This window comes from Lygodium microphyllum, chromosome 27, assembly GCF_053477565.2.
Source record: "Lygodium microphyllum isolate KBCC chromosome 27, Lygodium_microphyllum_v1.1.10, whole genome shotgun sequence".
NCBI lineage: Eukaryota > Viridiplantae > Streptophyta > Polypodiopsida > Schizaeales > Lygodiaceae > Lygodium > Lygodium microphyllum.
In genome coordinates, this window is record NC_141161.1 from 95,763,886 (window position 1) to 95,835,974 (window position 72,089).

Genomic DNA, 72,089 nt, shown 5'->3' on the forward strand with positions numbered 1-72,089 from the left:
AACTTTGAATGAAAGCAGCCCATTTAATATGATGGTTAGAAATTTGTGGCTGACTAAGGATATGTTTGATACTTTTTTGGTCTAAATTCGGATCCCATCAGATAGTGTTTCCATTGACGTAAGGCTTGAACTACAGCTAACAATTCTTTATCATAAGTGGAATACTTCAACTCAGAAGGTTTAATTTTGCAACTAGAATAGGCTATGGGATGTGAATCTTGCATGAGGACAGCTCCTATTCTTGATCCGCTAGCATCAGTGACTACTAGAAAGAATGGTCGATTAAAATTAGGTAATTGCAAGATAGGTGCATGCATTAAAATATGTTTAAACAAATCAAAAAACTTTTTCTAGTTGTCAGACCAATGATACACAACACCTTTCTTTAACAATTTTGTCAAAGGAAATGCAAGCAATGAAAAAATTTCTCAAAAATTTTCTATAAAAGCTGGCAAGAGCTAAGAAAGAACGTAAATCATGCACATTTTTAGGAATTGGCAAATTCAAAATTGCCTCTATCTTTTTAGGATCAATGCGAATACCATCAGAAGAAACAATGTGACCTAAATATTCAATCTGGGTTTAGGAAAATTCACTCTTGTCAGGGTTAACATACAATTGATTCTCTTTCAACAAATTGAAAACTAAAGATAGATGTTTACAATGCTCATTCTCATTCTTACTGAAAACCAATATATCATCAAAGAAAACAATCACACAATTCTCATACTTCAAAAATATACAATTCATTATACGACTAAATGTAGCTGGTGTGTTGGTCAAACTGAAAGGCATAACAAGAAATTCATAATGCTGTCTACTAAACTGAGTTCTAAACTGAAAGGCATAACAAGAAATTCATTACTAAACTGAGTTCTAAATGCTGTCTTAAAAATGTCAAGTGTATCAATTGTACTGGATGATATCCACATTTGAGATCTATCTTGCTAAAAACAATGGCACCTTATAGTTTATCCATGAGATCATCTACCCTAGGGATCCGATATCTATTTTTAACAATGATTTTTAAAGGGCATAATAGTCAATGCATATCCTATAGGTATTATTTTTCTTCTTAACTAATAGGAAATGTGCAGTAAAAGGAGAACTACTAGACCTAATGAGTCCTCGGTTCAACATTTCCTCAACTTGTGTTTGGATTTTTTTTTGTTCAATCTAATTGTGTCTATAAGGTGCTTTACATGGTGGTTGAGAACCTGGGATTAAATTTATTTTATGATCTTCAGGATGTGTAGGTGGTAAACTAGGTGGTAAATTAGTAGCAAAATAATCTTTAAATTGTAAAAGAAATTGTGCATGCCTAGGATGCATCTGATTTTCCTTAGCTTCAATTTCATTCACCCATACTAAATATGATTTACTACCTTTTCTCAATGCACGTTTAGCTTGTGTGTGACTAAGTAGTGGAAAATTTTTAAAGGTGTGCAATCCATGTAATGTGATTTCATTTCCGGTAGAATGAATATTCATGGAATGAGTGGAATAATCTATGTCATGATTATATTTGTGACGCCAAGGCATTCCTAAAATAATATCACTAGCTTGCAAAGGCACAACCAAGAAATTTCTTCGCTCAACATAATGACTGATTTTAATCTCTAAATTATGTACTTCTTATGTACCATTGTATCTAGTACCTAAGAATGCAGCCTTTACGCGATAATGAGTTGGAACAGTAGATAAATTTAATTATTTTACCAACTTTGTGGAAATAAAATCATATGTGCTTCCATCATCATGCAAAACAATCTTTTCTTGATGACCATGCACAAAACATTTCATTGTTAATAATGAATGATGATTTGGCATACCTGGTAAAGTATCTGAAGCATCGCTGATATCATCATCATCTTCAATGAAGTTTGGCATATCTTCATGGTCCTCGTCATTAGTTGTTATTGATTTGAACAGCTTCCTTCTTGGACTGACAATTCACTGCTAAGTGTCCAGGTTAATGACAATTGTAGCAAACCATAGGGTTTGCTTTTTTGGAGACATTACTGGTAAGGGCTAGAAGTTTGGGTATATTGGGATTTGGCTGGAGAGAAGGCTTAGAATTTGAATTAACAGTTGATAGTAAAGCAAGAGGTCGAGTCCAAGGTTTACAGAAAGAAGATGGAGCAAAGCAATTTTGATTGAATCTTCGGAAGTTAGAATTGAATTGCTTTGTACCAAAGTTACCATTAACCGAAAATTATTGCAGTCGCTTTTCTCATCCATGAATTTTATCCTCCGCATCATGTGCTAAAGAGATCGCATATTCCAAAGTCTTTGGCTTGAACAGATTCACTTTCGCATAGAAGTGACCAAGCAAACTGGACATATACTTGCGCTTGTGGGTCACCTCTCAAGAACATCTTCAAGCATTCAAAGTTGAAGTAAGGCACTCTAGAAATGCTCAGTGTATTGTGGGATGGATTCATGATCTATTTGTTATAGGAGATCCCACTGTTTGATAACTTTTTCATGGAATTGAGGTGGAAATAAATTCTGCAAAAAATTATTTTGAAAAGATTCCTAAGTAGAGGGACAATCAACACTCTTGCGGACAACAATCCACCATAATGATGCTCTGTCTACTAGATGGTTAGTGACGCATTTAAGTTTATCTTTCTCAGCGTATTGCTCTTCATGAAAATAGTCGTTAAACAGATTGATGAAAGAAAGAACAAATTTTCCATCAGGTTGCCCATTAAAAGTAAAGAATTGGATATTTCTTTTACTTATCTTGGCCTCTTTCCTAAGAGCCTATGCATCGAGTGTCGCATCAATCATACATTGAATAACATCTTTAGATTATACTATGTCTTGATCAATAGTGGATTATTGAAGTGTAGCCAGTTATGCCTGCAAGTTTTGATGTGCTCTTTGCTCTTCTTGAAGTTGCATCATGATTAGGTCCAATTTCTACTCCATAGTCGGCTTTGGAAAATCACATTCGCCCATTAAATCATCCATGTGATGATCGAACATCCTCCAAAAATCTCAAACAACCTCACACACTCAAAATCTCATTAGAAGGATGAGCGTAGCTCAAATTTGGGTTTAGAAGGATTGTTTTTTTTAAAAATGACTTTTACTTTTATGATCTTGCTTTTCTCAAGTACGGCAATTGATAATGATATTTTTCGAAGCGAAAAAGTCTTTTGCATAGACTGCGCCTGACAGTCGTCTTACTGTGAATTATCTCTACCAAGTTGTAGGTGGGAACAGGGGCTTGCTGGAACTTCGAAACTGGTTCGGGAATACCATAGTGAGAACATTTATTATAGAAGAGATTGAAAATTGAATTTTAGGCTTTAGTAAAGCTTAATGACTTTAAGGTTTTTAAAAAGCTTAATAATTTTAAGAATTTGTAGCAGGATAGCGGCATGTTTTGAATGGAATCGACGATGATCAATACATACTTCTGCCACGGATCATTGAATTGATGAGGCTTAATGTTCTTTTAAGCTTATTAGGCTTATTAACTACAAACTTCATAATCTTCTTCTCTACTTCTTTGTAACAAAAAACGACATGGAAAGGAACTTCATAAGTGGTCCTTCGCCTTCTAGGAGAGGTCCTTCGCGATCAAAGGGTACATCAGGGGGTTCTTCACCACCAAGAACACGCCTGTATTGTCAGTTCATCTCGAGACAACCTGTAGAGCCCGTTCATTCTAGGAGCTTCGCCTTCATGCAAGATGGTAAGCAATTGGAAGCTCTTGATCTCAGCTTTTCTCTGATACCACTGGTGCACATATCGAATATTGTATGCATGCTTAGTGAATGCCGAAAGGTCCCCAAGAACAAAGAACTCTACAGAACCTTCATAAAAGCAAAAAGAGAGTTTGCACGACATGAGACAAAAAGATAAATTGGGTGCAATCTCCCCCCATGCCTTGTGTGAGTGCTTCACAAGGCATGTATTTATAGATTGATTTATCTCCAAGCTAAAAAATAGCCTACTTTACAAATAATATGTTTTTTTGTTTGTTTTTTCCCAAATATAAAGTAAAGCGTTTGGGCATCCAAAAGTCGGGCTAAGCCCAAATACAAATATCAAATAATGAAATATTTAATTGAGCGTCTATGTGCATACAAGATAATAAATGTTTTGTCAAGTGCTTTAATAAATAAGCTCACTAAAATAAATATTGACACCACGCGTTTAGTGATAAGGCGAATGCCCATCAAAAATAGTAATTCTTCTAGGCATTTTGAATTCATGCCATCGCTCGGTGCTACCCAACACCTTCACTGCCTACTCTACACATCAACTGAAGAATTCATAATTGTTAGAAAATAATAAGACAAAACCCAACAAAAGTGAATACCTAGCAGTCTTCAACTACAAATAATTAAATAGGTTGGAACTCTATCCTAACCTTAATTTAATTTGAGTGCGCACTCTAAACTCATAAACATCCATTAATTTATTATGTATTTTGCAGAATTACCTGTTATGGAACCACCCACGTGTACATTAAATTAATTTGACGCCTAAAAAGGACTTCTCGCACAAGGAATCCACCTTGTGTACGAGTCCCGACAAATAAATAGTTTTACGAAATCTATCAAAAAACCCCACGGAATCCACTGTGGAATATGCCTCCTGGAATCAATATTATTAGTAAAAGAGGGTCCTAAATAGACTCCCATTTTCATAACAATCAGACATTGGGGATCTTTAATGACCACATCAATACTCACATGTTTAGTGGGCCCTCTAGAAGTTACATCAAAATAGAAAGTATAAACCTAGTCTTCAGATGCCATACTAATCAGCTGACTCGTATTTATGATAATCAAAATCAAGCCGAGAGAGAGGATGTATAATAGGTTTAATCCTCCTTTCTCACTAAACTCAATAGGAATGCTAGTCAGAATTCTATGACAATGGTGGCAGCAGTCCTTAATCTCCCACATTAAATATATGTCTTGCCACTGAATAACCTGATAGCCCTTACTCCACCAAATCACTTGACCTTGGTGGTAACGTTGCTCTAGATATGGATGCTCAAGATATGGAATGAATCATCCCATCCACTCATTGTACCTAGTGCAAGTTAAAGCTGAATCATAAAGGACCTGCACAAGCACCAAGCCCAACATCATCCCTTACACATAGTAAGGCTTTAGCATATTAAAATTAACCTTATTCTTAAACTCTACCCCTTGCAAATCTACTAGAAGGGTTGTATAGCTATTCTTCCCTAAATGTACAATTTTGTATGGTCCATCCCACTTGGGTTTTAATTTACCTAGGAATAGCTCACAATGAGCATCATAATACAGTACCAACTGACCTTTTGAAATTTGTACTTCTTAGCCCAAAGGTCATGAAGGGCTTTCATTCTCCGCTTCCCTACTTCTTGATGTAATAAAGCATGTAGCCGAATCTCATCAAGATGTGCAAGAGAAGTATACCTTTCCTGTAACACTTCTATCTCTCCCAACGAATAATTGAGAGCAAATCGCACAATAGGAAGCTCTATTTCTAATGGAAAAACACACTTTTTCCCATGTACTAGCTTGAACGGCATGTGATTTGTATCTCTCTTGAATGTCGTGCTGTAAACCCATACTGGCACATATAATTTCTTATCCCAATCACACTTGCTTTCCGATACTTTGGATAAGATTCCCACCAACTATTTATTTGTACTCTCAACCTAGCCATTCGCTTGAGGATTATACAAGGTAGTCTTGTTGTGCTATAACTTTGTTCAAGAAGTGTGTCCCTCGATCAGACACTATCTCCTTCGATAGACCAAAACGACAAACAATTTTCTCCATAATGAAATTGGTTGTCTCCTTAGCATTATCCTTCATCGTTGCTCAAGCTTTAGACCACTTCATAAAGTAGTCCATCACTACAATAATAGACCACTTTCGCCTCGTCAAGAAAGGGTATATTGATCCCACAAAATTGATACCCCATTTTTCAAAGGGCAATGTAACCAAAATAGGGTATAGACGTCACTTACGATTTTCCCTCACATCATGTCTTTGATAGACCTCACATAGCTTAACATAACTGAAAGCATCTTGGAAAATTGATGGCCACCAATATCCAACATGGAGAGCTTTTTGGGGAGTAAGTCGGCTAGAAAAATGTCCCTCACATGCTGAATCATGGCACTCCTCAAGAATGAATGGTACCTCATTAGGTAATACACAACATCAATAAATATCATCTACTCCCCTCCTACACAAGACACCTGCTATAATCAAAAATCATAATGCTTGTTGTTTAATCTTTCTCTTATCTTACTTCAATAGAGTAGCCCCAAATCCTCCTGTAGATAAATAATGCGTTATAGCTGCATACCAAGAAGGAATGGAAGTTGTATCAATTTTGAATAAATGTTCAATGTCACTTCCTTCAACCAAAATTTCCTTTGGCTCCCTGAAATCCACAAGACAGTCCACAATACCTTACACCTTTGGTGGCTTACTTCTAATCTCATAATCAAACTCCTACAAAGTGATTAACCACTTTGCTAAATGGTTAGGCGGCTACAACTTGTGTTTATCAATAATCTAAGTCCTTCCACCTTTGTGAAAAATACTATCTTCTCATAGAGAATATAATGCCCAAATTTCTTCATCACAAAGACCATTACAAGGCACAATTTCTCCATGTATGTATAGTTGACTTCAGATATCCCAAATTTCCTACTAGCAAAGGCAATTGGATGATACCATTTCTTCTCCCAATTTTAGGCTAAACAACAGACAACTGATACTATGCATTGTGGCTGTTGAAAATATGTAGAAAAATTCACCTCTTCTAGGTGCTTTTAGGATTGGCACTTTTGCTATTTCTTGCTTCACTCCACTCAAACAAACAGTTAAAAGATAGGAGGTTCGTCAATGGCAATGCTCTTTCTACCAAGGCATTGATAAATCTCTGATAATATCCCATTGATGACAGAATGCTATGCACCTCTTTTGGAGTACGTGGCGGGCTCATTGCAACTATAACCTTTATCTTTTCAACGTTAGTTGCAATACTAGCCAAGCTAACCACATGGTCTAGCAACAACCCATAGGGCACCCCAAAGACGCACTTTCAGGGGTTGAGAGCAATATAGAATTGTCTACACTGCTCAAAAAATTTCCCTATGATGATCAATTGTCTTTCCCTTGTGGTGGCTATCCCTAGATCATCAATAAAGACTTTTAACTCTTCTGGGGAGATATCACCAAACGCCTTATCAATAGTGTGTTGCCAAGAATCAAGTGCATTGCATAGACCAAAGGCCGTCACATGATATGCAAAGGTACCGAAGACACTGATAAACGTCATTTTCAGCTTGTCTTCCTCTACAATAGCCATTTGATTGTATCCACCAAAGCAATTCATAAATGAATAGATTTCCCTACCCACCAATTGATCCAAAATCTGATCAATGAATGGCAATGGATAGTAATCCTTAATCGTCTACTTATTAAGCTCTCTAAAATCTACACAAAGCCGAATCTGATTGTCCTTCTTCCTTATAACAACTGGCGAACATCAATTTGTGTGTTGAACTAGAAATATCAGGCTAGCTTTCCACAACTTTGACAATTCTTTGAATAGCACATCCCTTAATTGGAAAGGCATACGCCTTACTTTTTGTCACACCATAGGGTGGCTACCTTCCTTTAAGGGGATAGTATGGATAGCCAACCTAGGAGGAATACCTCTCAGCTCGTCCTAGATCGAAGAAAAGATGTCACAAAATTCTTGAATCAAGGATACATAGTCCTCCCTTTCCTCCAAACTGAGCATGGACCCTAATTTGATTGGCGGTGAATCATTCAGTGTAAAAAGGTCTAGCTCAATTACATCTGCATCCCTTATTCTCTCCTGAGCCTCTGTTTGCTCATTCAAAGTTACTTGGTAGATATCCTCTGTAGTGGACCCCTCATTAGATTCATTACCTGATGACATCTCATTAGTAGATGGAGCATCCTGTCACAAATCGTGTGGTGGGGGGACTTGCTCAAGATGCTACACTGAACACACACAGAATGCACAAGGAGAAGCTCACATAAGAGACAAGAAGAGAGATGGAGGCCAAAACGTTTTCTTGCTAGTTTTTTTTCTTCTTCCACACACTTTACAATGTACACAAAGTATAGATAAGATACAACATAAAGGAAAGTGGCCTACTAAGTCAAACAATGCATAACCGACTACAATAGTCGACTGGCGCTATAACTATGCCAGTTGTAAATAGGTGTAACAACCTGAATATAATAAGTAATGAGTCAGTGGCCATGTGAGAGTCATAATGACCACTGACGTGCTAAGTGTAGATGTGTGGACCCATCTAACCAAGCGGTCCATCATTAATGTCTGCATGTGTTGAGCTTGGCATCTCAACACTCCCCCTCAAGCTCAACTACATCTCTGCAACTCCAAGTAAGCTTCGAAACTTTTGAAGCTTCTCTGTACCCAATGCCTTCGTGAAGATGTTAGCTATCTGATCCTGTGTGCCGACATACACCAAGTCAATCTCACCTGCTAGTACCTTCTCTCTCACAAAGTGGTAGTGTATCTCAATATGTTTTGTCCTGGCATGGAACACAGGGTTCCTAGCCAGCTATATAGTGCTCATGTTGTCACAATAAATGACAACTGGACCTTCCACCTGCACATCTAAATCAACCAATAACTTTTGCAGCCATACTACCTCACATGCTGCAATAGCAGCACCTCTATACTCAACCTTTGTACTTGACAAAGCAACTGTAGATTGCTTTTTGCTGCTCCAAGTAACTGCTGCACTACCAAGAGAGAACATGTATCTGCTGGTAGATCTTCTATCAGACATACTACTAGCCCAATCTGCATCTGTATATGCAAACACCTGTATATCTATACCTGCCTCATAGAAAAGTCCATAATGTAATGTGGACTTCACATATCTCAATATGCGTCTGACTGCATCCAAATGTGGCTTTCTAGGTACTTGCATAAACTGACTCACAAGACCAACAGCGTAGCTCAAGTCTGGCCTTGTAATGGTCATGTAGATCAAACTCCCCACTATCCTCCTGAACATAGTAGGGTCTTCTATCTCATCCCCAACATCAATATTCAACTTTACATTCTGCTCCAACGGGACTGAAAGTGGTTTGCATGCTGTCATACCATACTTGGACAACATATCCAAGCCATACTGTCTTTGGGACAGCCATATACAATCATCACATCTGATCACCTCAATGCCAAGGAAGTACCTTAGCTCACCTAAATCCTTCATCTCAAAGTTCTTCTTCAAAAAGTCCTTGACTTCAGCAATCCCACTATCACTATCACCTGTAATAATCAAGTCATCCACAGAGATGACTATGATGATCAAACCTGCATCTCCATTTCTCACATAAAGTGAGTGATTAGCATTAGAAAAATAAAAGCCAATATTGACAAGATACTCTCTGATCTTGTTAGACCATGCTCTAGGTGCTTGCTTGAGTCCATAGAGCGCCTTCTTCAACCTGCACACATATGTGGGATGCTCTAAATCTTCATAACCTGTTGGCTGATCCATATACACTTCTTCCTGCAAATCACCATGCAAGAAGGCATTCTTCACATCCATTTGCTGCAACCTCCAACCTTTGGCTGCTGCCAAAGCAATCACACATCTGACAGTTGCCATCCTTGCAACTGGACTGAAAGTTTCTTCATAATCTATGCCATATGTCTAGGCATATCCTTTTGCAACCAACCTAGCTTTGTACCTACTAATAGAACCATTATAAACCCACTTACATCCAATAGCTTTCTTGCCCTTTGGCAATGATACTAGATCCCAAGTCTTATTGGCCTCTAATGCAGCCATCTCCTTATCCATTGCTGCATCCCAATGAGCATTACCAACAGCCTCCTCAAAACATGTGGGCTCAATATCCTCAATCACTTTCACCATATAAGCATAATGGTGAGCTGCATAACCTTCAAAACCAAATCTGTTAATAGGGTATCTCACCTTGCTAGACCTGCGTACCATTGGATCACTCAATGGAGTCTTTGCATTGACGTGTGCTCTCTGCACACCTGGAGTCCTCACTGAAGGAATGCCAAGATTATCATCCAAACTCTTTGAGCCACTGGAGTCTCCATCAAGAATTGCATCAATGCCATCTGACACTTTATTCTTTCCTTTGTCTTTACCTGTAGTGCCACTAGATGCACCTGAAGATGTAGAGCTACTCCTTAGTCTCCCAGACCAGGGACTACCAGATGATGTCTTTGGTCCACTAAGAGTCCATGATTCTTGCTTTTTGGCCTGCACATGAGTGTCATGATCATCATCATCATCCAATGCATCACCACTAGATGCATACTAACTGCTCATTTCATCAAAGATGACATCCCTGCTCACTCTAAACTTACATGTGACAGGGTTATAACAATGATACCCTTTTTGCTCTAAAGAGTATCCAACAAAGACATACTTTTCAGCCTTTGGATCCAGTTTCTTCCACAACTCATCTGGCACATGAACATATGCAATACAACCAAACACTTTCAAGTGTGAGACATCAGGCTTCTTACCTGTAAAACATTCTTCGGGGGTCATACCATGAACTACAACTATGGGAGTTCTGTTCATAATGTAAACAACAGTATGAACAACCTCAGACCAAAAATGTTTTGGCATATTCTTTTCAGCCATCAAGGCGCGTGCAACTTCTGCAATATGCCTGTTTTTCCTTTCTACAACCCCATTTTGTTGTGGGGTATACCTGCATGTGAACTGTCTCTTTATCCCATGAGACCTCAGAAAATCACTGAACTCATTCGAGAGGTACTCTCCCCTTCCATCTGACCTCAAGCACTTTACTTTCAAGCCTATTTCTCTTTCAACTGCAGCCTTGAAAGTTCTAAAGTGCTCAAATGCTTCACTCTTTTCCTTCATAAAATCATCAATCAATGTGACAAAGTATGAACTACCTCCAAGACATACATTTTGTGTAGGCCCCCAAATATCTGTATGCACAACATCAAGGATATTTCTACTTACATCTCTGTCATGTGAAAAGGGTTGTCTTGCCTGCTTACCAAACTGACATGCTTCGCATACCTTATGAAATTCTGCAATTGTAAATGTAGGAAAACCTGTAACCAACCCTTTGGACTGCATTAATTTCAGCCTTTGTACATTTGCATGTCCAATGTGTTTGTGCCAAATTTCAATGTCTGCAACAATACCTTTTCCTTTAGCATACATAGCAGCATCCATAGTAGGAATTCTAGCATCTAGAGTAAACATATATCCAACTCTACTCCCCTTTGCAACCAACCTGCACTTGTCATTGAAGTCTTCTACAAAGCAGCCCTTTGCATTAAATTTGACTTGCAGCCCTTGCTCTACCATCTGACCGACTGATACCAAGTTCTTTGTAATAGGTGGCACATGTAATATATCTGAAAGACTCTTTGTCTTACCATCATGCAAGGACAAGGGAACTTTTCCAATGTGTGAAATTGGGTGGGATGAATCATCACCCATCTGCACATAACCTATATTTTGCAAATCTTGCATCTTTGCAAACCATTCTGCATGGCTGATCATATGATTGGATGCACCTGAATCAACATACCAAACATTATCATGTGTTCCCTTTCCTGTAACAACATTCAGCATATGCTGCATAACAAACATACGTTCATTTTTGTCTTCATTCTATCGTGAAGACGATGCATAGTTTCCTTGCTGCAACTTATCACTGCGAATATATCTTTCTTAGCATAACATTGGGCCGCAATATGACCTGTTTTGCCACAGTAGTGACACACAATACCAGAGTTGTTAGAACCTCTGTTCTGCTATCCACCTCTTCCTCTAAAGCTCCCCTTGCCTCTAAAGTTACCACGACCTCCTGAAACCTGCATATCGCCAAATTGCTAATTCAATCTGTTTTGCTGGTTGTCACTACCACGTCTTGTACCACGGCCTCTTGAAGAGGACCTGTCATGTCCCCTTCCTGAACTAGACTAGAAAGCTTGGACCTGTTCACCACTTTTTTCCGATGTCTCACTCTGCATGTTGATCTCTTCAGTGATCATAAGGGAGACCAACTCATCGAAATCTGGAAATGGCTTTCTGATATATACAAAAATTACAAAAGACTTCCAAGCCTTTTCATTATTAAGTCCACCCAAGATAGATGACACCAAATCATCATCATCGGGCATTGCATCAATCGCTGCCAAGGCATCTGCAATGCTCCTTACCTTCAGTGCATTGATAGATATCTTCCCTTTCTTCAATGTATTCAACTCTTGCTTGAGTTGAATCTTTCGTGCCTTTGTATTTATGGAAAATATACTTTCAAGTATGGTCCAAGCTGCATATAAATTCTCTGCATTTCTAATATGTTCCAGCATATTATTGTCAATTACTGCAGATAGCCAATACATGACCTTTTTGTCTTTTGCATTCCATTCCTTCCGTGCCTTTGTCTCTTCTGCAGTTGGAGGATCACTCACCTCCGACTCCTTTTCTTCACCTGAAACAAACTCCTAGAGGCCTTTTCCAATACGGAAGTTCGTGACACGAAACTTCCATGAAGGATAGTTGTTCTTATCGAGCTTCTCAATGATGGGGTTTCCATTGTTCTCTGCCATTATCACAAAACTAATACCAAACAGCAAGCAATCTTCTGCAACCCTCGACCTGTAGTGCACAACAATACACCAGACAGCCTTTTTCACTATCTGCTCAACAATACATGCAATTTGCAACCAGTTTGCAGATAAACCTTGTGTTTATTCGCTGGTAAACACCTTTGAACTTATAGATCTGAAATCTGTAACCTGTGCACCTATATACAGCAGACACAACTGAAATTGCAGGATACCTCGAATTGCTGTCCGCAACCTTACGAGTCTAAAACGGAGCCTGAAATGACCTCGGATGGCCAAAATAGCAGTGGAATAGCCCTAAAGGGCCGACTTGCAGAATACACAGCGCTCTTCGTGCACACCAAATCTCACTGCAATCTGAAATTTTTGCTCTGCCATGCTTTCAGTGCCTCCATAAGCATTGTCCAAGAGAAAAAGTAGAGAATGGAAGAGCTTCTTACTCGTTGCTTGCTTGCTCGAATCCTTGGCTCCTCTCCTTCGCTTAGCCTTTAAAACCAACCTCAATCAGTGGTGCAATTCTGATACCATGTCACGAATCGCATGGTGGGGGAACTTGCTCAAGATGTTGCGCCGAACATACACAGAATGCACAAGGAGAAGCTCACTCAAGAGACAAGAATAGAGGTGGAGGCCAAAACGTTTTCTTGCTGGTTTTTTTTCTTTTTCCACACACTTTACAATGTACAAAAAGTATAGATAAGATACAACATAAAGGAAAGTAGCCTACTAAGTCAAACAATGCATAACCGACTACACTAGTTGACTGGCGCTATAACTATGCCAGCTGTAAATAGGTGTAACAACTTGAATATAATAAGTAATGAGTCAGTGGCCATGTGAGAGTCATAATGACCACCGACGTGCTAAGTGTAGATGTGTGGACCCATCTAACCAGGCGGTCCATCAATAATATCCGCATGTGTTGAGCTTGTCATCTCGACACATCCAATGTGTCTAACTCTGATGAGGATAAAGGAACTCTCTCACTTTGAGGAGATTCAAGATATGCATCAACTACTACACGTCTGGCGGTGGTTACAATCAGTACGATTTTAAGTGGCAATGCTCGAAAGTGCTTAAAAGACACACTCGACGATAGTTGGTGAATTTTCATAATTTTTTGGCGTGTCAAATGAGACCCTGGGAGATGCTCGACAGTGGAGGACTTCAAGACGGATGCCCAGGATTTTTCAGACTTCGAATCGAGTACTGAACGATGAAATGGGGATGCCCGGGAGACCAAGGCCAAATGGCAAGTGGGAATAGACTTTAGGGGGGCCAAAAGACATGACTTTTGGGGGCTCCCTTTGGGGCCTCCTCAAATTTTGGATATTGTGGGGGGGGGGGCGCCATTTTTTTCTGTGTGAGGCAAATGAAGCCACCATTTTCTTATGATTGATCGAGGGGGCTATGGCACCTGCAAACAACCCCCCAACTGATCTCATGCCCGGTCTACACTCAATCTTTGCTCCCTATCACTTGTTTCCATTTGTCAAATGGCTGCCTAGTTGTGGAGATGTAGATCTAGTCTTTCTTTCTCCTCTTTCTCTCTCTTGCATAGAGGAACTTCATGTGGTACGAATCAAGAAGAGAATCGGGAGATGGATGCTTGTCCGGGAGGCACCAAATTGTTCCAAGGGGCTGAGGAGGTTGAAGGCTAAAGATCTATGCTGAAATTCATGGCTGGTTGGTCGATACACAGTCCCAATTAAATATTCAAAAAGCCCAAAACACGAAAAAAAGGCGATATGCTCTATTTTATGAAAGAATTTTGCTTGTTTTTTATCGTTCATGATCTAAATGGTGTGCATATGGGTTGATATTTTATTTGAATGTTCCTTGCATTATGTTTGAGGGCTGCAATCATTGTTATGCAAAACCCGTATTGATTTAAAACAATTATAAATTTTCAAGACCCGAAAAAACACTAATTTTGATGGAAATTGATAGTTTCTTTGATTTTGAGTGGGGAAAAATGAGTGGATATGGGATAAAATAAGAAAAAATGCCGAGTTTCAGTTCAAATGATTAGTCATCATAAAAAAAAACCATAAATACCTATTTTATATTAAAAATAAATAGAAAAAATAGAGGAAATGGAAAAAATGGATTTTTTTAATTTGAAAAAAATAGAAAAATAAGATCTATGTATGTGAATGTCTAACGGGGCTGAAGCATGAGGTTAAGACTCGGTTTGGTCCTTGTCCTTTGTGTTAAAGTGTGTATTTATTGCTTTTATATACAAAAAATGACATAAAAGAACCTCTACACTATTCAACTAAACGGTGAGGGGGAGAATGATGTTATACAATAGTTTAAGCGGTGAAATAGTACAAAGTTTGATTGTTCTCTTTATGCATAACATTAGGATGCAGTTTATGTGAAAATAATGGATCTAGCAGCACGAGGTTTGCCTTGGTGCTAGGTTCCTACAACGAAGCATTGCGTATTAGTGGAAATTCATTAAAATAGTTTTTTTGCACGACACATAGGCTAATTTCAAACTATAATTGTTTGTGCACAATAAGGCATACACTATTGCATGAATCATACACATGGTATCTATTCTTAGCATGCATATCATTTGCTTGTATTATGAATGACCCACACTGGAGAGAGTAAGGCACCCAAGATGTAGGTCTAGATGATGGGTCCAAGGGGACAAGTAAGTGAGGACTGATACATTCCTGGAATGATATAATATTGGTATCAAGAGCGGAGTCTGTTTTGTATGTGTTATATGTGTTAGTGACGCATTGAGGGGCTAATCCCCAAGGTGTAGGAGGGTCGTAGTGGGGCCACAACAATCAGCCAAGGGGTGCCTCCTATGTTATTCTACATGGTGAATTACACCCAAATGTGTAGGGTCTCCCTCTCAGGAGTCTAAGAAGGTTAAGGGTTGGACTATAAACACGATACAAACGCAAAATGTAGTATGATGGCAGGGCAATGTGTCCTGTAGACGCTCTTGACCATGAGGCCATAGGGTTGTCTTATGCATGTCAGAGGTCTGGCTAATGCTAGCCTATTTTAGGTCCCAGCTATGGTGCGTCTGCTGGGAGTTGCCAACAACAAGTGGTGGTTCTCAAATCAACACCATATTGGGGAATATGTGAATTTCCCATAAGTTTGGGACACGTGGTCAAATGTTTGGATTTGTCATAACTTGAACACTATAGCTCCAAATCGAGTGCTCTATAGCTCAATAGATTCCATTTTTCAAGTGCTTTTCAATGATAGGTCACATTGTATGGTTTTGAGAAACTTATGGGCATGTTATCTAGGTGTCACCTTTTTAGTATTCAAAAAATGGGAATTGGGAGATTCCCAAACTCACTAATATTGTGTTAATCTAGGGTTCTTAGGGACCAAATATTCGGTTTATGTCCTCTAACAAGGACCGTCAAGCCGAAATACAAAAAGAGGAACGTATTGAGAGGGCTAGATGGCGGTTGGAGATTGTAAGGTGATATTCTCTTCAAAGGAGCAGCCATTTACACATAAGTGGCAGTGGTTCTAGTAACCTAAGTGTTACGAGTAGCTCTTCGAGTGCGAGTGGAAGTCTGAGTACTTCCCTACTTCGAGTTAATCAACCCACAACAAGTGGGGGTGTAGTTGCACCTACACAAACTCCTGTTGCCAATCCGGTTGTAGCCATGGCACAACCCATTGCAATTCCAAGAGGTACACCGGATTTACCGGCATTAGGAGCACCGTTGCCCATTTTCCATGGGTTAGCAGAAGAAGATGGAGAACTCCATATGAAGGAGTTCCAAACGCTTATGTTCAATTATTGGATCCAAGACGAAGGACATCTAATGATGTTTTTCAACATGACGTTAAAAGGAAGAGCGTTAGTGTGGTATCACGGTCTAGAAGCCAAAACCATAACTAGCAGTGCCCAATTCTTTACAGCTTTCTGTAGAGAGTTTACCCCTGAGAAGGGTGGATAGTATTGGTTGCGTGTCTTGAATGTAACACACCAAGAGCCAAATGAGAATGTCCAAGCCTATGCCAAGAAACTTAAGCAAGTTCTTCGTAAACTTAATACTTATATTCCCATTCCAGCGGCTGCACAGTTGCAATATTTCCTACATGGATTGGATTTCAACATCCAAGTGCAGCTTAGTAGTGTCGCTTTGGCCGACATTGACACTGCTATTACCCAAGCAAAAGGAGTGGAGTCACGCTTGCAAGCGACTTATGCAGCAAGGATAAATTAGAACGGTAATAATTTGGCCTTGACTAAGGGAGTCAAGGGGACCCCATGTCAAATGCGAATGGAAGAGGGAGTATCATGCCGAATTTGCCTATGTTACCAGCCCCTCCTAGTATGACTATGCCCATGACTAGTCAGACGGGCCCACTAAATAGTGGTGGAAGCCAAACAATGAATCCTAATGTTGTCCCAGTAGGTCAGCGGCCAATTCCTAATCAAGTAGTTAGGCCGATGGGACAATAGATAGATGATCATGACTATGAGTCGAGTGTCTCTAATATCCTTGGCGAAGTTAAGGACATGATGAAGCACTATACCGATATGATCTTTGAACAATACAAACAAATAGTTGTGGACGTCAATTTTCTTAAGAAGGAGCAAAATTTAACAGGGAGTTGATGCCCTGAGGAGGGTGCCCCCTCAAGATTCAGCTGTAAGTGGTGTGGTGGCCAACATTTCCCTAGGAATTGCCCAAATGTCAAATGCGATATTTGTGGAAAGTCTGGCCACTTAGCTACTACCTGTTGGAGTAAGATCAGTTCTCTCCAACAAGGGAGTAAACAACCAAGTCCAATTAACCATCGCACACAAGGGAATAATCTTCGACAAGATGAGGGACCAAGACAAATACTGCAACGAAGAAAGGCTACTGTAGAGGAGTTGCCTCATGGCAGTGGAGTCAACCTTATTGAGGTCGTATGTGTCAATGATGCTGAAACTTCTAATTTATGAGCTGTAACAAGAGGTCAAAAGATCAAAGACACCACAAAGGAATTGTAAAACTTGTTGAGGGAAGCCCTAAGCAAGATGCTAGGGAAAAGCAAGTTTTGAATCCTGATATGGAAGGTGGACCTTTTAGACCTGTTGGTAGTAAAGTTGATCTCAAGAAGGATAAAGGATTGCCAAGAAAGAAGGTAAAAGATAAAAAAGAGGCAGCAAAGCCGATTGAAAGACCAAAAGAGAGAATGGTTTGGCACGAGAAGAGAACTTTGGCTAACTACCACGACTTTGACCTAGCAATTTCTCTTTGCAAAGTTAAACCAGACGTAAATCTCCTACAATTGATTAAACTTTCTCCAGGAGTACGCAAGGAATTCAAGAAAATCATGCGTATAGGGTATATTATAGAACCTTTGGGCATAGCTAGAGTGGGAGAAGATTGGTTCGATCATGCTAAAAAGCATTGCCCTATGGTTTCAGCGTATGTGGATGGAATATTAGTGGAGCACACTATCGTGGACACTGGATCCTCCGTCAATATCATGAGTTCAGATTTGATGGGGAGGTTAGGTCTAGAGATCTAAAAAGACGGCTCCACACTTCTTAGGATGGCTGATGATAGTCCAAGACAACCGGGAGGTTGCATCACTAAAGTCCACGTTATAGTTGCAAGCATGGAATGCTATCTAGACTTCAACGTGATAAGGTTTGTAGGATGTCCTAGCTATCGAGTATTGCTAGGTAGGCCATGGATTCTACGGACAGACTGTCAAGTCGATATACCTACTGGTCGAGTGATTCTAGGTTAAGGTGCCCAGCGTGTAATAGTGGATGCTTACTCTGAGTCTCCTCAAAGTGAGAGAGCTCCATTATCCTCCACTGAATTAGAAACAGTAGATGATCCATCTGGTAGTGAGACGTCATCGAGCGATGGATCTAAAGAAGGGTCCACTATAGAGGATATTTATCAGATAACCTTGAATGAGCCGATAGAGCCTCAAGATCGAATAAGAAATGCAGACGTTATTGGACCTTGGTACGCCTAATGATTCGCGACCAATCAAATTAGGTTCCATGTTCAGTTCGGAAGAGAGAGAGGACTATGTGTCCCTGATTCAGGAGTTCCGCGACATCTTTGCTTGGAGCTATGAAGAACTTAGGGGTATTTCTCTCAGTCTGGCTATGCATACCATTCCTGTAAAGGAAGGTACCCGCCTTGTACGTCAAAAAGTAAGGCGTATGACTTTTGAACTAAGGGATGGGCTGTTTGAAGAGCTTTAGAAGTTGCGGAAGGTGGGTTTGATCTTCCCAGTTTAGCATACTAAATGGTGTTCGCCAGTTGCGATTAGAAAGAAGAAGAATAATCAAATCTGTCTTTGTGTAGAATTTAGAGAGCTAAATAAACATACTGTTAAAGATTACTACCCGTTTCCGTTTATTGACCAAATTTTGGATCAATTGGTGGGTAGGGAAATATATTCATTCATGGATTGCTTTGCAGGGTATAACCAAATGGCGTTTGCTGAGAAAGACAAGCTAAAAATGACATTTATCACTATCTTCGGTACCTTTGCGTACCATGTGATGGAATTTGGGTTATGTAATGCACCTAGTTCGTGGCAAAGAACAGCCAACAAGACCTTTGGTGATGTCTCCCCAGAGGAGTTGAAAGTATTTATTGATGACTTGGGGGAAGCCACCATAAGAGAAAGGCAATTGATTATTTTGCAGAAGTGTTTCAAGTGTTGCAGACAATTTTGCATAGCTCTCAACCCGCGGAACTACGTCTTTGGAGTGCCTTATGGGCTATTGTTAGGCCATCTGGTCAGTTTTGTAGGGATTGCGACTGACCCTGAAAAGATCAAGGCCATAGTCACCATGAGTCCGCCACATACTCCAAAGGAAGTGTATAGCTTTCTGTCATTGGTAGGGTATTATCGGAGGTTTATCCATTATATTGTTATTGAATTTTTTCTCTTATCAATAGCAAAGCAGGTCATGTATTGCAAATGAAGGTGGCGAATGTAGCACGGGGTGGTTAGTTTTTTATACCAAGGTTAAAAAAACAAAAAAAACTTTGAAAGATTTCCAATAAGTCAAGAAAATGTAAAAGCTTTAAGATTTTAGGAAACACATACAAGTCATGTATATAGAGAAAATAAAATATACAAGGAGGAGAAATTAAAAGAGTATAGGTCCTTCTCTTGAAACCAAAAATATACTTAGGAGAGGAGGGTTACATGAATGTGAAAACTGATTGTAAAGAAGAAATATTTTTTGCACCAATCTCAATCAGTTCATTGTGGAGATATAAAATCTAAGGGATATGCAAATTTATTGACAGAATTAAGATGTGATTTTATTGCTTGAGTATCTGTTGTTGCTTTGTGTGTTTGTATTCTACAACTATATATGACTTAAGTGTTGGCCATTTTTTTACATTTAAAAAATATTCTTGTTGAGTTCAGTTAAGAAACAAAGTCATATATTCAAATTAGCACTTCTTTTCATCTTGTTTTTCAGGTCCTGTGAGAGGATTATCTTCGATCACCACTCACAAAACATCTTTTTTGGTGCCCCTATTGAGGAGTGCCGGAAATTGACTATGTTTGTGGTTTTTCAATTGTTTGTCCGAGACTATTTTCAAATGGCCACTTCCTTTCCAAAATTTCATGGTACAAAAGGTGAGGATCCTAGAGGATTCCTCGACAAGACATACCTTGACTCAACCTTGAAACTTCAAATTCTAAAATTCAATTATTGGATGAAGGTAGAACTTGGTTTGAGGATTATGAAAAAAGTCCAAGATTAAGAAATCCTCTTATTCCTTTAGAATATGAAGCCACTAAACACACATTCCTTTGATAGGTTTAAAGAGATTGAGACTTCCTAGGACCTTTGGCAAAAGTTAAAACTTTGCTAAAGAAACAAGACCAGACCATATAAAATTTTGCCTTAGAATATGCTAAGTTTTCGGTTCGTTGGAACACATCTCTAAGCCTAGGACAAAGAGCACCCAAATGCTAAAAATAAACATTTTGTGGAAAATTTACAAGAAATTAAATTAGAAATTAAGGAACCAAGTACCTTTGAGGAAGCAATGATGATTGCAATTGAAAAATAAAGAAAAATCGAGAAAATAAAAAAGAGAGAACCATATAGAACACGAAACATTGAGAATAGAGACCAAAATTGGCAAGGGGATGGTCAAAATTATCACATATTAGTGAGACAGAATGCTCAATTGGAGGTTAGGACCTTTGAGAGGCAGGCCTTTAGGAAGAGGTAATGGAAACATCATCATGTTTTTGATATCCCTTTAGGGTAGAAAGAAAGTCATTATAATTTGAGAAGGGATATGATGGGTAGAAAAGTAGATATAACATTTGCCTAATTAATTGAATTGTGCCTTAGGATGAGGCGATAGTGGAAAAAAGTAGTAAATTTGTAAGAGAAGGAAAGAAGAAAAGGAACAATAAGAATTCTGAGTATAGAAGTAGTAGATGCATGGTATAAGAATCAAAATATGAGATAGGCATATCGATGGAGAAGCACAAGTCAATGTGTTTACTCAAGCATGTGTAGAATAGTTTGGACTTCAAATAATTGTAGGATCTAGATTTAGATTAGGCTTGCAAATCATGCCAAAGTGAAATGCATAGGAGTAATTTAGAATTTGGAGGTCAAGGTGTATAGAGTAGCCATGAAAATAACATGTCATGTTATGCAAACATGTTTGGAAGCTTTTTTGCTTATCTTTAGTAGACAATGGCTTAGGAATGCAAGTGCAATACAAGATTGGGGAAGAGGAACCATAACAATTTATGATTGTAGAGGAATAGCAAAGAAGTTTGATATGGCTTCAAGGAAGGAGCTAGTAAATGAGGATGATAGTGAAGAAGAAGAGGAGAAAGAGAGTGATAGTTCGGAAGAAGATAAAAGTGAGGGTGAGAGTTTAGAAAGTGATTCAGTCCCAAAAGCTTCATCAATAATAATAGATAAAGCATTAGAAAGGAAGGAAATAAAGAAAAATTCCTTAGATACTAGAGAGGAGTCAAGGATACATGCTCAACAGACAATAGTTTTGAGAGTTTCTAAAATGTTTGGAAAAGCAAGAAAAATTCATTCAACAAAAGAAAAAGGACTTTTATGTTTTCTCAAGGATGAGGAAACATCATCAAATGAAGGGTTTATAAAAGAAATTGAGGAAGAAAAAGAAATGTCTACTAGTGTTCAAGTAATAAATGCAAAAATGAAAGAAGTTTAGGAGAGCAGAATGATTGGAGAAGATGAAGAAGGGAAACTAGAGGTGTTAGAGAAATTGATGGAACAATCTCAAATTTCATTAGAAAAAAGAGAGTTGTTAGAAGAAATATTGAGCCTTGATTTGACTAAAAAAGAGAAAAAAAACCAAATAGTTATCAATAAATATCTAGATCTCTTTGTAAACCTCTTAAATGGAAATCAAAGGTATGCAAGGGGAAGGGCTAAACATTGAAATTAAGGAAGATTCAAAACTAGTTTTTTAGAAACTTAAGCCCTTCACTTTAGAAAAAATGATTGTTTTGAGAGAAGAGGTTAAAGTTGTTGCAAGTAGGTATCTTGTTAAACATTCTAAATGGTTAAGCACAATAGTCATAGCTCCAAAGAAAATAGGAGGTTGGCAAATTTGTGTAAATTATAAACCTTTGAATGCAGCCACAAAGAGAGATCATTATCCACGTCCTTTCATAGATGAGATATTGGATTCACTTAGTGTGGGATATGAAAGATATAGTGTTTGTGATGGCTATTCTGGTTATTTTCAATTACCCAATTGCTATTGAAGATAAGAGGAAAAAAACTTTTATAACACCTTGGGGATGCTTTTGTTATAGAGTTTTACCTTTTGGACTTAGTAATGCACTAGCATGATATCAAGGAAGGATAAACGAAGTGCTAGCTCCTTTCCTAGGAAAGTTTGTGAGAGATTTCATTGATGATATTTGTGTACATAGCTCAAGATTTGATCATTGTGAAAAATAGATAAAGTGTTCGAAAGAATGGATAGTTGTGGTTGTCATTTAAATCCAGAAAAATGCAAGATAGCTCAACCAAAAGTGAAACTTCTTGGTCATGTGGTTTTCAAAAATGGAATAGATCTAGATCCTAAAAAGGCTAAAGCTTTGGTCACTTTAATATCGCCTACAAATACAAAGGAGCTTATGACTTCCATTCATAATGTAAGATATCTCTCATGATTCATACTTTTGGCTTCTTAGTTGCTCTATCCATTGCAAATAGTAGCTAAGAAGGATCCTTTAGAGTGGACAATAGAAGCTGAGGAAGTATTTTAGTAAGTCAAGGAAATTCTAGGCCATGCATCATTGGTCCAAGCATCTGATTGGGAAAGGAAATTTGTCACGAATCCATTAGTAGGAGAAAATGCTATTGGAGTAGTCCTTATACAACAAGGAAATAATTCTAGATACATAAGGTCTATCTATTTTGCAGGTTGAGTGAAGTTGCAAGTCGAAAGAACACATATTAAAATTGAATTGGTAATGATTGGTGCAATCATTGCTTGTAGAAAGTTCAGGAGGCATTTGTTGTCAAAACCCTTTACAATTTTGACAAGTTATACCTTGCTGTTTCCATAGTTAGTAAATAACTCAAATCTTTCGAGGAGAGTTATAAAATCGATTGTTGAGCTTGAAGAATTTTAGTATGAATTTTAAGTTAAGGATTCAACTCAAGCTACAATAATAGATCTTTTTATTTTGGGGGGGGGGGGGGGGGGTTCATTCTTGTTAAAAGAAAAAATTGAGAACAAAGAAGAAAAACTAGAAATTAAAATTTCATTTTTTATGTATTTCGATGGATCATATCGAAAAGCATATGAAGCATCATCTTAGGAGGAATTGTGGTTTATGGTCCACAAGGAAATTTGATAAGAAAGGAAATTGTTAAACTTGAGGCAACTAGTAACAATGAAGCTGAATATTCCACTCTGCAAGCAACTATTTTACTTTGTCAAAGAATGGGCATTCAAAGATTGAGGAATAGAGATGGCGCTCTACTTTTAGTAAAGAAAATTCTCAGAGTATGGAAAATCGAGAATCCCAATCTTAGGAGAATGTGTAATAAAATCCAAGGAGATTTAAATCATTTTGAAGCATAGAGTTTGAAACACATAGCCAAAGAAGAAAATCAAGAAGCTCATAATGCTGCCCAAGTTGCAACGTGTCAAGTGTTTGCTATTAAAGTAGATTTTCATTTGTATAGAGGAAGAGAAACACTTGAATTGGAAGAAGAATTTATTTTAACTAGGAAGGTACCATCTAGTATTCCTAAAGAAAAAAAGTATGAAATTTTAAGAAGGGATGGAAGGTATAAATTAGCGAATGACATTCTTTATGCTAAGGGAGTAGATTTGATTCTAAGAAGAGTTCTTTGGAAGGAGGAAATATATCATATTCTTGAAATTAATCATGAGGGAGCATGTAGAGGACATTATTCCTACAAAATCACATGTCAAAAATTTTAACTGGGGGATATATGTGGCCAAGTTTGTATAAAGATGCAAATCATTGGTGCATATCATGCCACGAATGTCAGAGTATGAGTAAGAAGATTCTAAAACTAGAAACAAAAAAAACTATGAGTAAGAAGATTCTAAAACTAGAAACAAGAAAAACAATTCTTTCTTGTGACATTTTTGAAAAATGGAAAATTGATACAATTGGTCCTTTATCTCATACATCAAGAGGAAAGGTTTATATTTTAACTGCAGTTGATTACCTTTTCCATTGGTGGGTAGAAGCTAAAGCATTGAAAAACATTAGAGCCATTGATATGGATAAATTTGTATATGATGACATATGCTACAAGTTTGGGACACCTTTAGAGATCTTATCCGATAGGGGACCTGGTTTTAAAGGAGAATTAATTGATTATCTTTGTGAGAAAATAAAGATAATGAAGTGATTTATTATCCTTAGTGCAATGGTTTGAATGAATGGTTCAATGGTGAGCTAATTAAAATGTTATAAAAAATGACTAAAGACCATCCTCAAACATGGGATATTGAGCTGCCGAGTGCTTTATGGGCTTACCATCTAGCCAGGAAGGAGAGCACTTGATTTTCCCCATTTAAGATGGTTTATAGAAGAGAAGCTTTATAGCATGTAGAAGTTGAACTACTGGCTTTGAGTTTAGCGACGCATCGAGGGGCCAATCCCCAAGATGTAGGAGAGTCGTAGTGAGGTAGCAGCAGTCAGCCCATGAGAGGACCTCCTATGTTTGTGCTTCGTGCTATTTGGCAATGTACTTTGGGATCTACCTCTGAGGGGTGTTAATTGGGTTAGATTTGGACTACGAGACGTGATACAAACACAAGATGTTTAGGAAGGCAATGTATGATGTATGTGTCATCAACGCTCCTGGCCATGAGGCCGTGGGGTTGTTGAGCGCATGATAGAGGTCCGGCTAGTGCATGAGCCAGTGCCGGCCCGTTTTAAGTCCCATCAGTGGTGCGTCTGCCGGGAGCCACTTATAAGTGGTGGTTTTTGGATTTAGGGTTTCTAGGGACCAAAAGGAAGTTGGTTTATGTCCTCTGACAAGGACCGTCAAGCCGAAATCTAGAAAGTCGAACGTGCTGAGAGGGCTAGACGGCGGTTAGAGATTGTAAGCCGTTATTCTCCTCAAAGGAGTAGTCCAGTACGTATACGAAGTGGTGGTCTTAGTCATTTGACTACTCCACCTATTCCATTAAGGGCAGGAGGAAGCATAAGTTCTTCCTCTTCTCCACCAAGTTTACCCACTTCAAGTGGGGGTGTGAATCCGTTATTTCAAGCTCCTATTGCTAATCCGATTGTCACCATGGCACAGCCTATTGCAATTCTTGCAGGGACGCCGGATTTACCAGCCTTAGGAGTTCCCTTGCCCATTTTTAATGGGTTAGCAGAAGAAGATGCAGAATTTCACATTTGTAAATTTCAGAGATTGATGTTCAATTATCGCATCCAAGACGAGGGACATCTCATGATGTTCTTCAATATGACGTTAAAAGGAAGGGCTGTGGTTTGGTATCACAGCATAGAGTCTGGAACCATAACCACCATTGATCAATTCTACGCAGCTTTCTGAGCAGAATATGCCCCTAAAAGAGGTGGTCAATATTGGTTGCGGGTCTTAAATGTGACACGTCAAGATCCTCACGAGAATGTAAAAGCATATGCTAAGAAGTTGAAGGAAGTATTCTGTAAGTTGCAAACTTACATTCCCATTCCACCAGCTGCCCAATTGCAATACTTTTTGCATGGGTTGGACTTTAATATCCAAGCCAATTGAGCAGTGTGGCCGTAGCAGACATAGATACCGCTATTACACGGGCAGAGGGAGTAGAAGCATGATTAAAAATGGCCTACTCCTCTCGAATGAATGTTAATGGGGGTTTAGTACCTAGTGGTAATCCATCATTGACGAATGGAAGTCAAAGGATGCCCATGACTAACCCTGTTGGGAGAGGGAGTATGGTTTCGAATGTACCTTTATTATCGGCTCCTCCCAGTGTGATTATGCCCATGGCAAGTCAGTTGGCTTCATCTAATGTTGGAGGCCAAGTTTCAAATTCGAATGTTGTTCCTGTAGGTCAATAGCCAATGCCAAATCAGATTGTTAGGCCAATGGAACGACGGGTTGACGATCGAGGCTACGAGTCGAGTGCATCTAATGTCCTTGGCGAAGTTAAGGACATGATGAAGCATTATACCGATATGATTTCCGAACAATATCGACAAATAGCCGTCGACGTTAATTTCTTGAAGAAGCAACAAAATTTGATAGGGAGTCAACGCCCTGAAGAGGGTGGACCCTCTAGATTTAGTTGTAAATGGTGCGGTGGACAACACTTCCCCAGGAACTGTCCAAATGTGAAATGTGACATTTGTGGGAAGTCGGGCCATCTAGCTGCTACCTGTTGGAGTAAGATTAGTTCTCTCCAACAAGGGAGTAAACAACCAGGCCCAGTGAATCATAAAGCGCAAGGAAATAACTTGCAGTAGAATGATGCACCTAGGCAAATATTGCAGAGGGGGAAGACAACTATAGAAGAGTTGCCACAAGGCAACGGAGTCAGCCTTATTGAGGCTGTGCGAGTCAATGATGTTAAAACCTCTAGCTTAAGGGCCGTGACAAGAGGCCAAAAGGCTAAAGAGGTTGACAAAGATAAGGAAAAGCCAGTTGAGGTAAACCCTAAACAAGGGGATAAGGGGACGCAAGTCCAGAGTCCTAGCATAGAAGGGGGACCGCTAAAGCCGGTTGATAGAAAAGGCTACCCTCAGAAGGAGGATGAAGTGCCAAGAAAGAAGGCAAGAGCCAAGAAGGAAGCACCAAAACCGGTCCAAAGACCAAAAGAGAGGATGGTTTGGCGAGAAAAGAGAGCTTTGGCTACTTATCATGACTTCGATTTAGCGAGTTCTCTTTGCGAAGTTAAACCAGATGTGAACCTCTTGCAATTGATCAAATTATCTCCAAAAGTACGCAAGGAATTTAAGAAGATCCTGTGTATCGGGTATATTGTGGAACCTCTGGGCATAGCACGAGTAGGGGAAGATTGGTTTGACCATGCTGAAAAGAACTGCCCTAGGGTTCCAGCTTATGTAGATGGAATATTAGTGGAACATGCCATTGTAGACACTGGATCCTCCGTCAATATCATGAGTTTAGAGTTGATGGAGAGGCTGGGTCTATGCATCCAAAAGGACAGCTCCACCCTTCTGAGAATGGCTGATGATAGTCTAAGACAACCAGAAGGTTGCGTTACTAAGGTCCATGTTACAGTTGCAAGTGTAGAATGTTTTTTGGACTTTAGGGTGATAAGATTCGCAAGACGCCCTAGCTATCGAGTTTTGCTAGGTAGGCCTTGGATCTTACGAACAGACTGTCAAGTCGATATACCCGCTAGTCGAGTGGTTCTAGGTAGAGGTGCTAATCGAGTAATAGTCAATGCTTATCCGGAGTCTCCTCAAAGTGAGAGAGCTCCTTTATCTTCTACTGAATTAGAGACAGCAGATGATCCATCTGGTAGTGAGACATCATCTAGTGATGAATCTAAAGAGGGGTCCACTACGGAGGATATCTATCACATAACTTTAAATGAGTCGATAGAGCCACAAGATAGGATAAGAGATGCGGATGTGATTGAGTTAGACCTTGGCACGCCGACTGATTCGCGGCCAATTAAATTAGGGTCTATGCTTAGTTCAGCAGAAAGGGAGGACTATATGTCCCTAATTCAAGAATTCCGCGATATCTTTGCTTGGAGTTATGATGAGCTGAGAGGTATTCCTCCCAGCTTGGCTATCCATACTATTCCTGTAAAAGATGGCAGTCGTCCTGTGCGTCAAAAAGTAAGGCGTATGCCTTTTGAATTAAGGGACGGGTTGTTTGAAGAGTTGCAGAAGTTAAGGAAAGCTGGTTTGATCTTCCCTGTTCAACACACAGAATGGTGTTCACCCGTTGTTATCATGAAGAAGAAAAATAACCAGATCTGATTATGTGTAGATTTTAGAGAGCTGAATAAGCAGACGGTTAAGGATTACTACCCGTTGCTGTTTATTGACCAGATTTTGGATCAATTAGTGGGTAGGGAAATATATTCGTTTATGGATTGCTTTGCGGGATATAACCAGATGGCAATTGCAGAAGACGACAAGTTGAAAACAAATTTTATTACTGTCTTTGGTACTTTTGCGTACCATGTGATGGCCTTTGGTTTATGCAATGCACCTGGATCGTGGCAACGAACATCAGACAAGACCTTTGGTGACATCTCCCCAGATGAGTTGAAAGTATTTATTGATGACTTGGGGGCAGCCATTGTAAGGGAAAGGATGTTGGTTATTTTGAGAAAGTGCTTTGAGCGCTGCAGACAATTTTGTATCGCTCTTAACCCACGGAAGTGTGTCTTTGGAGTACCTTATGGGCTATTGCTAGGCCATGTGGTTAGTTCAGTAGGGATAGCAACTGACCCTGAAAAGATCAAGGTCATAGTTGCTATGAGTCCACCACGCACTCCAAAAGAGGTTCATAGCTTTCTGTCGTCGATAGGGTACTATCAAAGGTTTATCAATGCCTTGGCAGAAAGAACGTTGCCATTAACGAATTTATTATCCTATAACTGTCTATTTGCATGGAGTGATGCTTGCAAAGTATCATTTGAGGATGTGAAAGAGGAGCTAGTGAAAGCATCCATTTTAAAAGAACCTAAAAGAGGCGAGGTGTTCTATATATTTTCAGCAGCCACCATGCATAGTATCAGCTGTTGTTTAGCCCAAATTTGGGAGGAAAAGTGGTATCATCCGATAGCTTTTTCTAGTCGGAAATTGGGCATTTTAGAGATTAACTATACCTACATGGAGAAGTTGTGTCTTGCAATGGTCTTTGGGACTAAGAAATTTAGACACTACATCCTCTATAAAAAGGTAGTGTTCTATACGAAGGCGGAAGGACTTAGACTGCTTATGAACAAGCTACAGCCGCCTGATCGTTTGGCAAAGTGGTTAATCACTTTGCAGGAGTTTGACTATGAGATTAAGAGTAAGCCACCGAGGTTGCAAGGTATTGTGGAATGCCTTGTGGATTTCGGGGAGCCGAAAGAGACTTTGGCTGAAGGAAGTGATATTGACGAAATGTTTAAAATTGATATAGCTTCTATTCCATCTTGGTATGCTGCTATTACGCACTATTTATCAACAGGAGAGATGGGAGCTGGTTTGTCAAAGTCTGAAAAGAGGAAAATCAAACAACAGGCTTTGAAGTTTTCCTTGATTGCAGGGATGCTATATCGGCAGGGTGTCGATGATATCTATCGCCGATGTGTGATGCCTGATGAGGTTCCTTTTATCTTGGAGGAGTGTCATGACTCTGCATGTGGAGGGCACTTTGCAGGACGGTTGACGGCACAGAAAGCGTTACGAGCAGGATATTGGTGGCCGTCCATCTTCCAAGATTCTTTTGAGTATGTAAAGAGATGTGATACATGTCAAAGGCATGAGAGTAGAGAAAATAGGAAACACCCACTTACACCTATCATGGCTATCCTTCCATTTGAGAAGTGGGGCATTGATTTTGTGGGTCCCATTACCCGTCGTCTACTACCCAAAAGAGGTATATTATAGTAGCCACTGATTATTTCACAAAATGGTCAGAAGCACGGGCGACGAGGCAGGACAATGCAAAAGAAACTGCTAGTTTCCTTTTAGAGCAGATTATCTGCCGCTTTGGTCCACCGAAAGAATTAATGTCGGACCGTGGAACCCATTTTCTGAATAAGGTGATTAAAAGCTTGACAGAGGCTTGGCAAATCAAGCACAATAAAACGACTCCTTATAATCCACAAGCAAACGGACAAGTTGAAAGTACTAATAAACAGCTTGTGGGTATCTTGTCTAAGATAGTCTTTGAGAAGAAACGAGACTGGGACAAGAAACTGTATGTGGTAGTATGGGCGTATAATACAATGTTCAAGCGAGCTACCGGCCATACTCCATTTAAATTGGTTTATGGGGAAGAGTGTGTGTTACCCCTCGAGATCGAATTGCCAACCATACGGTTTGCAATCAATCATTCTTTCGGAGATGAGGATTCCCTTTTTGAACGTTTCACGACTATAGCCCACCTGGATGAGCTAAAGTTGCAGAGCCTATTACACCAAGAGGTAGCCAAGCGTCAGATGAAGCAGTTGCATGATCTTAGAGCAAAGAAATATACCTTTAAAAAAAGGGCAATTAGTCCTATATTACGATGCGCGTAGGGAGCTGTTTCCAGGGAAGTTGGAACCTAAATGGGATGGCCCCTACAAGATTGTCAGGTTAGGGAAGAATAGGTCTACGGCCTTATTAGCTGATCTGCAGGGAGTAGAGTTTAAGAATAAGGTTAATCTTAATAAGATTAAACCTTATTATTTCTAAGTATACTAATACAAAAGAAATGCCTTGCAGGTCCATGCTAGGAATGATCTGAGACCTGTGCAAAAGAGCTTAAAAGTCGGTTGATGGGTTGGTTAATCCCTTATTTGGAGCACCCATATCTAGAGCAAAGATACCATTAGGGGAAACTTATCTGGTGGAGCAAAGGATATAAAGTGATTGAGCAAGAAGACGGAACCTTTGTGTGGGAGATCAAAGTCTTTTGCCATCACTGCTTACGATTGTTGACAAGTATCCCTGTTGAGTTCAATGAGGAAGGTGGGATGGAGCCGTCAGTTCATCCTCTCAACATGCTAAACTTTGATTACCATAATTACGAATAGAGGAGTTCGTGATGGCAGGCTGTGTAAACCCGTTGTGGACGTATATATTATATTTTGACGGAGCGTCCAGGGGCCCTAATAAAAAAGGGAGTGTTGGAGTAGTAATCCGAGATCCCCGACGAAGAGTCACGATGAAGTTAGCTGCTTATCTCAGGGTAAGATTCACTAACAATATGGCAGAGTATAAAGCCTTGATTATGGGACTGCATATTGCCAAACAAGGTGGTATTCGTCGGTTGTTAGTAAAAGGGGATTCCCAGTTGATCTTGAATCAGCTAGATGGGACATACACAGTGTGGAATCCCATTCTTTGTATGTATCATCGGACTGCGATGACCCTACTTGAAGAGTTTGAGAGAGTGTCTCTTCAACTGATTCCACGTTATTGGAATCAGTTTGCGGATTCATTGGCCAATCTTGCTTATGAGGGATACCTCTTCTTTAATTGTGGTCCTAGTCTGGATATTGTTATCAATGATGAAATAGGACCTGGTCGCTTGTGGGGTATGTTATCAGAGCATGCAATATATGGCAGACGATGGTTGATATGGGTGATGCAAAGAGTAGCTGAGACCAATCTACCGTTATTATCCTGGACCCATAGGTTAATTAGACAACATGTTCTGCGTACGCCTCTTGCTATATATGCAGGAGGGATGGGTCATAGCCTTATGCATTTAGTTTAGGGCTACGAGCCTGTTTTTCCTCTTGGGAGAGAGCCTATTATTGTATATCTGTGCTATTCCAGGGAAGGATGTGTAGGTGCTATTTTGTTTGATCTCGTTAGGCCAAGAGGGCCTGTTTTGCGAGGCTTTGAATGTTTTATTTCGTTAGGCCAAGAGGGCCGATCAAGTTTTGTAGTGAAGTGCTTTATTTCATTAGGCCAAGAGGGCCAGTTGTCTATTTAGTGCAGGTATAGTTAATGGTTTCTTGTTTGAGTTCTGTGCTAGATAGGTCCGAAGAAGAGCTTGGAAGGAGCCTTTTGTTGCGTGGAAGCTTCTCGTGGCCCTATCCAGGTGATATCTTTCCTTTATGAGTACTGTGGTTTTTATGCTATATGTGTCTGTGTACTTGTGAGGGTTCCTTTTCTTTTTGGGAGACCGGCGTCCAAGGCATGAAGTCCCGAGGTTTAGGTTAAGTATGCTTGAGGGAGGTCTGAGTAGTCATTGCCTCCTGCAAAGACATTGTCAAGCATCAAAAGACCTGTTTTAGAAGGGAGTCCTAGTGACCCTATTCTGCTAGCCTGCTAGGCGGCTGTTCTAGGAGTTCTTGTTACTTGTGAGGTAGTTAGAGAGACTTGCAGAAGAAAAAATAATGATGATGATAAAAACCGTGAATATCTTAAAGATAATAAATAAATACAAAGGTGTGTAAAAAGGGGTTCTAACCCCTATAAAAAGAAAAGAAAAAAAACGAAATGAGCAGTTGATCATTGCCTTGCGCAGGCCTGGTAGGTTCCTGGGGACGAGTCAGACCCGGGGCCGATGCCTTGTCTTCCTAGGGGTGGCATCTTGCTAGAAAAGAAGAAATTAAGGAAGGTTGGAGTGAAAATAAAAGTGAGCATCAGAAAAGGATTAAGTGTCACCTTGCGAGGGTTTGGTAGGTTCTTGGGTACCGAGACAGGTCCTGAGGCCGATGCCCTGTTCTCCTTGGGTCACTACACTCAGCTCCCTCCTTTTTACATGCCCAAGTATAGAAATGAAAACCCTAAAAGAAGAAGTGTGCTGACAGAAAATACTTCTTGATCAGGCTATAGGAGTCCTCGCCTAGTAGGAGCTCCTAGTTGTGTTGTCCTTAGTTAGGTAGGTAGTTCAGACCACCACTTAGGGCAACCTCTTTGACAGTTTTTTTTAGTTTGGCCGTGTTGGAGCAGTCGGTTAATGACTAGCTTGGGACCTTTTTTCAGATTATGCTAGGCCTACTCCTTGTGGATGTCATGCCTTGGTTCTGTCAGGGGGTAGGGTGAGCATTGTGCTGTCTTTAATATGTATCTATTTTGTATCAGCTTGATGCTTCCTTTGGTTGTTTTGTGCAGATCTATGGTGGGATTCAACGGGTTGAGTTGCCCTATCCCATGGTCGCCAATGAGAGTGGAATTTTGATGCCGAGAAGTGCTTAAAAATAGCTAAAAATTACGAATATCAAGGGAAAAATATTCAATGTCGAAGGCAGCGGCTCGATCTAGGACGATTTTAAGTGTCAAAGTGCTTTAAAGGCGCCCGAGGGACACTTGTTGATTTTTCATAATTTTTCAGACTGTCGTGTGGGTTGACAAGAGTTACCGGCCAATGCGCGATGCCGAGCCGGACGCCCAGGATTTTTCAGAGCTCAATTCGGAGTCCGGACGGGGAAATGGCCAAGAAACCGGGCAAGATACGAAAAGGTGGACCAAACTTTGGTCAAGTGGTCATGACCTTTGGGGGGGATGTAACATTTAAGTGTAGCATGCAAATCGTGGCATCAAGGGATGGAGAAAAACGTGGAGAAGGGCGCCATCTGTATGTGCCGGAAATTGCGCCAAGAAGGATGGAGATGCCATCTCCTGCCTGCAAACAACCACTGCCACTGATCATAACCCTTCAATCCCCTCTGGATGCTGATCATTTCGCCGTGCTTCGCTCCTCCAATGGTGGTCTCTATGTAGATCTCTGATTTCAATCTTTCTCTCTCCTCCCTCTCTCTCCTCTAAGGGCAGATTCATGTGGTGAAGAATAAGAAGAAGAATGGATGATGGATGCTTGTCCAATGAAGACCGAATTGCTCCGTGGTTCAAGAGGAATGAAGATTGCTGATTGTGGACTGTCATGAGCATTAATGGCTGCTGGAAATCAGTCCCGAGACATGGCAAATAAAAACCCACAACCCACAAAGAATGGTAATCTCATTTTTACAAAGGAAATTGATGTTTTATGCAATTTGCTTCATGAATACTTGTTCCCATGGGATGATTATGCATTATAATGTTGTTTGCTATGAGTTTGACCAGTTTATGCTCAGAAAATCAGAAAATCATAAGTGTTGTGATTGAAATTAATAGTGTAAAACCCATAAAACACGTGAAATATGGGAAAATTGGGTGCTTTTGATATATAAATGGAAGATATAATAAGAAAAACCAACTAAATTTGTGTTTTTTTTGCAAATGAACCTAAGGGCCACAACCCACAACTCATTTTGTATTTTTAGTTATTTAATATTGCAAAAAATACAAGAAAAATAGGGAAAAAATGGATTTTGAGTGCTGAAAATTAAGGAAAAATAAGAACCATGTTTGTGTATGTATGGGGGGTCTGAAGTATGAGGTTTAGCCTCAGTTCAGCCCTACCTTTATGTTTTAGTGAGTTTTTATTACTTTTATACAATAAAAACATGGAAATGAACCCTAAACCGATCAATAATGCACAACCTAAACGGGTGAGAGGGTAGAGTGTACAAAAGGTGTTTAAATGCTGAATGAAATGATGAAAAGCTTGCTGGTTTTTATGCATACCATTTAGGTTGGTCGATAATTAAAAATTAAGAACCTAGTAGCACGAGGGTTTCTCGGTGCTAGGTTCATGCTACGCCGCATACGAGTGATAGTTTATTTATTGAAAGAATGCTTTTGCACTAAGCACAATGCTGATTTTTCTTTGTTTGAGCACATGGACATTCACAATTTGCATGAAGCATAAAATGATAAAGGGTATCAGATAATACCTCCTGGATGCACAGCACCTGTATTCTCTAGATCGTGACCAATGTTGAGTGAATAAGGTTGTCCCAAGCTGCAGGCTAGGCGTTGGGTCTAAGGGGAAATAAAGTGAGAAAAATGGCACATTCCTGGATACGATCAATTGGTACCTTGAGAGAACTATGTGTGATGTTGTGTTATATGTTTAGCGACGCATCGAGGGGCCAATCCCCAAGATGTAGGAGAGTCGCAGTGAGGTAGCGGTAGTCAGCCCATGGGAGGACCTCCTATGTTTGTGCTTCGTGCTATTTGGCAATGTACTGTGGGATCTCCCTCTGAGGGGTGTTAATTGGGTTAGAGTTGGACTAGGAGACGTGATACAAACGCAAGATGTTTAGGAAGGCAATGTATGATGTATGTGTCATCAACGCTCCTGGCCGCGAGGTCGTGGGGTTGTTGAGCGCATGATAGAGGTCCGGCTAGTGCATGAGCCAGTGCCGACCCGCTTTAGGTCCCATCAAATATCCTCATCCTTGATGCGGATTTGGTAATACCCTGACCTTAACTCAATTTTTGAGAAGATTTTTGCCCCTTGTAGGTGATCGATAACTCATCTATAGGATATTTATTCTTGATGGTTACTTGATTCAGCCCTTTGTAGTCCAAGCATTCCATCCTTCTTCTTTTGAAACAACACAGGAGCTCCCCATGGCAAACTACGAAACCATGATCTAAAAGTTTTTTGAGGTGCTCCTTTAATTCAATAGCTTTGAGAATAGACATTTTGTAAGGTCTTTTTGCAAATAGAGTGGCACCTGGTATGAGTTTGATCGGATGATCAATCTCCCTTGGGGGTGGTAGCAAGTCTTCGGGGAACACATTTGCGTACTCCTTCAGCCATGAAGGTTCTTCTTCAGACTCCTTGCTTTGCTCTAGCTTATTCAGCTTGATCAAGTAGATGGGTAAACCATTCTGCATTCCCTTAACTATTCGTGATGCCCTTGCTAATTGGATTTTGGGTTTACTAGCCTCCCCTTGAGTTGTGACTAGTTCCCCTTCAAAACTTCGAAAGGAAATTTAGCCCCTTCCACAGTGAATGTGAGCATCGTTGGGTATTAACCAATCCATGCCAAGTAAGCACGCATGAGTCCCTAAGTTCATTACTCTAAATTTTACAATTTTTGGCTTCCCACCGAGTAGGAATCTCACTTTGGCAGTTTGTCTAGTACAAGTGATTTCATGCCCATTTGCTAATTCCACAAGTAAAGTGGGTGCAACTATTGTGGTTATTCCTAGCTTTCTTGCACAAGCAGGAGAACTAAAAGAATGCGTACTTCCACAGTCAATCAAGGTTTTGAAATTCTTACCTTGGTAGTGTGAAGGGGTTTGGATCACCAAAAATTAGTGATTCGGTCCCTTTTTATGGAGAGCGGCATGGATTGTCACCTTTTCAATCTCTACTTCCATAGTTGGTTCTTCCTCTTCATTTAATTCCTTGATGGTGATATTGGAAGTCCTTGCCTTCCCCATTGCTGCTTGACCTCGACCATCCGCAACTCTGGTTTTTCCACGGAATCATCCTTGGCGGTGGTCCTCACCAAGTTGGGACACTCTCTTTGAAGTGCCTAAGTTCCTCGTAGTAGAAGCATCACACGTTTTGCTCTGATACCAACTATAACATGCCTAGGTTGTGACACATTTTAGTAGTCCATCGGGAGTTTAATCTAAAAGACATTGCCTGGCACTCCCATGGAATGTCACAAGGTTTGTCGGTTAGTGAATCCCGAGTCTACTCCGCAACAAAACGTATGGGCCAACCCTATTAGGATTGACTTGAATCTTTCTAGGTTTCTAACGGTCAAGTTATTCTACAACCTTCTAATGTCGATCTTCAGATGCGATATAACATCTAAATAGAGGCGGACTCATATCGCACTTGGTTAAAAGAGAATGGGAAACGAGAGGGATGCATCACTTGACCTCTCTACCCATAAGGTAACGTCCCATTCCGGTCCCCTAAAACGATAGCCAAGGTCCTACCCTACATTATCTAAGGTCAATATATCATCTCGCGATTTGAATGTTGAGAAGCCTCCTGGTTCTTTGGGAGCATCCTCAGACTTGTCGAGGGTTCTGCCCACCTGCTTCCCTTGATAGCTTTAGTTTCCTACTTACCTAAGGGCATATTAGTGGTAACACATACAAGCAACTTCCTTAATTAACCCGTTAGACACATGTTCCTTTACGTAATTTTATGCACTAACACGAAAACAGATCTGACAAATTCCTTGAAAGTAAAATTTATATTAAAATTTCAACTAAGATACAAATCCCGTCCATGGGATGATTCCCCCAATCTGTAAGGATGCATCTTATTTTCCTCCAAGTTTCTGCCCTTGCACTAGTAGTAGGGCCTCAAGATTCCTTCCCGAGTCACGTAGACCATCTAAGTAGGGCCCGAAGGCAGGGGATTTACAGCCATAGCCCCCCTAGCACTCGAGCATCCTCCTACAAATAGACGATTCTATGGAGAGACCTCTTATGATGGGTTCAGTCCACATTCTTGATATGGCTATCAAAAACCCCCTTGGATAGGGTTGGCGGCTAGCTAGGGGTGCTCAACATGCCTTTCCCAAGTGTTTCAACCTGAGTCCAATTTAAAATATTTTCTTCTTATCAATTCCTTTATTAGATGACTCGTTATCCAAACAGGTGTTCCTAAGTACAAACACAAGAAGAAGTGCACAATATGTACTAGATAATTCTTTGTTCTCTCTGCCAAAGGAAATTCCAATTTGATGCGATAACATTCAGTCTTGAATTTATCCCCGCTATCATCTGAGATTTCCAAAGATAACCTGATTTAATTTCCTCATTATTTTGAATGGAGTGTCTTTGCAATGTTGATTGTAATTTGGGATATTGACTTTCCTATAATGAAACCCTATGTATTCATTTGAACTAGGATTTGTCCCGTAATTCATATAGTTAATTAAGGACTCTGAATTCCTTTCAGCTTCAAGCAAGATGGGTCTTGAGAAGAATCCTTCAACTCTTTAGGGTTTGAAATTCTTTCAACTTCCTAGGAACCCTACGTATTCTGTCATCACAAGTTCAATCTATGTTTTGTGAGATGTAATAGGATTTCCTATTATTTCAACTAAGCAAATGGATGCAGATGCATAAAATCTATCTGGCTTAATTGTCATTTAATGTGTATTCTTGAAAATGTTCATATATATATATTAGCATGAAATTTCCATGCAATTTATGTGCAATTTAATGGTTTCTAAGTGCAATTTTAATTGATCACCTAAGATGAATGTGATGAACAAAATTTTCCTAGTACACTCATTATCTCAAAACATGCTCAATTAAGTTGCGATAATTAATGTAAATATTATTTTCTCCTAATTTCTTTTCCCTAATACAACAGGGTGGACCTGATTCATAATATATGCATTTCCCGTAGTTGCGGTCCCTTGGTTTGTGGTCCCATTGGTTGCGGTGGGAGTTTCAGAGTTTGGAGAGATCTTTCGCTTGGGGGGCATCATCCGCAGGTGAATTCGAGAGATAAAGGAGGAATGGATATGTGATGGGAGAGCGTAAGAGAAGATGGCTTAGTCGAAGACTGAGATGAGGGGAATTGAGCTAACTCTTTCCCTTGCAGTCTCTCGGGGTAACTCCTCTCTCTCTCTCTCTCTCTCTCTCTCTCTCTCTCTCTCTCTCTCTCTCTCTCTCTCTCTCTCTCTCTCTCTCTCTCTCTCTCTCTTGTTTACTGCCTGTAAACTGCGATCGTGACGCATGCGATTTTTCCAATCCTTCTTTTTTAAAATTAAATATCCAAAACAAACTGAGAAAAACACTTTCTTTTTTTACATGACATCTTGTTCTAGAAATCTCCATAGCTTTTTAGGATATTTACAATAAGTGATATCTAGAATATGCTAGTTTTTCCCAAAAATCTAATATTTTTGGACCATCCATACTATACACATTAACATTAGTGATTAATATGGCTCATAACTTCTCGTTTATGTTGTAACTTCCGTGAAGGGTGGCTACAGTCCTCGTTAATCCGAAAAAAAAGTCAAATTACGACTCTCAAATTTTTTAAAATTTTAAGTAAATAAAAATTGTTAGTTATTAATGTTAGTTAGTTTTTACTTTAGTTAGTAACCTTACAAACTTATTAATTGACTAACTAGCTTTCAAACTAACCAACTAATTTTTAATTGCGTGGAAGTATTACATTTGAACTTCAACTCCATACATAAGGTCTCTAGAAAGAAGTTAGTGGGAGGGTCTCACAAATTTTCTTCTATTCACACATTGTGCCCTAATTGCTCATAGGGGCAAGCACCGTAAGAAACCTCATCCACATGTTACCTCTCAGAGGGCTACTATCCAACATCCACACCAACTTAGCTAGACCTATGGGCATAGACTTCCAAGTATTTAATGCTGATTGTTGATGATTTTAACAAATATGTGTGGTTGTACTTCTTCGGCATAATATTAAGGTGTACTCCAACTTCTATGAGTGAAAGGTGTTTGTCAAAACATCTTTCAAGGTTTGGGTGTACGAGCTAACCATGGCAGTGAGTTTTTCTTTAACCATTTTTCTATGGTTTGCAAGGATCATGTCATTCAAGTGGAGTATTCCCATCTAAACTCACCACTGGAGAATAGTGTGGTGTATGCGCTGATTGGACCATGATTGAGATGGCCCAATGTTGAAGCCTACCTTGCTCTCTTTAGGGTAGGGAAATTGCTACGATGGTGCATATCCGCAATAAGTCTCCAACTTTTGCATTGCAAGACACAACTCCATATGAGGCTTTCTTTAGGAAGAAGCCTTCAGTGTCTAACTTTTGCATCTTTGGGTGTGATGTTTATATCCATGACAAGAAGAAACATAAAATGAAACTTCAAGTTAAAGAAGCTTATCATCGTGGCTCTACAACCCATTGATACAAAAGATTGATATGAGCAAGGGTGCAATCTTTGATGAGGCTTCAGCCTTTGATAATCCCCCCCGCTTCTTCTTCATTGAGTATTTCTACTCTGTGTCTTTTAGGGGACTTGAGTCATCTAAGGAGGAGCCCTTTTCTTTTGATAAGGGGGGCATACCTTTACCTAGTGATGGGGAGCCCCTTTCTCACACATGTGCATTATAGGTACTAGAAGCCTCTCAATCTCCTTGCAATAGGATGGGCCTATCACCATATCAATAGCTTATGGAGGATGCAGGTGTTACTCACCTACCTATGAACCCTTTAGGCCCATGTAGATCAACTAGGATACAAGCCTGTCGGAATAGCTCGCTTTGTGTAAACTACGCTCTTATGTCCCAAAGTCTTCAAGAAAATGAACCTACTATAATTGATTAGGCTCTTGCATAGGATATGTGGCACCATGCTATGCAAAGGAGGAGCTCAATGGGATCAAGTGTAATTAGACTTGGAAGTTGATTCTATGTCCATAGAAATAGAAGGTGATTGATGTGAAGTGGGTCTTTAAGACCAAGTATCTACCTCATGGCTCCTTGGACAAGCATAAATCTAGGCTTTTGCTAAGGGTTTTGTACAACATGTAGGCTTGGATTATGCAAAGACTTACACATCTACAACTTGTATGTATACTATTCAAGCTAGTTTGACTCCTCCAACCCATCATTGCTAGCCTATCTTTCAGATGGATGTGAAGTTTTACTTCTTCAATGACATTCATAATAAGGAGATTTATGTTTCACATCCTCTTGGTTTTTTGGTGTAGCGGAAGGAGGAACATGTCTACAAATTGTGGAAGGCCCTGTATGGCCACTTAGAGCAAGCTCCTAGAGCTTGATACTAGAGGATTGATCGATTCTTCTTATAGAGTGACTTCCATTGATCACATCATGAACCCAACCTTTATTACAAGGTTGTGGATGACATGTCTTTTAGTTATCTTGTATGTGGATGACTTGATTATCACAAAGAGTAACTTATAGGAGGTAGATCAAACTTGTGAGATCTTGTCTTAGGAGTTCGATGTGACTACCTCGGGATCCTTCACTTCTTCCTTGGTCTAAAGATCTATCAAATGGCATAGTGCATCTTCATCTCCCAACATAGGTACATCTCTAAGATTCTTTTAGACTTTTGTTTCACCCTATTTCTTACCCCATGGACCATGAGTCCAAGTTGGTTACTACGAGAGATATCCTTCTTGATGCTATCAAGTACATGTATCTTATTGGATCCCTAATGTGGCTTATCCATACTAGGCCAAACATTTCTTTTGTGATGGCATTATTGTGTTCATTCATGAAGACTCCTAGTCAAGCTCACTAGGAAGCTGCTTTTCCCATGTTGTGCTACTTACAAGGGACTCAATCCTATGAGATCATGTATGGAGAGAGAGAGAGAGAGAGAGAGAGAGAGAGAGAGCCACTCTTAGGCTAGATAAAATGATTCATATTGGGTAGGTGGTGTGTTGTCGAGACACTCTACTACCTCGCCTCAAGGGCTATCTCATAGAGTAGACAAGAAGTAGCATATCATGGCCTAATCTTTTATAGAGGAGGCTGAGTATCATGCACTTTGTTCTACAACTCAAGAGATGATTTGACTTTGTCACTTTTGTTGGTAGATATTGGTTTTCCACAAATAAGACCCACACACCTATGCATGGATAATCAAAGTGTCTTAACTCTAACAAAGAACCCTATTTTTATGCTCACAAAAAGCACATTGAGGTTCAATACCACTTTGGGAGCAGATCATGGATTCTAAGATAGTTATGGCCTACTCTCCCATGGTAGACAATGCAACGGATCTCTTCATGAATATTTCTCTTTGTCAATGTGCATTTCTTCGCATTTATCAACCTCCAATATACATTAGGGGAGTTTTGAGGTCTCGAAAATGCCTTTTAGGATGTGGAGAGAGAGTGCTCTAGACCAATAAGAGCAAAGCCTCCGTAACGGAACTTCTATTTTAAAAAAAATAAAAAATCAATTTACAAAAATATATAAATATGATAATATTACGAATTTGTATTTTTATTATGTATTTTTAGTCTCTTATATTCGTGATTATGACATCTTTTGCATTAATGTCATAGAGTCTCGGCTACTTTTATTTAATGATGTTTCTAGATTAATGATAATGACTGATGTAATCGAAATTCAAATTGGTGAAAAGCATGGCGCTCAGTTTTTTCCCTCCTTTCTTTTATTCCTCTATTGTTTTTCCCTCCGTTATGATAGCCTAGTCCTCTCTCTCTCTCTCTCTGTGCATGTATCTCTCTCTTCTACCATGGATACAGAAATTCGACCTTCAACAAGGCGTCCAAGCTCCCAAATCACATCCATATCAGTGTTTAACTCATTCCAAACTGATGGAAGATGGATTCCTACTATCATTAGCAAAGGTAGTTGGATCACCATGCAACAAGAAAAACGTGGAAAAAGGCAAAGACATGAGAGCTCGTTTATCTCTGCTTGGAAGGGCAGAATCTGAGATTTTAAGCTTGGAGCAAATAAGAATAGTATCAAAGAGGTACTAGTGCAACATGTGTTCATGCATAGAGAGCTGTGTTTGAAACCTGGATCTTCAAAGCTTCCAATACATAGACCAAATTGTAAGAATTTGATTCTTAAAGTTTTTCCTTTCTTGAACATGGTTTAGGTTTTTTCATTATAATATTTGTTTGTCTTGTAGATGTCTATCCCTCTAATCTTGAGGAATGGCAACCAGTGGAATCTATTATTGATGTTATTGATGTTATACATGGTTCAATTGGAGAAGAAATGTATAGAGGTAGAAAAAAGACAGAGCTTGCAGAGAATGGAATATTCTTTTATGACCATTCTTATGTTATTCCTATGCAGCGTTGCCAATGGGGATCAATAAAACTCCTTCCTTTGCCAGATTTTTCAAGCTTTGAGTGGCATTTGCCAAGTCCAGATACTAGTGAGGGCTATAGATGTAAGATATTTTCTGAGATCCAGAAAGCACTAAAATCTAATATCTCAAGCAGGCTAAGCAAAGTTACTTTATTTATGCCTATTAATATATTTATTGATTTCTTCTCTAATATGGAGATAAGAATAACAAAAACCATGCTTTCAGTGAAGAGACTAACATATTATCATATCATACAATTTATTGATGAAGGATGGGATACAAGGACAGAAGGAAAAATTATATGTAAGATAGATCAAGACTCTATAGCTTGTAAATATATGATTGCTACTCAAAATTTTATCCTTATCTTTTACTATAGTCGATGGCATTTTGTTGGTAGTAGTCTAGTTGCTTTAGACCAGAATCCTAATGATTTAAGCAAGGATCCTATTGTGGATCTTGATATTTGGTTCAACGAGGATATTATTGCAATCTTAAAGATTAGAAAATCATGTACGCTACATCAAATGAGGATGGATTTACAAAATGAAGACATTGAACTACCATGCTCCTTTGTATTCCAACTTGACAAGAAACGAGTAAGTTTTCACATCATATTATATCTACTTAGATGTATATCAAGATCTCACTTTCTAACTAACAAACATTTGTAATTTATTTTTTGCAGATATCGAAAAGGAGAGAAAATAAAATACACTGCAATGACATTCAAGAAAAGATATCTTTACTATCAATATAAAATACATGTACAAATTTTGTAGCAGATGTCTATCTGCCATCTCTATGAGATATACAAGGGCTGAAGGGCAAATTTCTATATATGAAGGCCTACAAGGCGATATGGCAAAGCTATTTCTTTTTTGGAGAACTATCCTTTCTAGGAGTCCTTTTGCATTTCTTTGATGTCTTGGGTATAGAAGGTGTTGAAGCTGTGGATTTGCCTTCCGTGGTTATAGGCACCGCATCTCCTTCATGGTGCAAATCCCCACCAATCTCTATTGTTGGTTGTATATAATTGACCATTATATACTTCAAGAGCTTTGCTCTGATGTACCAAACATGCTCAGATGTATAGCAATCCTTCGAAAATTGTCACACATTTATAGAAAAAAGAGTTTTAGTTCATTATTATTCTTACAATAGACTATATTTTTATCATCAATGGACTATTTGCAATTAATATCTATCTTAAAGTTTAGCATCTTTCATATTACCTTTACATGTTTATCATCATTAAGATAAACAAAGTTAACAATTCTTCTAGCATTTGCAATCACCCTCCAGCCACAAGAATGGCTATCATCCTGATGGGGACACTGCAACCACCAACACAAAGTAAAACTATAAAGAGGACGAATGGTAGTTCATATAATAAACTCATGTTTCAATTATTTTAATGAATAACTTACCGCAACTTGTCTATATTGCATTGTTGCAAGCAAATCAGATGGCATAGGGGGTCTTTTCTCTAGCTCTTCAATTAATCTTTTGGCACCTCTGTATATAAAATATGTTGAAATTTAGAGTACTTACAAAAAAAAGAATTGAAATATCAAGGAGCCCTTGGATAATATAACTTACAATTTAGCATTTCCATGGCTTCCTTTCATAGAGTTGATTAAAAAGCATTGCTTATCCACAAGGTCTATTGCAATCAAGCTCCAATGAGAACTAAAAGCAATCATATCTCAACAAATTAGTAGGATAAAATCTCAAAAACTCTAATAGAATATTGAATCACTTACTTTTCATTATATGGAATTATAAGCAGCTCCAAAGTATCGAAGTCAATCAAATTGAGCCAGTGCTCAATAAAACTTGCATCAAGCTCATTCCTCATAAAGAATGAGATAGATGGATCAAAAACCTCAAATTTTTGTTGCATATCCAAAGGAAACTCATGTATTATACACCTAGAAAAGGCATAGAAATAGTGAGTATAAACAAGAAAAATCTTATTGCTAAAAAAATATCAAAAATTATAAGTAATTATGGATGGACATACCTTAGGCCAGCAAGAATAAGACTGTCATTTACTTCTCTTCTTTTATCCTTAAGAATCTGAACACATGCAGCATCAAAGGAGATAACCTTAGTTCTTTTGCCTAAGTCACTAGGTAAGAAACAAAACACACTGAATCCTTTTGGATTAGCTGCTTCAAGAAGGGTGGCTAGCTCATTTTCAAAGGACTCTAGTTGCTTTATTTCCCTTTCTTCAACCCTTTGTCTCCTATACTCTCCATTTATCTGCTTGTTCCTCTTTAGCCTTCTCCTCGTTTTCATGTTGCCTTGTATCCTTCTCATGGGTGACATCCTCAACCCTGACACTAGAATCATCTTTCTTTCTTCTAGCTGGGGGCACATTAAGGATATGAAATGTCTTTATATTAGTGAGGGGAATTGGCTCAAGGACCTTTGAAAATCTATATCTTAGCCTCCTAAGAATTACCATGTCCTTGTCCATGAGTGTGAGCCTATGAGCATGAGCAGCACAAATGTAGGCATCTTGGAAAAACTCAATTAGAAAATCCTCTGTGGCTTCTTGTATACAATTAAGAGCTGTTCTTGTCCATCTGAAACTATCCAAACTATATCTGTCACAAATTTCCCTGACAAGCCTCTGAAAAGACAACTTTGGAATTGCATTATCAAGAGCATTTACTGCATTCCTAATCTCCCTTAGACACCTGACATTTTGAGAAAACCTTCTCCTTGGCTTTGACTTTCTAGAGAGCTTCTGAGGCTTTGAAGGCTGATGAATCTTTGATGCTAAATCCCTAGGATCAATCTTCTCTTTTCTTGCTGTTTCCTTAGTCCTAACCATCTGCCAAAAAAACATATGTTACTTCTTCTCCAGCATGTAAAGCAAAACGCGAGTCCCAGACAAGAGTTATCTATGCTGCATGGCGTTTTCTCGTATCAGCTGAATTTTTCTCGAGATGTCTAGTGAAACGTGAGTGTCAAGCAAGGCGCCTCCTTGCATCTGCTTCTTTTCGCGTTTCACCGGACTTGTTGTCCATTGTGTCCAGTGAAATGCGAATTTAAGCCAGGAAACCTGCTTGAAGTACCTTATTTTCGCATTTCACCGGACAGCTCATGAATAGCATACAAATTGAAAAAACCAAGAAAAAAGAGCTTTGATCCAAGGAAAGCTTTTAAGATTACATAAAATATCCACAGAATTAGGGAGGAAATTTGAAGATTTCCTTAAATATCCACAATATTAAGGAATGCTTTCACTGTGGAAAAAATTCTTTTGTAGTGGTCATAAGCTAATAATAACATAAAGGATTAAGGAAAAGTATCAAAACAATGCATTGAATGGAGCTTGTTATTGAAAAGCAAGATGCAGAAACCATACCTTCTTTTTAGCTTGTTCTTCACAATCTCAGCCTAAAGATGACAATATGCTCGAAGGTTTGCTTTGTTGGGGAAGCAGTGAAATGCTTGGAGATTGGAAGGAAATGCTTGGAGACTGGAAGGAACACAAAAAACAAAGATGGAGTAGCGATGAAATGCGATGAAAGGTGAAGGCGGTGAATTTGCATGGACTCAACGTTCTTCGCAAAGTGTTAATAACACACGTGTGACGTACTCTCGCTTACCGAAATTTTTTATTTACTTGGAAAAGGGTTATTTAACACACGTGTGACGTATTTTTGGAAAAAGAGAATGCGCACGTCTTCTGAGGAGTTTATTACGCTGTGTTAAGTCAGACACGTGTACACGTATTTTTCCACTATTACACAAAATTTTTCGTTGGAACTATTACCACATGCTTAACGGTCGATATAAAAGCATTTCAAACCCATTTCTCCGACATTTTCTTCTTCTCTACCAAAATTTCATCTCGACTTCCCTTCAAGGTCCTTGCTTCCTGTGTGGAGAGCAGTTCAACAATCTTTGATAGGTAACAAATTTTTTTATTACAAGCATTTTAACAAAATAAATTTGATTAATATAGAAAGAATGTTTTATAACACTTGAACAATTAAAGATGTTTTATAACTACTAGATGCCCTAATATCCAGTTATGCATTTCTCAGAGCAAGTATTTTAATATACAAAATCCCAAACTCTCCATTTAAGGTTTTCTTAGAACCATCTAAATCCACATCAACTTGAGACAACCCTAACGGTATATTATTCATAATAGGCGAATCCCCAACCTTCTCCTTACCTTTCCTTAATACCTACAATATACTTGGTAGAGTGACTGTAATCTACCACTCCAAGGTCTATTAATAGACTCGTGAAAAGCTATCATTCTTATTCATTCTAAACTCATAGTGATAGGGTTATAATAGCGATACTCATTTTTCTTTGTAGAGAATATATATATTTTTAGCCTTTGGATCGAGTTTCTTTTGCAACTCATTAGGCACATGAACATGCATAATATAACTAAATACTTTTAGGTGTGATACATATGGCTTACTTTCTATAAAACATTTTTTAGAGGTCATACCACGAATTGTAGCTATGGGTTTTCTGTTCATAATATATACACTACTATGAATAACCATTAATACAAAATACTTTACCATATTCTTTTCAACCATCCATCCGTTCTTATGCAAGTTCTACCATGTGCATGTTTTTTCCTTCTGTGACCCCATTGGTTGTGGGATATATCTACATATAAACTATTGCTTTATACCATAATACCTCAAAAAGGTCATTAAACTTATTGGAGAGGTATTCTCCCCCCTCCATCTAACCTCAAGCACTTAACTTTAAGCATGTTTTTGTTTCAAGAATAGCCTTGATAGTTTTAAAGTGTTGAAACAATTTTCTCTTTTCTTTCATGAATCCATAGCTTTTTGGAATAATCATCAATAAATGTAACAAAACACTTGATGCCACCAACAGATACATCTTATGTAGTCCCCCACACATCAAGTATATATTCACACTTGTATTTCTATCATGTAAAAATAATTATCTTACTTACTTCCCAAACTAACATGCTTCACCAATCTTATGTAATTCTACGACTCTACATACAAGAAAATCTATAACCAATCCCTTTGATTGTATTAATTTTAGCCTTTGCACATTTGTATATCCAATATATTTGTGTCATATTTCAATGTCTATGAGCACATATTTGCCTTTAGCACATATAGTAGTGTTTATAGCAAGGATTCTAATATTCAAAGTTAACATTGGGCCAACTTTGCTTCCTTTCGCAATCAACTTGCACTTATTGTTAAAGTTTTCCACAAAACAACCCTTTGCATTAAGTCTAAAGGAACTTTCCCAATGTGTGAGATTGGGTAGCATGAATCATCTCTATATTTTCTAGACTCTATAAATCCTACATCTCTTCAAACCATTTAGTATGGCTAATCATATGATTAGATACACTTGAATCAACATACCATTACTTGTCCCCTTTTTTGTAATCAAAATCATCATATGTTGCATGACAAATAAAAGCTCATTTCTATCATCATCCTTCTTTGAAGACAATGCATAATTTCATCATTGCAATTTACCACAATAAATGGCATCCTCCTTTATCTCTAGAATTACCATGACCTCCTAAAATGTGCATGTCAACATAATGTTCAATAAACCAATTTTTTCGGTTATTGCCAATCATTAGATTATTGAATAAACCTCTTGAAATCTACTCGTCACTAGATAGTTCAATAAATTTATTTTGCTAGTTATTGCTAGTATGTCCCATATCATGATCTCTTGAAGAAAACCTGTAGTATCCCCTCTCTAAACTTGAATAGAATGCTTTAATATACTTCTTTTTCATGATTTATCTTGCATATTGATCTCTTCAGTAATATTGTTGATGACTCATCTTGTATATTAATCTCTTCAGTAACCATGAGAGAGACTAACTTGTCAAAATCTAGAAATAACTTTTGTACACATACAAAAGTAACAAAAGATTCCAAACCTTTTCATTATTAATGATGTTCAAGGTAGATGAAACCAAATTATCATCACCTAGTGTTATATCAATAACTACCAAAGCATTTGCAATGCTCCTCACTTTTAAAACATACTCATTTACAAACATTTTTCATTTGTTAAATATATCCAACTCTTGCTTGAGTTGAATCTTTCTTGTGTTTGTACTTACAAAAAACATATTCTCAAAGGTGGTCCAATCCGTGTGGGAATTCTTTTTATTTTTTATATGACCCAATATATTATTAGCAATAACTGCAAACAAATGATACATGGCTTTTTCATGATTGGTATTCTATTTTTTCTACATCTTAAATTCTTCTACACTTAGATACTCACCTAGTTTAGGTTTTGCAATGTGAGTGTTCTCAATCACATGGTTTTGCAAGCATGGGACAACCCTCCTATGGAGAGACCTTACTTCAATGTGACATTAGTCAATGGAATGAAAGGAGAATGAAAGTCAAACCTTTTGGGGACTTAGAAGAACTAGCTAGCCAAGATAGTAGGAGTCTAGTTCTCAATGAATAGTAGAGATACCATGGATGAGGAGTGCATGAGAAAGGGCAACATGTTTATGTTATTTGGAAATAGATAGAGGTATTTTGTGTCAACATGGATGCATGGAACATATCAACCTAGATTCCATCTCTATGATGCTCAAAGGGGATCGCCATAATAAGTAACTATGGCCCTCTCACCAAGTACATTCCTTGCTTGAAGGATGAGTACAATTGGATGCACATTCTTGCAACCATCAACCTATCCTTATTTGGTGACAAGGATGGCTATGAAAGAGAAATCAAGAAAGAAAGCGCATTAGGAAGGCTGTGGCTACAAATCACACCTCTTAGATGGAACCCTACCCTCAATTTCACTTTGTATGATGGCCAAAAGTACAGTTAAGGGAAAATCTTCTCACATGACCTCCTATATACCTACAGATAAGCTAGAGCTAATCAGATTCCTTGAGTATTTAAAGGAAGCTCTAAATAACAATCCTATATTAAACTCAAGCTCCTCAAAGAGCTACTGGAAGCTTAAAGATGGAGTGGACCAAGGCACATGACCTAAAACTTATGTACAATTGTGGACACTTTTCAACAATGAACAAATAGATAATGAATCTTCAAAAAATGAGCATTCAAAAAGTAAATATATTGTTGAAATATCAAACTCCACATGACTTGGTATCCACAATATGTATACCTTGGTGATGTGACAAAACTTTACTTATTCATGCATTAGATGCTAACATGGTGGATATGTCAATGATTTTATAACTTGACTATATCCACATAGTCCACTCTTGGTTATGGCACATTTGTTGTGGCACCTCATCTATCATTAGCGAGTTTACTCTTAGTACCTGCATGTACATATGCTCTAGTACTTTCGTATTAGTCTTTTATCATGTTATAGACTAAGTTCTTTTTTGTGGAAGTAGGCAAAGAAGAAGAGGAAGATTTTAGCCCTACTTCTCTATATGCTCAATTCTCCATTGTGTGTGTACTTTTGGTTACTTCATCTCTCTCTCCTCTTATCTATTTACATGGTATCAGAGTAGTTCGATGGCTATGTAGAGCTCAATTGAAGGATCAGATAAAGGAAATGGAGTAGACAAGTGAGCAAGCAAGCAATGGGTAAGAAACTCCTTGTTTGATTTGCCATGAAATATAGCTATGATAGGCTCCTAAGTCTAGTAGGACTACAATCTACCATTATAGTGAAACTTGATCATCTTGGTCTTTGTTTTGGCCCTACAAGTTATCAAAAGAAGTTTCTAGATATACTACAGATTTAGCTGTATTGATGTGTATAGATATAGACATTATAGATTTTGCATCTATAAGGTTTCAAGTATTTGCTAGATTGTAGACACAGAGAGCATATGCATGGAAATTGCAGATTGAGCTTATTATTGTGTAGTCAGTAAAAAAAAGGGCTACGTGTTTTGGTCATAGTGCACTTAGTATTGGCTTGGTTGCAAATTGTGAATTTTGGAAGGTTGTTTGTCTTGTCAAAATGTTTGACAAATTTAACCAGATTATCAGTGAGAAACTTGACAAGAACCATTATTCTTCCTAGAAGTTTAGCATGGAAAATTTCCTCAAGGGCAAAGACATTTGGAATGACATTAAAGATGATAGTGGCATCCAAAGTCATTTAACAAAATGCTATTACAAAAAAAATAAAGGCTAATAAGGATTGGGAGCAAACACCAAAGTAAAGTGATGTATTAGCTATCTATGAGTATCATATAGATAGTATGATTGACAATTTGCAAGAATCTGAGCTAAATCAAGTTAAAAGAGGAAATTTGTCCATTAATAACTATGCATTAAAGATCAAGAGTATTGTGGAAGCTCTTGAATCTATCAATGTAGCAGTTGTTGGTGATGATATTATGTGAGAATTTTTAGATGAACTTGGAGATGAGTACAAGAGGTTCAAGACATTTATTAATACCACAAATGATATCCCTAGCTTTGCAGGTTAGATTTTTATGGTGATACTTGAGGAGGAGAATATTGGCTTGGCTATCTCTTCTTCTCAGAGTAAGAGCAAGTCTGAATAAGTGTTTTACTCTACTGGTAGAGATAAAGATCATGGTTAGTTGAGGCCACCAACCATGATCACCACCTTGGCTGAGGCCAAGGTGGTGATTATGGCTAAAGTTATGATACATTACAAAATAGGGAAGGTTAGTCCCAAAGAGGAGCCAAATAGGGCAAGTTGCATATTTTAATCGACAATAGAATTTTGGTGATAGTAGGGAATGTTGCCAATGTGGTGAGAGATGGCACATTTAAAAAGAAGATTGAAATTAGAAATGGAAAAGGGCAACAAGGTAATTATGATTCCACTAGCAAAAAATTGGATGATAGAAGTGAGTAGCTCTTTGTCATGCAACATTTTATGAATATTATGACTATTGATGGTTCATCTAAGAATGATGTATGGTATGTAGACTCACGTGTCTCAGATCACATTCCTTTTCATGGATTGTAGTTTAGAGAGGTGTGCAATTCAAAGTCTTTAGTTTATGTGGAGAAATGGGATAATACAACCCACCCTATTGCTCATATTGAAAATGTCCCCTTGAGCATGTAAGAACATAAAACAACGTATTTAGTGGATGTGTTGCATGTACAAAATATAACTAAGAACCTAGTTTCTATATGTAAGATGGTGGAATAGGGTATAGGTTCGATCCACAACAATTGATAGTTGTTATGTAGAAGACATTGAAAATGATTATAGATTGATTGCAAAAGGTAAGTCTACTAGCATATTGCTTACTCTTGATGTAGGTCTACTTGAAATTGATGCTGCTATATTTGCATAAGGTTTAGGTATTGTGATTGGCATTAAAAATTTTGCAGTATCAAAAAAACATGCAAGCAAAATCAATTATGGATGTCTGATTAGAGTTCAAAGTTGATAAGATGCATAAAGTATATGTAGCATGTCAATTTGGAAAGTAGGCAAGGCATGCATTTTCACATAAAAAGCATGTATGCAGAAAACCACTTGAATTGATCCATTTTTATGTGTGGGGTTCTTTGAAGAGTGCAACTATGAGTGGTTGCAAGTATTATGTCTCCTTCATTTTCAAAGAGTATGTATTTATTTCATGCATGAGAACTCACACTAAATGCTTTAAAGCTTTGGTTGAGAATGAGATAAGATTACATATTAAATGCTTAAGGTCAAATGGAGGGGAAGAGAATTTCTCAAATGAATCTTCTCCTTTTTTGTAGAAAATGGTATTTAGAGAAAATTTACATATAGATACATTTTGTAGCAAAATGGAATTGCATATTGGAAAAAACAAACATATTGCAAAGGTGACTTGAGCATTACTATTTAAAGGAGACTTGCCTCATTAACTATTGGACTGAAGGAGTTCCTATTACTGCATATATTATCAACAAGAAACCTACAACTACTATACATAGTGTGAGACTCAAGGAAAACAATACAAGTAAAAGCCAAATGAGTCCCATCTAAAACTATTTGTATGTATTACTTATGTGCATATTCCTGATGAGTTATACAACAAATTGGGTCCAAAAGTAGAAAAATGTATATTTATGGGATATTATATTGAGCAAAAGGGATACAAATGCTATAACCCTATAACATGTGAGTCAAAACTTAGGAAGAATATTGTCTTTGATGAAATGAGCAAGTGGTATAGCAATGTACAAGATATAGTTGGGGTTGATGTGCATGAGAGCATGGTTGTGCCAAAAATAGGTCAACAATCATAGACATTGAGTGGGCCACAAGAGCCTCTTAGTATGAGATGAGCAATTGGTATGCACCTAGTAGTGATGCATTGGATGTTAATCATAATCATAATAGTCAGGTGCAAATAGAAAAATAATATTCACAAATCCTTACTGGACCATAGACATCATCTCTAGTAGAATATGTATAGTCTAGGAGACTAAGGACTATAATAGTCATCACATATCTTCAAGTGCATCTAGTAGTGTTATAAAGCTCAAAGAAAATAAAAAATCATTTGATAGTAAATATGTATCTACTGGTCATTTAGCCCTTGATGGAAATTCCAATGGAGTAGAGAGTTTGAATGATAAACTTAGTATCCCTTCAATCAAAACACCAAGTACATAGAAAGCGCATGGGGTAATATAAAGGCTTCATTGAGTGATCCAATGATGCACAGATCTAGCAAAGTGAGATACCCTATTTAGAATATGTGATTCACCCTTGCCTAAGGGCAAGAAATCTATTGTCTATAAGTGAATCTATAAATTTAAGGATAATGCAAAGGGTTCTATTAGTAGGTGTAAGGCTAAACTAGTTGCAAAAGAGCACCTAGGGTGCTTTGGCAAGAGAAAGAAATGTATATCACCTCATAGTACCTATCAAGTCAACATGAAGCTACATTTGAGATGTCTTCATAGGCAGCTTATAGACTAGGAAGCATCATCACATGTGAGACTTGTGGACACTCCTCTAATAAAGAAAGGACTATCCAAAAAGATGTGTCTTCATTGATGACGAAGCACATGTAGATGGAGACTCCAATACCATTGACAGGGTTGCTGTGCACACAGGTAGCCACTTATATGCCCATTTCATTTATACATTATTGTTTTTTTATTATTGTTTATTTTTATTTCGTGTTGTTTATCCATGTATGTATGATTGCTTTAATACTATTATTTTTATCGTTATTTACTAATATTTGTATTTACAGAGACTAATGTGTAGCATGAGGGTCTAGATGATAACAAAGAGGTGAGTGATGATAGCAATCAAGGGGAGGATGAGGATGGAAAAGAAAAGAAGCACTCAAGGCACGAAGGTAAGCAAGTTTCTCTAGGCTTGATGAAGGAAGTGCTAAGCCTATTTTATGTTAAGAAGAGGAGGTCGCCTCCCCATATGCCTCTTTGTAGATCAATGGCTCGTGAGGCAATAAAATTTGCCATCGATAATGCCTCGTGGTTGATTCATTCTTTTGATTCCACTAGTTATCTTGAGACTATGGGACACTTCCTTGTTTTAGTTGTAGGTCATAGAGGGGAGACCATGCTTGTGGCAGCCAGCAATCTAGATGAGTGGGGTCTAATTTGGCATGAAAAAAACAAGGATTTTGAGAAGGCTCTTAGGAGAGAGTGGTAAGACCTTAAGAGTAAACAGTTCTTGGTTTGGGGGGATGGAAGGCATAGGCTTAAAACATGGTGGAAATGCATCAAAGAAAGTAAGTAATCATTTTTACTTTGTGCATTATACATGTAAGCATTGAATGTTTGTATTCCATTCTTATATTAGTTTGTTTTCAATTATAGAGTACTTGACATGAAAGACCAAGGTTGGATGGTTGGCTTATTATTTGGAAATTCTCCCTCATACTAGGCAGACTTTGCCTAATTTTCTATAAGATATTGCATGCATTTACTTGGATGATTTGTATTGAGAATGTTACAAGTGGATACTACAATGTGTGGAAGAGAAGAGGTTGGATGAAGCTCTGGAATTCACAAGAGAGTGGATTGATATCCACACGATGAGAATACTATGTATTTTCTATCATTATAGGAGAGGAGATTGATGGCATGGGAGGAAAATTTTTGTCCTTGACAACTCAAGTACCTTGTAGGAGTTTTCCCAATGTAAGAGAAAGGTTTGCATGAGAGTAAATACTTTAACCTATATAAAGCATATTATGACTTGTGTAGAGATAGTTTTTTTACTCATGCATGGGAGTCTAAGGGTTGAATAATGCTTGTAGGGTCCATAGAGAAAGTTACTACTCATGATTCACTTACTATACCCACTATTGTAAAGGAGCAAGCAACTAAGGGCAATAAAGGTGTAGAAGGAACTAATCATGCCATTGAAGCTAGCAAGGGTGCTATTAAAGCCACCCAAGGTACTCAAGGTAATGCACATGCTACCCAAACTACTACTAGAGCCACTACTACTCCTCCCACCAGCACTATTGACAAGAGAGATGAAGGGTTATGCCTCAAATAAGCACCTCCATAAATTCATAGAGGAAAAATGTGTCAAAGCCCTCTATGGCACCTACCACCTCCTTTGGTGCAAAGCATCTCTTAGCCAAGAGAGTTGGGAGAGGCGACCTATAACTCATTCAATAGGCAAGTAGTCCTAAATCAACTTGAAATTCATGTGCTTTGTTGGTTGTTTACCCATGAAGGTAGTCATGTATGATTATTAAAAATATATTAGTTGAATTAATTGTTGCAGAGTTCCAGTATCAAACATATGTTGATGCTCTGCTAGTGGATGTGATTCATACTGATAGATTTTCCCTCGATAGGTAAACATGACAATCACATATTGCAAGAACATTAATTCACATGTTGCATGTAGCATTTCATCATTGTTTACTTAGCATCAATGACTATTTTTTGTTTTTTGAATAGCATCAATAAGTTTTTTGGAACACAAAAAATGCATCTTTATAGCAAAGATGGAGTTCCATGTTGAGAGGTAGCTTGATTGATATTTCTAGATTTTCCTACAAGCATGCTTGTGGATGTTTTGGGTCCCACTCCATTGGGTAAGCTACTTTTCTCTCATTCCAGGTTTATATCAAAAAACACTTCTCATATGTCATGACCCTAATGTTTCTTTTAGAGGGTATGATTGTTCCCAAGTGAAACACATTCTTGAAGGGTCTAGTTACGGGTTGCATGAATCTTGCTTGTGAGTATTTAGCCCATGATTAGTCACTATGTGATTGGAAAAGCATATAGGTGAGTTTATTGCAGATGTGGCGAGAGTGGGGTTTGTGCTTCCTCGCACTTGGATACTCATACTAGAGAGGCAGTGAGATAACAAGGTTGGATGCTTTGAACATATTGTTGTGTGTTGTAAACAAGGTTTGTGTTGCATTATTTAAACATAAACTTGGATCGCTTATTCTATTTCCACTCGCGAATAGGTACTTGATCTTACCTTGTGTCTTTGGCATCATACTGGTCATGACCCCCCTACGATAGAGAGACTGGGGAGAAGATTTCAGAGAGGTTGTTTCCAGCTAATTGTACCTACATGTTGGATGATTGTATCTTTCCCATAGATGTTGATGGTACCATTGTTAGAGGTGGGGTGGAGAGATCTCATCTTTTCTATCAATAAGTAGCCGTGTATATTTTTGCTCTCAGGTTGCCTTGTATAGTCTTTTCATTGTTTCTACTTGCATGGCTATAAACATTTTGTATCTTGATTGGTGATATGGTTAGATGTTTAATTAGTGGCTATATTTACAGAGCAATATGATTATGTTTTGGATGTATTTGCAAGGTATGGTGGTTTAGCACGAGCCAGCATAAAGGAGATGAGACATTGCATGTGTTTAGAGCTAGATGACGTGCTCTATGGGGAGTGTTTGTCCACCATTGCATGTGGAGTAGTACCATGCTAAGGAAGAGAGTTTTTTTATAAAGAGACTCTAAACATTTCATTTTGTTGCTACTTTTATATGTTTATCATGTACTTCGTCATGCATAAGAGAGAGTACCTTATGAAAATATGGTATGTATGCTTTACTAGTTTTTGGTCCAGGGTTATGTTGAGAACATGCCATGTTGGTCTTGTTTTCTTGATGTGTGTTCATGTAAATGCAAAGCGTAATGCTCTTTTAGTAATAATGAAGCATTACTACTTACTTGTCACTTCATATATATAATTTGTATGACTATGAATTAGTAATCGTGCTATGAATGTATGTAGGCAAATCATGTATGACCTAGGATAGTTTCACGTGGGGGTATAATGCATAGAGATATTTATATGTAGAATCGATACATTGCACGAAAAAGCTAAAAAAAAAAGGATTGATTACCGAAGAATGAAAATGAAAGCTCCCAAAAATAAAATCCCCCTGCAATTCTTGGTAGCACTATTAGATTTCAATATTTGAATAGTATTCAACATATCAATCTTTTTCCATAGTTCAAAAGAATAGAATATACTATTTGGCAAAGATACACTATGTTCAATAACTCTTCAAAAAGATAGTCTCTATTAAATAAAAATAATCTAGTGAATTGATAAAATAATTAGTAAATAAAATAAATATATTATTTAAAAAATATATAGCTATTTAACATCTTTTATATATTTTTAAAAGCTCCTACAGAAGATAGAATTTATGTAGCAAAAATATACTAATGCAATAATATTTAAAAAGATAGTCCCTTTGGATCCAAATTATGTAATGATACGCTTAAAAATAGCAAAGGACTAGTAAAAATTTTCCAAGAATTTTTATGTTTAAGATACTATATACTACATATAATTATCTTTCCATTAAGTGACACTTCAAACTAGCTAACAGTCTTTGTATCCCCTTGGATTGCTACCTTGTGTTGATGCTAAGCTATTGGATTGGTTGTCGGATATTCTAAAATGGATTTAAGAGTATCTAAAAAAAACCATGAAGAATAAGAAATGTTTGATATGACACAAATAGAATATTTTAACCATGATTGAATCTCTCATTTGCACAATACCAAATAATTTTTATTTTTCATGATTTTCTCAAGTTTTCTTCAACTAAAATTAAAGTCTTTGATTTTTCTATGATTTTTCAACTTTAGGGTAATAGTCACTACTACTAGATTCAATTATATGATGATGCTATAATCTTTATTTTTAATGGGACGTTATGTCTAAAATTTTAACTTTTTAAGGATTTTTTAGCTTTAGGATAATTATCACTACTAGATTTAAATATGTGATAATGTGTGGTCTTCATTTTTAATGAGATCTTACACTTATCAAAAATATTTCTAAAAAATCCATAAATGTCTTCTACTTTAAAAAGTTATAGTTTTTCTAAATTTTTTGGAGATTGCTTATTATTTAAAAATATTTTTAAATAAAAAATAAGGTTAAATGATAAAAATCACAAAAAATAGATTTGATCATACACTGTGATTAGGGAGGTTGATGGATTCTTTAGAATATTTTTAGAAGGCTTGAACAATAACAAAAAATAAAAAAATAGGACTTGTCCATACCACGCAGTTAAGGGAATTGGTTGGTAACCACCAATCCCCCTATTCGTATTGAAACCAACTCCTGTAACTGTGTCATATGGGCAAGTCCTATTTTTGTCAATTTTCAAGCTTTTTTTTAGTTCACCAACCCCTCTAATTACATTGTATGGGCAATTCCTATTTTTGTGATTTTAATCATTTTTAAAGCTTATTGTTAGCCTATTTTTTTCAAAATAGAAAATTAGCTCCAAAAATTATTTTAAAATTTAATATTTTTAAAATAATAAGTTATTTATTTAAAAATTGACTAGTGTAAGATATCATTCAAAATAAAGATCATAGCATTATTACATAGTTGAATGCACTAGTTATCATTATCCTAAAGCTAAAAAATCCTAGAAAAATCAAACAATGAAGACAAGAGATCTTGAAAATTAACATTGTGGCACTTACTTTTCTTATGAATGTATCCAAACCTTCAAGAAGTCTTATATTTGAATGAATTTTTAATGGTGTGTAAAAATAATATCGAAGATTATAAATTTTTTCCATTCATGTGATAGCCTAACAAATTATCATATATATTGTCTTTCTGATAGCCTACTTTATATTGGTATATACCCTTGAGAATTCAATTAAGTCTATAAAAACTTTAAGTAGAATATATGGCCATAGTAAAATATATTGTATACATCCCTTTTCTATAGTTTTTATCTTGTAAATAATTATTTACTAATTTTACTAATATCAAAGAAATGCACTCCAAGGGTAGATTTTTATTTTATATATTTATAATGTACACTTACATCTTATAACTCATGATGTAATAAAATACTTTAGGTATATAAATAAAAAATATTTTAATTTATGAAAAAAATTAAAGTATATGAAGTTTTCTCTAAATGTTTATTCACAAGAAGTGCTAATGAGCAAGATCAAATTCTCAATGGTTTATATATATATGGTTCAAACAGTACAATAATGAGACATATATAACTTATACAAAGAAAATAATATTTGAATTTTTTTTCAATGGTGTACACCATTAAGCTTGAACATATATACAAAAGTTGTATTTTCTTATCAAAAACTTGTAATGTGTTTACACTATTGAACTTGATCTTATATCTTTGTTTTGTGAGTCAATTATACACAACTAGATTTTGCAAGTGTTATCACAAATCAAGTTATGCAAGAACTATCGTAATAACTTATATCTTGAACTTATGTTGTCTTGTCAAAAACTTCAATGTATCTCTAATATCTTCTAATGTCTCGAATCAAAGTGAAGGTAAAGAAGGAGAATCAAAAGAGCTTAAATATATTGGTGCCAAAAAGAAGTCATGTAGTCAAATCTCTCGATTTTCAAAATATTGAGTATTAACTTCAGATCCCATCGTTGTTATATCTTTTGATAACTTTTACTAGTGATAGGACTCTTGGGACTACCAAAACATGTTGGACTTTAGATATTTCAACTAAAGAATATCTCTCAATTTTCAAAATATTGTAACTTTTGATAGTTTTTGTTGCAATGAATAGGATTGTTGGGACTACTAAAACATGTTAGAATATAGATATTTCACATAAAAAATAGGAGAGAACTATGAAATGGAGTCTACGATTTCCAAAGCGAAGGAGACAACAATACCATATTTCTGTATATGTGGCAAACTCTCTTATGCTCTTTTCTTAATCACTCAAGGTATTAACAAAAGTGTCATTTTTTCACATTTTTTGCCTTAATGTATTATTCTTCTATTTCTCTCATTTTGAGGTATCCCAAACAATGAGCAAGGTAAAATGAGCAATGAGAAGAACACGCGACTTCATGGCACCAAAGAATATACAAAAAGCTCAAAGGCCTACCAAAAGTAGTGAAACAAGTTTAAGAAAATGATATTGCAGTGTGCGAAGGCGCAGAAGTCAATAAGTTAACTTTATAAAAATAAGTCAAAAATTTTCCCCCTCATACAATGTCATGGGTATCTTCAACACCAATATAGATAATAGCATTGCCTTCTATGGCCTAATCATCTAAGAAAGTGCATCTTCTTCGATAAGCCTCCTTTCATCATTGGTCGTAACATGGGTCTTGAGCCATATTGCTTGCTATAGCCACTGTATTTGGCAAAATAGAATAGACAAATGTAACAAAAAGTATTCACATTTTTGCTACTGCAATCTCAAACAAATAATCTAGGAGCAAACAAGTCTATTTCATAATTATCTCTACTCACTCCTTCCAAATAGACCCAAATACCAAAAAAAGGCCATGCCATGTTATATTGCTATCTAAGTGTGGCATAAATGATACAAAAGAGAAATACTTTATTTCCTACATTCCAACATTGTTCCTCTAAAATAGTACCAGTTTCAAAGCAAACTAAATAAAGCATAGGCACACAGAAAATGGTCCCAAACCACATAAAAAATATCCATATGACAAAGCCAAAGCAAGCATAGATACCAAACAACAAAACTAACCAAATATCGCTACGAACACAACCACTCATCATAATATGCTAGATGCTCACTAGTCATTGTAGGGGGAGACGCCTACCCAAATATCTATCACATCATCACTAGCTTGCAAGTTGCTAGCAACCTTCTCAATCTACCTCTTCTTAGAATGAAGAAGAGGTAAAACATGTGATGAGATCAATGCCCTATCACCATCCATTGAAACAGATAGATGTCCTAGCTTAAAGTAATGGGGTAGCACCACACACTAACTCGAGGGCAATCTCCCCATGATAATAAAGAAGCTCCAAGTAGCATGCCACAAAAGCTAGTCTCCTTTGCATGGCCCCTCTCAAATCACCTCCACTTCTATCTCATGCTCTTTTACCAGAAGGTAAGTGGTGGTAGACAATGGAGTCCAAGGGTCCAAGTCCATCACCTCGAATAGAGAAAGACTAGAATCCAAATACATAGGGGAGTCATATCCTTGCCTTTGAAAAAAAGAGCATAGAGGTAGAACACTACGTAGCAACAAGAAAATCATTAACCCATTGCCCATACAGGAAAAATGTGTCAAAATCACACACTTCAAATGTTTCTCTCACCTCCACCCTAACACATGCTCACTCCACACAACCATAAGGTGAATGATGAAACACTAGGATATGATGCCATATCTCCATTCCGGACATGCATATATATCTCTCTATCCATCCCACACAAGGCCCTGCAAAACAAGGTTGTTATAAATAAACACATGGCTAAGTGTAGCACCATGTAAGAAGCATTTGAGAAACACAACACCTGTAGTGGAGGACATAACAAATAATGATCCACAATCTAATAACGAGACTGCAGCCACACTGACACACCAAAACAAATATGGTCTTTTGAAAGCATATCCCACTATGGGCGTGATGGGGATCCTTGAATTGTGCCACCAAATGGAAGGTCTAAGAAAACCATATCTGTAGTCCAACCAATAGTTTTGCTATTGTGGCTATATTCTTTGAACTTGGGATATTTAGTCCTCAAGTGCTCATGGACTTGTGTATATACATGGTTCTTCATCTCACATATGCAAAGTCCCTCCCAATGGTGACACAATCATATGTAATGGCAAAGCACCAGTAACCACTAGTAGATGGCACAAAATCATAACCATGCTTTGAGACAAAAACAAAAGTAGAGGTCTTTCTAGCCATTGTGTGTGTGCTTCAGTACTTGCACACTCAAAGTTCAATACACTTGCATCCATGAACAAGCAAGTGAAGATAGACAAGCCAACCCACCATGGAGAGGTTTAGTTACCTAGAATGAACTCATTGGTATTACTCATATCATTTAAAACCCTTTCCACATGACCATGATCTCATCCTCTTGATATTTCTTACAATGTGGTGCAACACAATAACAAAATTACAATAAGGATTCTCAACCTCTCCTTCCAAATCGAGTAACAAAATTCAAAAGGAACATCAAAATAGTCCAATGTAGTGCAAAGTAGTTACCTCCTAGAGCCAAGGTCAATTCCTCACTATCCACTCTATCATTGTTGTGTTGCATTTGAGTCTGGAGCCCTCTTTGTCTCTCCAAAAACTCCCATTTTCTCCTGTTAATCCACCAAGGGAAATTCTCAAGCTCCCATTTTGAGAGAGAGGGCATGTCGAGAGTGCACATTGTCATTGCCTCATTGACAAGTGACACCCAACCCTTACATGCCACTAGAAGGGAAGGCAAGTGGCCACCTTCCCTCAACAACATAAGAAACCTACCATGAAAAAGGAGACCTCAATAATGGTCCCACAAATGCCCAATCTAAAAAGTTATTAAAGAACATAAACTCTCACCTATAAAATCCTCTTTGGGAAGCCATCTAAATCACATCAAACTTTTTCAAGTTTTAAAGCTTGTTACTCCTTTCGTGCCTCGAGATGCACAATAATAGGAAAAAATGTTTGTTCTTCTCACTTTGTGAACCTCATCATAATACATCCCTAGAGAATACTCCATAGGCACAACCACACCATTTCACTACTCTAAAAAGTCTCTAAGGATCAACACAACTAAAAAGCATCCTCTCCATGATAGCTTCTCTCTACAATCAACTATTAGCATAAAGAAAACATTCATTTCTGTTGATCATTAGAAAGACTTAAACCATACTCAACAAGACCACACAATACCTGCAAAAGTTATTATCTTCCCATTCACTTCTATCCAAACAGGATCCCATCCCTCCACAATCACATCAGTTTCTAATGTCTATTCACTAGCATGGGTGAAAATGGAGACAATAAAAACCCCTTCTCAGGGACATAACCCCTCCTTCCCAAAGGATATCTTCATTCTTGATAAATTATCCCTTAGATTGTGGACCTTGGCATAGAGTAGAAGCTGACACAAGGGTATGAGGGAGCACTCATAAAACTAGCAATTCTTGTCTCCTTCAAAATGTCCTCACACTCAAAGATACTCATTCCCTCTTCATTCTTTGTGTTGTCCTCACTCACCATCTCACGGTGCACAACATAGGGCATAATCTACAATTGGAATTCCAGTTCATCAACAACAAGGTCCAAGTCAACATTCTCTTCCTCGTGCTCCACTTGGTCCCCCACCATGTTTATCTCACCCCCCCCCCCCCCCATCCTCCACTATTGTATCAAGTTTGCTCCTCCCATCCCATCTCTTTTTTCTACTACCTCCCCTCTGTGGAAACACATTAAAACTATAGAAACTAGAGCACAATTACATGAAGTTAAATTTTCTAGATAATCTTAGCAATCATATTCAAAACTATATGATAAGAGTCAATAGATAGCACCTTCTACGTGGAGGCATTGCAAAACCAATAAAGAGCCTGCAACCTACACGTCAAGCAAAAAAGTTCATCATCAACTTTTGCTTATTGCAAGAGGTCAAAGGTTAATGCCATCTATAAAGGGCATCCAATGAGTAACACTCTGCCATTTATTAAGAACATCACTAGATAATAAAATTGTATCCAAAACTAGCAAACAACCCTTTCACTTGTATTGTCTTCCAATTTTTAACACGCCATATTGAAATGGCTCTTGTGTCTAGATTCCAAATTCAACTTTGCATGTCATCTTCAAGCTTTTGGGCCTCTTTGATGATGTCTTTGTCATCTTTAGTGGTGTAGGGACACCAAACACTTTGTCATCCTTTCATTAAAAAGAGGAAGGGCCTAAAAGAGCCCGGTGTGGCACGTAGTGGTTTAGGGCCTAGTCTACTCTTTTGTGTCAAGGAAGATATATTCTAGGATGTTCTTGCCCATTAATGTTTGGATGCTACAACTTCTCAAGAAGAGCCAATTCATCTTGGAAATATTTTCTAAATTCAACATGCATCTTAAGTTAAGACCAACAATAAGGGTGCCTATAACTTTTGTTGCCTGTGCAAGATTGAACTCATGGTAATATCCATGGTGATACTAAAGTTCAGACACACTATAGCACACTACATAAGCACTTATTGATATTCTATCATAGCAAAAATTATACTAACATAAGTGACACATTTATGAAAAATCAAATCCCAGGTGGCTGAGGCTTCAACAGGATGGGACACACTCACTTGGATAGCAAAAAGGACATACCATATCCCAATGAGCAAGCTAGTTATATCTACAATTAAAATTGATGACTCTCCTTGGACATGCCATTGTTCATTTTTGTTAGGTCGCTAGTGTATTAAGATATCACCACTTCTCTACTTTGTCCCCTATTTGATGTGCATCCCTATCGCTAATGATGATGACAATTTGTTGACTCCTCTAATTACTATCGCCTCTCTCATCAACCACCCTTTTTTGTAGAATATGGCCCCCTAATGACAATCATAGTGCCTTTAAAGTTATGCTTTGTAGTCGATTTAAACAGCAATAGACCTTCAATCCTCTAATTACATAATCCAAAGATGATTGATTATCCAAGACATTTGACCTTGGTCTAAACTCCTAGGCACACAAGTTGGCCCCAGATTCCCCATGACATTGCACATTACCACATAAGCCGTAAGCCACCTCATGCTGGTGCGGGATGGTTTAGCTCGACCACAGTTGTAGATAAATCAACTTTCATTCAATGTTCCACATAGAGACACACACACAGAGAGAGAGAGAGAGAGAGAGAGAGAGAGAGAGAGAGAGAGAGAGAGAGAGAGAGAGTATACTGAAGGCTTTATAAACCTTAAGAGTAAGGACTTTTTCCTTCTTTTCAATCATTATTCTCATCAACATACTAAAAAGTTAAGAAAAGAGAGTCTAGGGAGAGAGTAAGGGATAAAGAGTGGGTGCGTAATATTTCCACTCAAAAATATTGTTGAACTTGACTCCCCGCACGCCGTGTAAAACCTATGCAAGGTTATCTCCCACATCGTAATTATCGACAGCTTAATTCATACCCCGCACGTGCGAAAATGAGGCCTCCGCATTGAGCAATTGAGGCCAGGGGTTCAAGACCGCATAGCCGTGGAAGAACACACCTTTTAAAGGGGAAATTGGGATAATGATGGAATTTAAGTCAATTTTTTTTATAATTATCCCTTCCCCCAGCCGATGCATGGCTGGAGGAGAGGGAGTGTGGGGAGGAATGGGCTAAGGTAGGGTGGTGTGGGTTGCATGAGGGGGGGAGCCATGCATAATCCACGTGGTGGCTTCCCTCCCCCCCCCCAAGGCTATAAAAACTTCCCTTAGTGTGGCACAAGGGGGAGAAGGAGGAGAGAAGCACGAGCCAGGAAAACGTTGCCGTGCCATGAAGGAGAGAGAGAGGATGAAATGATTCTGCTGCTGCCGTCGCCTATCCACCTGCGCCGTGCTGAGGGAGAGGGAGGATAGAGAAGGAGGAGGATGCTGCCATGCTACATGATCGTGGAGAGAAGGAGGACGTTGCTGCCGCCGCCTACTGTACCGCCATCGTGATCGCCGCCAAGCCGCCGCCCATCCCCACCATCGTCATCAAGTCCCTCCCCCTGTCTTCGACGCCTTCTCCTTCCCAATCATTGGCCCTCCCACGACATCTCTATTGGTCTTTAGAAGCTTCTTAGAGGCTTCTTTAAGAAGCTTCTAAGGATAAGCCCATAAACCTTGTTCCTACGTGCCTTCCCGGTTTTAAAACCGGTTTCATAAAGCCCAATTCCTGCGCAAGGGAGAAAGCAGGCGGGCTTGGAGGCCGTTTTGCCAAAGCGGAGGAAATTCAGAGATCGAGTAAGAGATTGCGGAGTTCAAGTCATCAACAATGGCTCCCAAGAAGATGCAAGGCACACCTGCGGGAGGTTCGTCCCCAAACTTACACGTGGACATCCCCACAGATCCACAAGCCCAGGTTCCACGAATTTATTTCCACATAAAGAAATGCTTTAAGCACGCTTAATTCCATAGGAGAATGCATTTTTCGCTTATCGTTAATTCATGTAGTAGTGATAAAAGTACATTTGAGAAAGTATCTCTGTAAACGATGGATAAGGATTGGTGCATATCATGCAATTGGATCGTTTGCATCTCCAAAGTTATGAATGTAAATCATTACTCGCCCTATGAACTTAGTTACAAATCGTGCATTTTCAAAGTGGAAGTCTAAAACGCATATTGCCAAGGGTTAAAGAGGAAATTGTTAAGTGCATTGGCCGTGAAGGAAAAGAGTATCTTGCATTTAGTCAATAACTTCCTTTGTTATGACTCGCATGAGGAAGTTGTTAACGTCTGTTGCACGGCATGAAAATGAAACAATGGACATTGCACGTTGCATGCAAAGATGTTTGTCGAACGGATTGAAGGTTGCATGTCACATGAACTTCATTAACGATGTTGTATCTAAGGGTCGCATGTTACATATTCATCATGCGTAAATTTCATTTCATTGAGTTGCATTTGGAAAAGATTGCATGGCTTATCAAAGCATGAAATTCTAAAGCTTAGACAAAAGGGTTGTAGGCATGATTCTTTGATGTAAACCCTAGTAGGTTTCATGCAAGTTATCATTCGTCGTGACTTTAGTAAGAAAAGTAAAGGGTTATGGCATACCTTATAGAACATAGATGTAACAAATCGTATACTTGCATGAAATGTGGTATCTAGCATTTGTTTACACCTTTAAAATAGGGTTAGCATCTCTAGGAAAGGATCGCCCTTGTCGTAATACAAGCAGTCCAATTTAGCTAAATCACCTAACCCTCAAGGGATTCGTATACGTATAACCAGACGATACGATGAATACCTCAAGTACTAGTTAGGGCTTGGCACGTTGGATGTGCCAAGCCCTAACTAGTACCTCAAGTACTAGTTAGGGCTTGGCACGTTGGAAGTGCTGCCTAATATCGCACTTGGAACGCCAAGTCGAAACCCTCAAACCCAAAGGTCCTACCCACATTCACGGAATGTTTGGGTCAATTGGACGCTCGTGCAAACAACGAACTAGGGTTTCTACCCTAAGAATCGTTCAACCTAATACTAAAACTCGGATTGAGTTTGGAAACCTTAGGACTGAACGTTGTTGGCCTAGTATAATTAGGGTTGGAAACCCTAGGACCGAACGTTGTCGGCCTAGTACAATTAGGGTTGGGTTGGGTAAGAAGACACCCTAAACCCGCATCTTGTCTAAACAAAAGTCATTGACCAAGAAACATCGTTCAATGGGTGAAATGATCCCATGAGATAGATGCAACACTTGTGCAACAAGTTGCAACGCCGCATGGCTTTGTGGTTTATCCACAAGATAAATTTGCCACTCCTTGGAAGGAGGTTGGCAGGTTCTAGTGCAAGTCTAACTTGCAAGAGGATGAGTAGTCATCCTGCTACATCACCTTTCTTGGGCTGATTTGCCAAGATTATTTGCTTGGTAAGCAAAGGATCAATGAAGTTAGAGCGACATGGTCGCCAAGATTTACTGTCTTAATTTAAGAAACACTAAGGTGATGATTAATTTGGGTTAACAGGGTATGACCCTAACCCAAGGACAAAAGGGTGAACAAACAAACCATTGGGGAACTTGCCAAGTCGCAATTGATCCTGGATCGAATGCTGGATGCATTCGAAGAGAAGGATTCACTCCTTAGCAGTTGGCCACCACTGGATTGATTGTGCTTGTAACAATTTAGGAGCACTGTTTGCATTGTTTGCTCAAGGAACTAAAATATGGAAAGTTAATTAATGCTTCAAGTTGAAGGCCTGAAGGGAGAGGCAACATTAGTTACCCCCGACTGTCTGCTTGACCCTAACCAAGGGGGTTGTTAGCCATGCCGGGAACGTGGACCGAACCCGCCGCGAGAGGTCTCTCCGTTGGGCGCTACTTGGAGCAGGAGGACGCTTGGGTGCTGGGGGGGCTCTAGCCATAAATCCCTTGCGTTTCGAGCCCTGCACAAGAGGCCAATGTGACTCGGGATTGGATCTCGAGACCCGCATACTAGTCTACGGGCAGAATCTTGGATTAGTAATCCCTGTGGATTATGGATTGCCTTCGGGAGGATTATGGATTGTCTTTGGGCAGATTATGGATTAGCCTACGGGATGGATTATATGGATGTATTCCAAAGATAAATAAGATAACCTGTTGAAAAGGAACTTGTGACCGCGATGCATGCTTTAGATTATCAACGGAGGATCTATATGATGAATATCCTAGACCGCATCTACAATCCATCACCCTTGTACATGGAACGGAGATGGATGGGTGTTTCAGGGATCTATTACATAGCTGCCCACCGACTTGCGTACCTTCAAACCAACTCGAAGAGAATCAAGTGGATGGAGGACTTAAAGATCGTGAAGCTGTTCGTCTTTGTTGAGGCTCATGCAAACGCAACCCTACATGTCGGAGGTCGAAGGGTTAAGCAGAATGCGTATGTGTACATGGAAGTGACTCAAGTAATCTCTGCTGACATAATTAAGGAGTCGGGACATCATGAGAAGAACAGATATCAAAGGAAAAGATACCCTAATCTCCCAATGACCTATCAATTCCTGAAGATCCATGACCCAAATCCATACTATTACCGAGTTCCCATAATTGAATGTAACACGACCTTATTCTCCCCGAATTAATGTATCAACTTGCTCTACCATCCCAAGAAATATTGTACTCCGAAAGGGCTATGTCCATATGAATGAAATAAGACTTCTTTTTATCAATTGACTGTGAATATTGATAAAAAGTTAAGTGATTTGGTCACTTGGCTAAAAGCCGATGTAATGTGGGATTCTTGCTGGGAGGAAAGTCGACTTCGGTCAGATTCAGGGTCATGAACCTAGGTATCCATGAGTGTTTGCTCGGAATGGATTGGCTTAAACCCAATGATGCCCACAGTCATTGTGGAAAGGGTCAAGTTTCCTTTCAAAACCCTGAAGGAGAACTTTTCACAACACAAGGAGAGGCTGGAAAGCCGAAAATTCAATTGGCCAAAGCATCTCGGATTATAAAGAGATTTAGAAAGGGACTACCTGTATGCTTGATTAAGCTTAATAAGCTAGATCAGAATGAGGAGTCTAGTGAAGAACCTTCATGGCTAGAGTATGCAGACGTATTTCCTGAAGAGCTGATAGAACTTCTGCCTCAAAGGGAAGTTGATCATGAAATCAAGCTAGTGCTGGGAGCTGCACCAATTGCAAAGAGGCCTTATAGAATGTCCATCCTGGAAGCGATTGAGCTGAATGAGCAACTCAAGCAACTGTTAGATTAGGGCTACATCCGTCCCAGCAATTCGCCATGGGGAGCTCTAGTGCTGTTCCAGAAAAAGAAAGATGGAACGCTTCGGCTATGTATTGATTACAGAGGCTTGAATCAATAAACCATTAAGAACAAGTACCCTATCCCAAGAATAGATGAACTTCTTGACCATCTTCAAGGTGCGAAGATATTCTCCAAGATTAATCTCAGGTCTGGATACTATCAGATAAGGATCAAGGAGGAAGATATTCCAAAGATGGCATTCAACACAAGATATGGACACTTTGAGTTCCTAGTCATGTCATTTGGGCTGACAAATGCACCTGCCACCTTCAACAGGTTAATGCAGGATATCTTCAGGCCATATCTTGACGACTTTGTACTCATCTTCTTCAACGATACCTTAGTCTACTCCAAACAGGAAGAAGATCATGAACCCCAGCTTCGGATTGTCCTTGAGACAATGAGGGCACACAAGATTTATGCCAAGATGAAGAAGTGTGCATTCTTCAAACGTCAAATTGAATATCTGGGATTCATCGTATCAGGGGAGGGAATCTCAGTGGATCCGGCCAAAGTCAGAGATGTTCTGGAATGGCCAATACCAACAAGTATCAAAGAAATACATAGTTTTCTTGGATTGATAGGATGGTATAGGGTCTTTATCAAAAACTATGCTTTGATTGCAGCACCTCTAATGGATCTACTGAAGAAGCAAACATCAATTGCTGAACAATCTAGCTTTGATAGACTAAAGCAAAGTTTGGTATCAGCACCTATCCTCAAACTACTAGAACAATCTAGCTTTGATAGACTAAAGCAAAGTTTGGTATCAGCACCTATCCTCAAACTTCTGGACCTTAGTAAGGAGTTCGAAGTAGACTGTTGAACAATCTAGCTTTGATAGACTAAAGCAAAGTTTGGTATCAGCACCTATCCTCAAACTTCCGGACCTTAGTAAGGAGTTCGAAGTAGTAACTGATGCTAGCGCACTTGCCTTAGAGTGTGTGCTTATGCAAGAAGGTCATCCTGTAGCATACTCTTCAAGGAAACTAAAGAGCCATGAGAAGAATTATGCTACCCATGATCTAGAGCTGTTAGTTGTCATCCATGCTCTCAAGCTTTGGAGACACTACTTGCTAGGTAACAAGTTTACCCTAGTGACGGATCATAAAAGTCTCAAGTGGATCTTTACCCAAAATGAACTCAACATGAGGCAACGTCAGTGGATTGAAGTGCTGGAGGAGTATGATTTTAAAATGAAAAACCGGCCTGGAAAGGAGAATGTAGTTGCCTATGCACTCAGTCTCACAAGGCATTCCTTAATTCTCTAATCTTGCAAGATCCATCAATAGCTAGATCTCTAGCCACAAAGGTATCCATGCCAACCAACCCAATACTTGAGCTAGCTAGAGAAGAAGCATGCCATGATCCAACCTATCAGAAGATGCTAAGGGAGATCCTTATCAAGGATCAAGACCCGAAGCTACAGGCTAAGTATCAAGAATTCTCTATCAATAGTGGATTTTTCTACTATAGAATGAGATTATGTATACCGGCAAGCCAGTCACTCAAGCAAAAGATACTTTGGGAAGCTCATGATTCCCCTTTTTCAGGACATCCTAGCTATGCCAAGACCCTCAATGCAGTTAGGAAGAGCTATATTGGGAGAGGCTTAAAGGTGACGTTCTCAAATATGTCACTGAGTGTTTGTCTTGTCAATGTATTAAGGCCGAACATGTCAAAATACCAAGAAAGTTGCAACCACTTGACATTCCCCAAATGAAATGGGAATTCATCAGTATGGACTTTGTTGTTGGCCTACCCCAAGTTCAGGGAGGATACAACTCCATTATGGTTGTGGTGGATATGCTCACCAAGGTTGCACATCTTATTCCTATTAAGACAAACTATAAAGCCTCTGACATTGCAAGATTATTTATCAAGGAGATATTCAAACTGCATGGGTTGCCCAGAAGAATCATTAGTGATCGTGATTCTCTCTTCACATCACACTTTTGGAGAGCTATCTTCAAAGCCATTGGGACTCAACTCTGTTTTAGTAAAGCTTACCATCTCCAAATCGATGGTCAAACGGAGTGAGTCAACCAAGTCATTGAGGATATGCTAAGGGCGCACTGCTACCGTGAACAAAAAAGGTGGATTCAATACTTGCCACTGGTTGAGTTTGCCTACAATGCTTCTTATCAACAAAGCATTCAGATGACCCCTTTTCAAGCATTGTATGGGCATGACTGTCGAAGTCCTTTAAACTACTCAGATCCTACCCTAAGAGTTGAAGCTTTAAGGCAGATGCTGGAAGATATGGATGAAAGTACTCTCAACCAACAATACCCCCAGTTCTTCTTGAGATGAGGACATCTCGATTCCTCCAAGGGCGAGAGAATGTAATATTTCCGCTCAAAAATATTGGTGAACTTGACTCCTCGCACGCCGCGTAAAACCTGTGCAAGGTTATCTCCCACATCGTAATTATTGGCAGCTTAATCCGTACCCTGCATGCACAAAAATGAGGCCTCCACATTGAGCAATTGAGGCCAAGGTTCAAGACCACATAGCCATGGAAGAACACCCCTTTTGAAGGGGAAATTGGGATAATGATGGAATTTAAGTCAAATTTTTTTATAATTATCCCTTCCCCTAGTAGTCGATGCATGGCTGGAGGAGAGGGAGTGTGGGGAGGAATGGGCTAAGGTACGGTGGTGTGGGTTGCATGAGGGGGGGAGCCATGCATAATCCACGTGGTGGCTTCCCTTCCCCCTTCCCCCCCCCCCCCCCCCCCCCCCAAGGCTATAAAAACACCCCTTAGTGTGGCACAAGGGGGAGAAGGAGGAGAGAAGGACGAGCCAGTGCCATGAAGGGGAGAGAGAGGACGGAATGATTTTGCTACTGCCGTCGCCTATCCACATGTGCCGTGCTGAGGGAGAGGGAGGATAGAGAAGGAGGAGGATGCTGTCGTGCTGCATGATCGTGGAGAGAAGGAGGACATTATTGCC